Source organism: Podarcis liolepis (assembly GCF_965112155.1).
Source record: "Podarcis liolepis genome assembly, contig: HAP1_SCAFFOLD_8, whole genome shotgun sequence".
Taxonomy (NCBI): domain Eukaryota; kingdom Metazoa; phylum Chordata; class Lepidosauria; order Squamata; family Lacertidae; genus Podarcis; species Podarcis liolepis.
Window position 1 is genome coordinate 4114135 of NW_028148741.1, and position 70253 is coordinate 4184387.

The window sequence follows — 70253 nt, forward strand, 5'->3', positions numbered from 1 at the left end:
AGGAGAGCATTTTCCACCTTTTGGCACCATTTCTGAGTGAATTGCCAAAAGTCAGATTTTTGCTGAAATTGTGACCCCGGTGCTTAGGGATTTTTTAAAAAAAATATTTTCTGCCGGTTAAGTTTTTGAGGGCTCATTTCTTCTCCTGTGATAAAAAGCATTCTGTTTCGAGTGCCAAACCTTTCGGGAGATCATTTTCAACCTTTTGGCACCATTTCAGAGTGAATTGCCAAAAGTCAGATTTTTGCTGAAATTGTTACCCCGGGGCTTAGGGATTTTTTCAAAAAAATATTTTCTGCCCGTTAAGTTTTTGAGGGCTGATTTCTTGTCCTGTGATAAAAAGCATTCTCTTTCGAGTGCCAAACCTTTCAGGAAATCATTTTCAACCTTTTGGCACCATTTTTGAGTGAATTGCCCAAAGTCAGATTTTTGCTGAAGTTGTGACCCCGGGGCTTAGGGATTTTTTCAAAAAAATATTTTCTGCCGGTTAAGTTTTTGAGGGCTGATTTCTTGTCCTGTGATAAAAAGCCTTCTGTATCGAGTGCCAAACTTTCAGGAGAGCATTTTCCACCTTTTGGCACCATTTCTGAGTGAATTGCCAAAAGTCAGATTTTTGCTGAAATTGTGACCCCGGTGCTTAGGGATTTTTTTAAAAAAATATTTTCTGCCGGTTAAGTTTTTGAGGGCTCATTTCTTCTCCTGTGATAAAAAGCATTCTGTTTCGAGTGCCAAACCTTTCGGGAGATCATTTTCAACCTTTTGGCACCATTTCTGAGTGAATTGCCAAAAGTCAGATTTTTGCTGAAATTGTGACCCCAGGGCTTAGGGATTTTTTCAAAAAAATATTTTCTGCCCGTTAAGTTTTTGAGGGCTGATTTCTTCTCCTGTGATGAAAAGCATTCTCTTTCGAGTGCCAAACCTTTCAGGAAATCATTTTCAACCTTTTGGCACCATTTTTGAGTGAATTGCCCAAAGTCAGATTTTTGCTGAAGTTGTGACCCCGGGGCTTAGGAATTTTTTCAAAAAAATATTTTCTGCCGGTTAAGTTTTTGAGGGCTGATTTCTTGTCCTGTGATAAAAAGCCTTCTGTATCGAGTGCCAAACTTTCAGGAGAGCATTTTCCACCTTTTGGCACCATTTCTGAGTGAATTGCCAAAAGTCAGATTTTTGCTGAAATTGTGACCCCGGGGCTTAGGGATTTTTTCAAAAAAATATTTTCTGCCGGTTAAGTTTTTGAGGGCTGATTTCTTGTCCTGTGATAAAAAGCCTTCTGTTTCGAGTGCCAAACTTTCAGGAGAGCATTTTCAACCTTTTGGCACCATTTTTGAGTGAATTGCCCAAAGTCAGATTTTTGCTGAAATTGTGACCCCGGGGCTTAGGGATTTTTTCAAAAAAATATTTTCTGCCGGTTAAGTTTTTGAGGGCTGATTTCTTGTCCTGTGATAAAAAGCCTTCTGTTTCGAGTGCCAAACTTTCAGGAGAGCATTTTCAACCTTTTGGCACCATTTTTGAGTGAATTGCCAAAAGTCAGATTTTTGCTGAAATTGTGACCCCGGGGCTTAGGGATTTTTTCAGAAAAATATTTTCTGCCGGTTAAGTTTTTGAGGGCTGATTTCTTGTCCTGTGATAAAAAGCCTTCTGTTTCGAGTGCCAAACCTTTCAGGAGAGCATTTTCAACCTTTTGGCACCATTTCTGAGTGAATTGCCAAAAGTCAGATTTTTGCAGAAATTGTGACCCCGGGGCTTAGGGATTTTTTCAAAAAAATATTTTCTGCCGGTTAAGTTTTTGAGGGCTGATTTCTTGTCCTGTGATAAAAAGCCTTTTGGTTCGAGTGCCAAACTTTCAGGAGAGCATTTTCAACCTTTTGGCACCATTTCTGAGTGAATTGCCAAAAGTCAGATTTTTGCTGAAATTGTGACCCCGGGGCTTAGGGATTTTTTCAAAAAAGTATTTTCTGCCGGTTAAGTTGTTGAGGGCTGATTTCTTCTCCTGTGATAAAAAGCATTCTCTTTCGAGTGCCAAACCTTTCAGGAAATCATTTTCAACCTTTTGGCACCATTTTTGAGTGAATTGCCCAAAGTCAGATTTTTGCTGAAGTTGTGACCCCGGGGCTTAGGGATTTTTTCAAAAAAATATTTTCTGCCGGTTAAGTTTTTGAGGGCTGATTTCTTGTCCTGTGATAAAAAGCCTTCTGTATCGAGTGCCAAACTTTCAGGAGAGCATTTTCCACCTTTTGGCACCATTTCTGAGTGAATTGCCAAAAGTCAGATTTTTGCTGAAATTGTGACCCCGGGGCTTAGGGATTTTTTCAAAAAAATATTTTCTGCCCGTTAAGTTTTTGAGGGCTGATTTCTTGTCCTGTGATAAAAAGCCTTCTGTTTCGAGTGCCAAACCTTTCAGGAGATCATTTTCAACCTTTTGGCACCATTTTTGAGTGAATTGCCAAAAGTCAGATTTTTGCTGAAATTGTGACCCCGGGGCTTAGGGATTTTTTCAAAAAAATATTTTCTGCCGGTTAAGTTTTTGAGGGCTGATTTCTTGTCCTGTGATAAAAAGCCTTTTGGTTCGAGTGCCAAACCTTTCAGGAGAGCATTTTCAACCTTTTGGCGCCATTTTTGAGTGAATTGCCAAAAGTCAGATTTTTGCTGAAATTGTGACCCCGGGGCTTAGGGATTTTTTTAAAAAAATATTTTCTGCCGGTTAAGTTTTTGAGGGCTGATTTCTTGTCCTGTGATAAAAAGCCTTCTGTTTCGAGTGCCAAACTTTCAGGAGAGCATTTTCAACCCTTTGGCACCATTTTTGAGTGAATTGCCAAAAGTCAGATTTTTGCTGAAGTTGTGACCCCGGGGCTTAGGGATTCTTTCAAAAAAATATTTTCTGCCGGTTAAGTTTTTGAGGGCTGATTTCTTGTCCTGTGATAAAAAGCCTTCTGTATCGAGTGCCAAACTTTCAGGAGAGCATTTTCCACCTTTTGGCACCATTTCTGAGTGAATTGCCAAAAGTCAGATTTTTGCTGAAATTGTGACCCCGGGGCTTAGGGATTTTTTCAAAAAAATATTTTCTGCCGGTTAAGTTTTTGAGGGCTCATTTCTTGTCCTGTGATAAAAAGCCTTCTGTTTTCATCGCCAAACCTTTCAGGAGAGCATTTTCAACCTTTTGGCACCATTCTGAGTGAATTGCCAAAAGTCAGATTTTTGCTGAAATTGTGACCCCGGGGCTTGGGGATTTTTTCAAAAAAATATTTTCTGCCGGTTAAGTTTTTGAGGGCTGATTTCTTGTCCTGTGATAAAAAGGCTTCTGTTTCGAGTGCCAAACCTTTCAGGAGATCATTTTCAACCTTTTGGCACCATTTTTGAGTGAATTGCCAAAAGTCAGATTTTTGCTCAAATTGTGACCTCGGGGCTTAGGGATTTTTTCAAAAAAAATATTTTCTGCCGGTTAAGTTTTTGAGGACTCATTCCTTGTCCTGTGATAAAAAGCCTTCTGTTTCGAGTGCCAAACTTTCAGGAGAGCATTTTCAACCTTTTGGCACCATTTTTGAGTGAATTGCCAAAAGTCAGATTTTTGCTGAAATTGTGACCCCGGGGCTTACGGATTTTTTTAAAAAAATATTTTCTGCCGGTTAAGTTTTTGAGGGCTGATTTCTTGTCCTGTGATAAAAAGCCTTCTGTTTCGAGTGCCAAACTTTCAGGAGAGCATTTTCAACCCTTTGGCACCATTTTTGAGTGCATTGCCAAAAGTCAGATTTTTGCTGAAATTGTGACCCCGGGGCTTAGGGATTTTTTCAAAAAAATATTTTCTGCCGGTTAAGTTTTTGAGGGCTGATTTCTTGTCCTGTGATAAAAAGCCTTCTGTTTCGAGTGCCAAACTTTTCAGGAGAGCATTGTTTTCGAGTGCCAAACCTTTCAGGAGATCATTTTCAACCTTTTGGCACCATTTTTGAGTGAATTGCCAAAAGTCAGATTTTTGCTGAAATTGTGACCCCGGGGCTTAGGGATTTTTTCAGAAAAATATTTTCTGCCGGTTAAGTTTTTGAGGGCTGATTTCTTGTCCTGTGATAAAAAGCCTTCTGTTTCGAGTGCCAAACTTTTCAAGAGAGCATTCTGTTTCGAGTGCCAAACCTTTCAGGAGATCATTTTCAACCTTTTGGCACCATTTTTGAGTGAATTGCCAAAAGTCAGATTTTTGCTCAAATTGTGACCCCGGGGCTTAGGGATTTTTTTAAAAAAAATATTTTCTGCCGGTTAAGTTTTTGAGGACTCATTCCTTGTCCTGTGATAAAAAGCCTTCTGTTTCGAGTGCCAAACTTTCAGGAGAGCATTTTCAACCTTTTGGCACCATTTTTGAGTGAATTGCCAAAAGTCAGATTTTTGCTGAAATTGTGACCCTGGGGCTTAGGGATTTTTTCAAAAAAATATTTTCTGCCGGTTAAGTTTTTGAGGGCTGATTTCTTGTCCTGTGATAAAAAGCCTTCTGTTTCTAGTGCCAAACTTTCAGGAGAGCATTTTCAACCTTTTGGCACCATTTTTGAGTGAATTGCCAAAAGTCAGATTTTTGCTGAAATTGTGACCCAGGGGCTTAGGGATTTTTTTAAAAAATATTTTCTGCCGGTTAAGTTTTTGAGGGCTGATTTCTTGTCCTGTGATAAAAAGCCTTCTGTTTCGAGTGCCAAACTTTCAGGAGAGCATTTTCAACCTTTTGGCACCATTTTTGAGTGAATTGCCAAAAGTCAGATTTTTGCTGAAATTGTGACCCCGGGGCTTAGGGATTTTTTTAAAAAATATTTTCTGCCGGTTAAGTTTTTGAGGGCTGATTTCTTGTCCTGTGATAAAAAGCCTTCTGTTTCGAGTGCCAAACCTTTCAGGAGATCATTTTCAACCTTTTGGCACCATTTTTGAGTGAATTGCCAAAAGTCAGATTTTTGCAGAAATTGTGACCCCGGGGCTTAGGGATTTTTTCAAAAAAAATATTTTCTGCCGGTTAAGTTTTTGAGGACTCATTCCTTGTCCTGTGATAAAAAGCCTTCTGTTTCGAGTGCCAAAATTTCAGGAGAGCATTTTCAACCTTTTGGCACCATTTTTGAGTGAATTGCCAAAAGTCAGATTTTTGCTGAAATTGTGACCCCGGGGCTTAGGGATTTTTTCAAAAAAATATTTTCTGCCGGTTAAGTTTTTGAGGGCTGATTTCTTGTCCTGTGATAAAAAGCCTTCTGTTTCGAGTGCCAAACTTTCAGGAGAGCATTTTCAACCTTTTGGTACCATTTTTGAGTGAATTGCCAAAAGTCAGATTTTTGCTGAAATTGTGACCCCGGGGCTTAGGGATTTTTTAAAAAAATATTTTCTGCCGGTTTAGTTTTTGAGGGCTGATTTCTTGTCCTGTGATAAAAAGCCTTCTGTTTCTAGTGCCAAACTTTCAGGAGAGCATTTTCAACCTTTTGGCACCATTTTTGAGTGAATTGCCAAAAGTCAGATTTTTGCTGAAATTGTGACCCCGGGGCTTAGGGATTTTTAAAAAAAATTGTTTCTGCCGGTTAAGTTTTTGAGGGCTGATTTCTTGTCCTGTGATAAAAAGCCTTCTGTTTCGAGTGCCAAACCTTTCAGGAGATCATTTTCAACCTTTTGGCACCATTTTTGAGTGAATTGCCAAAAGTCAGATTTTTGCTGAAATTGTGACCCCGGGGCTTAGGGATTTTTTTAAAAAAATATTTTCTGCCGGTTAAGTTTTTGAGGGCTGATTTCTTGTCCTGTGATAAAAAGCCTTCTGTTTCGAGTGCCAAACTTTCAGGAGAGCATTTTCAACCCTTTGGAACCATTTTTGAGTGAATTGCCAAAAGTCAGATTTTTGCTGAAATTGTGACCCCGGGGCTTAGGGATTTTTTCAGAAAAATATTTTCTGGCGGTTAAGTTTTTGAGGGCTGATTTCTTGTCCTGTGATAAAAAGCCTTCTGTTTCGAGTGCCAAACCTTTCAGGAGAGCATTTTCAACCTTTTGGCACCATTTCTGAGTGAATTGCCAAAAGTCAGATTTTTGCAGAAATTGTGACCCCGGGGCTTAGGGATTTTTTCAAAAAAATATTTTCTGCCGGTTAAGTTTTTGAGGGCTGATTTCTTGTCCTGTGATAAAATCCTTTTGGTTCGAGTGCCAAACTTTCAGGAGAGCATTTTCAACCTTTTGGCACCATTTCTGAGTGAATTGCCAAGTCAGATTTTTGCTGAAATTGTGACCCCGGGGCTTAGGGATTTTTTCAAAAAAGTATTTTCTGCCGGTTAAGTTGTTGAGGGCTGATTTCTTGTCCTGTGATAAAAAGCCTTCTGTTTCGGGTGCCAAACTTTTCAGGAGAGCATTCTGTTTCGAGTGCGAAACCTTTCAGGAGATCATTTTCAAGCTTTTGGCACCATTTCTGAGTGAATTGCCAAAAGTCAGATTTTTGCTGAAATTGTGACCCCGGGGCTTAGGGATTTTTTCAAAAAAATATTTTCTGCTGGTTAAGTTTTTGAGGGCTCATTTCTTGTCCTGTGATAAAAAGCCTTCTGTTTTTAGTGCCAAACCTTTCAGGAGATCATTTTGAACCTTTTGGCACCATTTTTGAGTGAATTGCCAAAAGTCAGATTTTTGCTGAAGTTGTGACCCCGGGGCTTAGGGATTTTTTCAAAAAAATATTTTCTGCCGGTTAAGTTTTTGAGGGCTGATTTCTTGTCCTGTGATAAAAAGCCTTCTGTTTCCGGTGCCAAACTTTTCAGGAGAGCATTCTGTTTCGAGTGCCAAACCTTTCAGGAGATCATTTTCAACCTTTTGGCACCATTTCTGAGTGAATTGCCAAAAGTCAGATTTTTGCTTAAATTGTGACCCCGGGGCTTAGGGATTTTTTCAAAAAAAAAATTTCTGCCGGTTAAGTTTTTGAGGGCTGATTTCTTGTCCTGTGATAAAAAGCCTTCTGTATCGAGTGCCAAACTTTCAGGAGAGCATTTTCCACCTTTTGGCACCATTTTTGAGTGAATTGCCAAAAGTCAGATTTTTGCTGAAATTGTGACCCCGGGGCTTAGGGATTTTTTCAAAAAAATATTTTCTGCCGGTTAAGTTTTTGAGGGCTGATTTCTTGTCCTGTGATAAAAAGCATTCTGTTTCGAGTGCCAAACTTTTCAGGAGAGCATTCTGTTTCGAGTGCCAAACCTTTCAGGAGATCATTTTCAACCTTTTGGCACCATTTTTGAGTGAATTGCCAAAAGTCAGATTTTTGCTGAAATTGTGACCCCAGGGCTTAGGTAGTTTTTCAAAAAAATGTTTTCTTCCGGTTAAGTTTTTGAGGGCTCATTTCTTGTCCTGTGATCAAAAGCCTTCTGTTTCGAGTGCCAAACTTTCAGGAGAGCTTTTACAACCTTTTGGCACCATTTCTCAGTGAACTGCCAAAAGTCAGATTTTTGCTGAAATTGTGACCCCGGGGCTTAGGGATTTTTTCAAAAAAATATTTTCTACCGGTTAAGTTTTTGAGGGCTGATTTCTTCTCCTGTGATAAAAAGCCTTCTGTTTCAAGTGCCAAACCTTTCAGGAGAGCATTTTCAAGCTTTTGGCACCATTTCTGAGTGAATTGCCAAAAGTCAGATTTTTGCTGAAATTGTGACCCCGGGGCTTAGGGATTTTTTCAAAAAAATATTTTCTGTTGGTTAAGTTTTTGAGGGATCATTTCTTGTCCTGTGATAAAAAGCCTTCTGTTTTGAGTGCCAAACCTTTCAGGAGATAATTTTCAACCTTTTGGCACCATTTTTGAGTGAATTGCCAAAAGTCAGATTTTTGCTGAAGTTGTGACCCCGGGGCTTAGGGATTTTTTCAAAAAAATATTTTCTGCCGGTTAAGTTTTTGAGGGCTGATTTCTTGTCCTGTGATAAAAAGCCTTCTGTTTCGAGTGCCAAACTATTCAGGAGAGCATTCTGTTTCGAGTGCCAAACCTTTCAGGAGAGCTTTTACAACCTTTTGGCACCATTTCTGAGTGAACTGCCAAAAGTCAGATTTTTGCTGAAATTGTGACCCCGGGGCTTAGGGATTTTTTCAGAAAAATATTTTCTGCCGGTTAAGTTTTTGAGGGCTGATTTCTTGTCCTGTGATAAAAAGCCTTCTGTTTCGAGTGCCAAACCTTTCAGGAGAGCATTCTGTTTCGAGTGCCAAACCTTTCAGGAGATCATTTTCAACCTTTTGGCACCATTTTTGAGTGAATTGCCAAAAGTCAGATTTTTGCTCAAATTGTGACCCCGGGGCTTAGGGATTTTTTTTAAAAAAATATTTTCTGCCGGTTAAGTTTTTGAGGACTCATTCCTTGTCCTGTGATAAAAAGCCTTCTGTTTCGAGTGCCAAACTTTCAGGAGAGCATTTTCAACCTTTTGGCACCATTTTTGAGTGAATTGCCAAAAGTCAGATTTTTGCTGAAATTGTGACCCTGGGGCTTAGGGATTTTTTCAAAAAAATATTTTCTGCCGGGTAAGTTTTTGAGGGCTGATTTCTTGTCCTGTGATAAAAAGCCTTCTGTTTCTAGTGCCAAACTTTCAGGAGAGCATTTTCAACCTTTTGGCACCATTTTTGAGTGAATTGCCAAAAGTCAGATTTTTGCTGAAATTGTGACCCCGGGGCTTAGGGATTTTTTTAAAAAATATTTTCTGCCGGTTAAGTTTTTGAGGGCTGATTTCTTGTCCTGTGATAAAAAGCCTTCTGTTTCGAGTGCCAAACTTTCAGGAGAGCATTTTCAACCTTTTGGCACCATTTTTGAGTGAATTGCCAAAAGTCAGATTTTTGCTGAAATTGTGACCCCGGGGCTTAGGGATTTTTTTAAAAAATATTTTCTGCCGGTTAAGTTTTTGAGGGCTGATTTCTTGTCCTGTGATAAAAAGCCTTCTGTTTCGAGTGCCAAACCTTTCAGGAGATCATTTTCAACCTTTTGGCACCATTTTTGAGTGAATTGCCAAAAGTCAGATTTTTGCAGAAATTGTGACCCCGGGGCTTAGGGATTTTTTCAAAAAAAATATTTTCTGCCGGTTAAGTTTTTGAGGACTCATTCCTTGTCCTGTGATAAAAAGCCTTCTGTTTCGAGTGCCAAACTTTCAGGAGAGCATTTTCAACCTTTTGGCACCATTTTTGAGTGAATTGCCAAAAGTCAGATTTTTGCTGAAATTGTGACCCCGGGGCTTAGGGATTTTTTCAAAAAAATATTTTCTGCCGGTTAAGTTTTTGAGGGCTGATTTCTTGTCCTGTGATAAAAAGCCTTCTGTTTCGAGTGCCAAACTTTCAGGAGAGCATTTTCAACCTTTTGGCACCATTTTTGAGTGAATTGCCAAAAGTCAGATTTTTGCTGAAATTGTGACCCCGGGGCTTAGGGATTTTTTAAAAAAATATTTTCTGCCGGTTAAGTTTTTGAGGGCTGATTTCTTGTCCTGTGATAAAAAGCCTTCTGTTTCTAGTGCCAAACTTTCAGGAGAGCATTTTCAACCTTTTGGCACCATTTTTGAGTGAATTGCCAAAAGTCAGATTTTTGCTGAAATTGTGACCCCGGGGCTTAGGGATTTTTAAAAAAAATTGTTTCTGCCGGTTAAGTTTTTGAGGGCTGATTTCTTGTCCTGTGATAAAAAGCCTTCTGTTTCGAGTGCCAAACCTTTCAGGAGATCATTTTCAACCTTTTGGCACCATTTTTGAGTGAATTGCCAAAAGTCAGATTTTTGCTGAAATTGTGACCCCGGGGCTTAGGGATTTTTTTTAAAAAATATTTTCTGCCGGTTAAGTTTTTGAGGGCTGATTTCTTGTACTGTGATAAAAAGCCTTCTGTTTCGAGTGCCAAACTTTCAGGAGAGCATTTTCAACCCTTTGGCACCATTTTTGAGTGAATTGCCAAAAGTCAGATTTTTGCTGAAATTGTGACCCCGGGGCTTAGGGATTTTTTCAGAAAAATATTTTCTGGCGGTTAAGTTTTTGAGGGCTGATTTCTTGTCCTGTGATAAAAAGCCTTCTGTTTCGAGTGCCAAACTTTCAGGAGAGCATTTTCAACCTTTTGGCACCATTTCTGAGTGAATTGCCAAAAGTCAGATTTTTGCAGAAATTGTGACCCCGGGGCTTAGGGATTTTTTCAAAAAAATATTTTCTGCCGGTTAAGTTTTTGAGGGCTGATTTCTTGTCCTGTGATAAAATCCTTTTGGTTCGAGTGCCAAACTTTCAGGAGAGCATTTTCAACCTTTTGGCACCATTTCTGAGTGAATTGCCAAGTCAGATTTTTGCTGAAATTGTGACCCCGGGGCTTAGGGATTTTTTCAAAAAAGTATTTTCTGCCGGTTAAGTTGTTGAGGGCTGATTTCTTGTCCTGTGATAAAAAGCCTTCTGTTTCGGGTGCCAAACTTTTCAGGAGAGCATTCTGTTTCGAGTGCGAAACCTTTCAGGAGATCATTTTCAAGCTTTTGGCACCATTTCTGAGTGAATTGCCAAAAGTCAGATTTTTGCTGAAATTGTGACCCCGGGGCTTAGGGATTTTTTCAAAAAAATATTTTCTGCTGGTTAAGTTTTTGAGGGCTCATTTCTTGTCCTGTGATAAAAAGCCTTCTGTTTTTAGTGCCAAACCTTTCAGGAGATCATTTTGAACCTTTTGGCACCATTTTTGAGTGAATTGCCAAAAGTCAGATTTTTGCTGAAGTTGTGACCCCGGGGCTTAGGGATTTTTTCAAAAAAATATTTTCTGCCGGTTAAGTTTTTGAGGGCTGATTTCTTGTCCTGTGATAAAAAGCCTTCTGTTTCCGGTGCCAAACTTTTCAGGAGAGCATTCTGTTTCGAGTGCCAAACCTTTCAGGAGATCATTTTCAACCTTTTGGCACCATTTCTGAGTGAATTGCCAAAAGTCAGATTTTTGCTTAAATTGTGACCCCGGGGCTTAGGGATTTTTTCAAAAAAAAAATTTCTGCCGGTTAAGTTTTTGAGGGCTCATTTCTTGTCCTGTGATAAAAAGCCTTCTGTTTCGAGTGCCAAACTTTCAGGAGAGCATTTTCAACCTTTTGGCACCATTTTTGAGTGAATTGCCAAAAGTCAGATTTTTGCTGAAATTGTGACCCCGGGGCTTAGGGATTTTTTCAAAAAAATATTTTCTGCCGGTTAAGTTTTTGAGGGCTGATTTCTTGTCCTGTGATAAAAAGCATTCTGTTTCGAGTGCCAAACTTTTCAGGAGAGCATTCTGTTTCGAGTGCCAAACCTTTCAGGAGATCATTTTCAACCTTTTGGCACCATTTTTGAGTGAATTGCCAAAAGTCAGATTTTTGCTGAAATTGTGACCCCAGGGCTTAGGTAGTTTTTCAAAAAAATGTTTTCTTCCGGTTAAGTTTTTGAGGGCTCATTTCTTGTCCTGTGATCAAAAGCCTTCTGTTTCGAGTGCCAAACTTTCAGGAGAGCTTTTACAACCTTTTGGCACCATTTCTCAGTGAACTGCCAAAAGTCAGATTTTTGCTGAAATTGTGACCCCGGGGCTTAGGGATTTTTTCAAAAAAATATTTTCTACCGGTTAAGTTTTTGAGGGCTGATTTCTTCTCCTGTGATAAAAAGCCTTCTGTTTCAAGTGCCAAACCTTTCAGGAGAGCATTTTCAAGCTTTTGGCACCATTTCTGAGTGAATTGCCAAAAGTCAGATTTTTGCTGAAATTGTGACCCCGGGGCTTAGGGATTTTTTCAAAAAAATATTTTCTGCTGGTTAAGTTTTTGAGGGATCATTTCTTGTCCTGTGATAAAAAGCCTTCTGTTTTGAGTGCCAAACCTTTCAGGAGATAATTTTCAACCTTTTGGCACCATTTTTGAGTGAATTGCCAAAAGTCAGATTTTTGCTGAAGTTGTGACCCCGGGGCTTAGGGATTTTTTCAAAAAAATATTTTCTGCCGGTTAAGTTTTTGAGGGCTGATTTCTTGTCCTGTGATAAAAAGCATTCTGTTTCGAGTGCCAAACTATTCAGGAGAGCATTCTGTTTCGAGTGCCAAACCTTTCAGGAGAGCTTTTACAACCTTTTGGCACCATTTCTGAGTGAACTGCCAAAAGTCAGATTTTTGCTGAAATTGTGACCCCGGGGCTTAGGGATTTTTTCAAAAAAATATTTTCTGCCGGTTAAGTTTTTGAGGGCTGATTTCTTGTCCTGTGACAAAAAGCCTTCTGTTTCGAGTGCCAAACCTTTCAGGAGAGGATTTTCAAACTTTTGGCACCATTTTTGAGTGAATTGCCAAAAGTCAGAATTTTGCTGAAATTGTGACCCCGGGGCTTAGGGATTTTTTCAAAAAAATATTTTCTGCCGGTTAAGTTTTTGAGGGCTGATTTCTTGTCCTGTGATAAAAAGCCTTCTGTTTCGGGTGCCAAACTTTTCAGGAGAGCATTCTGTTTCGAGTGCGAAACCTTTCAGGAGATCATTTTCAAGCTTTTGGCACCATTTCTGAGTGAATTGCCAAAAGTCAGATTTTTGCTGAAATTGTGACCCCGGGGCTTAGGGATTTTTTTAAAAAATATTTTCTGCCGGTTAAGTTTTTGAGGGCTGATTTCTTGTCCTGTGATAAAAAGGCTTCTGTTTCGAGTGCCAAACCTTTCAGGAGATCATTTTCAACCTTTTGGCACCATTTTTGAGTGAATTGCCAAAAGTCAGATTTTTGCTCAAATTGTGACCTCGGGGCTTAGGGATTTTTTCAAAAAAAATATTTTCTGCCGGTTAAGTTTTTGAGGACTCATTCCTTGTCCTGTGATAAAAAGCCTTCTGTTTCGAGTGCCAAACTTTCAGGAGAGCATTTTCAACCTTTTGGCACCATTTTTGAGTGAATTGCCAAAAGTCAGATTTTTGCTGAAATTGTGACCCCGGGGCTTAGGGATTTTTTTAAAAAAATATTTTCTGCCGGTTAAGTTTTTGAGGGCTGATTTCTTGTCCTGTGATAAAAAGCCTTCTGTTTCGAGTGCCAAACTTTCAGGAGAGCATTTTCAACCCTTTGGCACCATTTTTGAGTGAATTGCCAAAAGTCAGATTTTTGCTGAAATTGTGACCCCGGGGCTTAGGGATTTTTTCAAAAAAATATTTTCTGCCGGTTAAGTTTTTGAGGGCTGATTTCTTGTCCTGTGATAAAAAGCCTTCTGTTTCGAGTGCCAAACTTTTCAGGAGAGCATTCTTTTCGAGTGCCAAACCTTTCAGGAGATCATTTTCAACCTTTTGGCACCATTTCTGAGTGAATTGCCAAAAGTCAGATTTTTGCTGAAATTGTGACCCCGGGGCTTAGGGATTTTTTCAGAAAAATATTTTCTGCCGGTTAAGTTTTTGAGGGCTGATTTCTTGTCCTGTGATAAAAAGCCTTCTGTTTCTAGTGCCAAACTTTCAGGAGAGCATTTTCAACCTTTTGGCACCATTTTTGAGTGAATTGCCAAAAGTCAGATTTTTGCTGAAATTGTGACCCCGGGGCTTAGGGATTTTTTTAAAAAATATTTTCTGCCGGTTAAGTTTTTGAGGGCTGATTTCTTGTCCTGTGATAAAAAGCCTTCTGTTTTGAGTGCCAAACTTTCAGGAGAGCATTTTCAACCTTTTGGCACCATTTTTGAGTGAATTGCCAAAAGTCAGATTTTTGCTGAAATTGTGACCCCGGGGCTTAGGGATTTTTTTAAAAAATATTTTCTGCCGGTTAAGTTTTTGAGGGCTGATTTCTTGTCCTGTGATAAAAAGCCTTCTGTTTCGAGTGCCAAACCTTTCAGGAGATCATTTTCAACCTTTTGGCACCATTTTTGAGTGAATTGCCAAAAGTCAGATTTTTGCTGAAATTGTGACCCCGGGGCTTAGGGATTTTTTTAAAAAAATATTTTCTGCCGGTTAAGTTTTTGAGGGCTGATTTCTTGTCCTGTGATAAAAAGCCTTCTGTTTCGGGTGCCAAACTTTTCAGGAGAGCATTCTGTTTCGAGTGCCAAACCTTTCAGGAGATCATTTTCAACCTTTTGGCACCATTTTTGGGTGAATTGCCAAAAGTCAGATTTTTGCTGAAAATGTGACCCCGGGGCTTAGGGATTTTTTCAAAAATATATTTTCTGCTGGTTAAGTTTTTGAGGGCTCATTTCTTGTCCTGTGATAAAAAGCCTTCTGTTTCGAGTGCCAAACCTTTCAGGAGAGCATTTTCAAACTTTTGGCACCATTTTTGAGTGAATTGCCAAAAGTCAGAATTTTGCTGAAATTGTGACCCCGGGGCTTAGGGATTTTTTCAAAAAAATATTTTCTGCCGGTTAAGTTTTTGAGGGCTGATTTCTTGTCCTGTGATAAAAAGCCTTCTGTTTCGGGTGCCAAACTTTTCAGGAGAGCATTCTGTTTCGAGTGCCAAACCTTTCAGGAGATCATTTTCAACCTTTTGGCACCATTTTTGAGTGAATTGCCAAAAGTCAGATTTTTGCTGAAATTGTGACCCCGGGGCTTAGGGATTTTTTAAAAAAAATATTTTCTGCCGGTTAAGTTTTTGAGGGCTGATTTCTTGTCCTGTGATAAAAAGCCTTCTGTTTCGAGTGCCAAACCTTTCAGGAGAGCATTTTCAAGCTTTTGGCACCATTTCTGAGTGAATTGCCAAAAGTCAGATTTTTGCTGAAATTGTGACCCCGGGGTGTATGGGCCTATGGCCGCACTAAATATTATCTTATCTATCTTGTGACCCCGGGGCTTAGGGATTTTTTCAAAAAAATATTTTCTGCCGGTTAAGTTTTTGAGGGCTGATTTCTTGTCCTGTGATAAAAAGCCTTCTGTTTCCATCGCCAAACCTTTCAGGAGAGCATTTTCAACCTTTTGGCACCATTCTGAGTGAATTGCCAAAAGTCAGATTTTTGCTGAAATTGTGACCCCGGGGCTTAGGGATTTTTTCAAAAAAATATTTTCTGCCGGTTAAGTTTTTGAGGGCTCATTTCTTGTACTGTGATAAAAAGCCTTCTGTTTCCATCGCCAAACCTTTCAGGAGAGCATTTTCAACCTTTTGGCACCATTTCTGAGTGAATTGCCAAAAGTCAGATTTTTGCTGAAATTGTGACCCCGGGGCTTAGGGATTTTTTCAAAAAAATATTTTCTGCTGGTTAAGTTTTTGAGGGCTGATTTCTTGTCCTGTGATAAAAAGCCTTCTGTATCGAGTGCCAAACTTTCAGGAGAGCATTTTCCACCTTTTCGCACCATTTCTGAGTGAATTGCCAAAAGTCAGATTTTTGCTGAAATTGTGACGCCGGGGCTTAGGGATTTTTTAAAAAAAATATGTACTGCCGGTTAAGTTTTTGAGGGCTGATTTCTTGTCCTGTGATAAAAAGCCTTCTGTTTCGAGTGCAAAACTTTCAGGAGAGCATTTTCAACCTTTTGGCACCATTTCTGAGTGAATTGCCAAAAGTCAGATTTTTGCTGAAATTGTGAACCCGGGGCTTAGGGATTTTTTCAAAAAAATATTTTCTGCCGGTTAAGTTTTTGAGGGCTGATTTCTTGTCCTGTGATAAAAAGCCTTCTGTTTCGGGTGCCAAACTTTTCAGGAGAGCATTCTGTTTCGAGTGCCAAACCTTTCAGGAGATCATTTTCCACCTTTTGGCACCATTTCTGAGTGAATTGCCAAAAGTCAGATTTTTGCTGAAATTGTGACCCCGGGGCTTAGGGATTTTTTCAAAAAAATATTTTCTGCCGGTTAAGTTTTTGAGGGCTCATTTCTTGTCCTGTGATAAAAAGCCTTCTGTTTCCATCGCCAAACCTTTCAGGAGAGCATTTTCAACCTTTTGGCACCATTTTTGAGTGATTTGCCAAAAGTCAGATTTTTGCTGAAATTGTGACCCCGGGGCTTAGGGATTTTTTCAAAAAAATATTTTCTGCCGGTTAAGTTTTTGAGGGCTCATTTCTTGTACTGTGATAAAAAGCCTTCTGTTTCCATCGCCAAACCTTTCAGGAGAGCATTTTCAACCTTTTGGCACCATTTCTGAGTGAATTGCCAAAAGTCAGATTTTTGCTGAAATTGTGACCCCGGGGCTTAGGGATTTTTTCAAAAAAATATTTTCTGCCGGTTAAGTTTTTGAGGGCTGATTTCTTGTCCTGTGATAAAAAGCCTTCTGTCTCGAGTGCCAAACCTTTTGGGAGATCATTTTCAACCTTTTGGCACCATTTCTGAGTGAATTGCCAAAAGTCAGATTTTTGCTGAAATTGTGACCCCGGGGCTTAGGGATTTTTTCAAAAAAATATTTTCTGCCGGTTAAGTTTTTGAGGGCTGATTTCTTGTCCTGTGATAAAAAGCCTTCTGTTTCGAGTGCCAAACCTTTCGGGAGATCATTTTCAACCTTTTGGCACCATTTCTGAGTGAATTGCCAAAAGTCAGATTTTTGCTGAAATTGTGACCCCGGGGCTTAGGGATTTTTTCAAAAAAATATTTTCTGCCGGTTAAGTTTTTGAGGGCTGATTTCTTGTCCTGTGATAAAAAGCCTTGTGCATCGAGTGCAAAACTTTCAGGAGAGCATTTTCAACCTTTTGGCACCATTTCTGAGTGAATTGCCAAAAGTCAGATTTTTGCTGAAATTGTGACCCCGGGGCTTAGGGATTTTTTCAAAAAAATATTTTCTGCCGGTTAAGTTTTTGAGGGCTGATTTCTTGTCCTGTGATAAAAAACCTTGTCATTCGAGTGCCAAACTTTCAGGAGAGCATTTTCAACCTTTTGGCACCATTTCTGAGTGAATTGCCAAAAGTCAGATTTTTGCTGAAATTGTGACGCCGGGGCTTAGGGATTTTTTTAAAAAAATATGTACTGCCGTTTAAGTTTTTGAGGGCTGATTTCTTGTCCTGTGATAAAAAGCCTTCTGTTTCGAGTGCAAAACTTTCAGGAGAGCATTTTCAACCTTTTGGCACCATTTCTGAGTGAATTGCCAAAAGTCAGATTTTTGCTGAAATTGTGAACCCGGGGCTTAGGGATTTTTTCAAAAAAAAATTTTCTGCCGGTTAAGTTTTTGAGGGCTGATTTCTTGTCCTGTGATAAAAAGCCTTCTGTTTCGGGTGCCAAACTTTTCAGGAGAGCATTCTGTTTCGAGTGCCAAACCTTTCAGGAGATCATTTTCCACCTTTTGGCACCATTTCTGAGTGAATTGCCAAAAGTCAGATTTTTCCTGAAATTGTGACCCCGGGGCTTAGGGATTTTTTCAAAAAAATATTTTCTGCCGGTTAAGTTTTTGAGGGCTCATTTCTTGTCCTGTGATAAAAAGCCTTCTGTTTCCATCGCCAAACTTTCAGGAGAGCATTTTCAACCTTTTGGCACCATTCTGAGTGAATTGCCAAAAGTCAGATTTTTGCTGAAATTGTGACCCCGGGGCTTAGGGATTTTTTCAAAAAAATATTTTCTGCCAGTTAAGTTTTTGAGGGCTCATTTCTTGTCCTGTGATAAAAAGCCTTCTGTTTCCATCGCCAAACCTTTCAGGAGAGCATTTTCAACCTTTTGGCACCATTTTTGAGTGATTTGCCAAAAGTCAGATTTTTGCTGAAATTGTGACCCCGGGGCTTAGGGATTTTTTCAAAAAAATATTTTCTGCCGGTTAAGTTTTTGAGGGCTCATTTCTTGTACTGTGATAAAAAGCCTTCTGTTTCCATCGCCAAACCTTTCAGGAGAGCATTTTCAACCTTTTGGCACCATTTCTGAGTGAATTGCCAAAAGTCAGATTTTTGCTGAAATTGTGACCCCGGGGCTTAGGGATTTTTTCAAAAAAATATTTTCTGCCGGTTAAGTTTTTGAGGGCTGATTTCTTGTCCTGTGATAAAAAGCCTTCTGTATCGAGTGCCAAACTTTCAGGAGAGCATTTTCCACCTTTTCGCACCATTTCTGAGTGAATTGCCAAAAGTCAGATTTTTGCTGAAATTGTGACGCCGGGGCTTAGGGATTTTTTTTAAAAAATATGTACTGCCGGTTAAGTTTTTGAGGGCTGATTTCTTGTCCTGTGATAAAAAGCCTTCTGTTTCGAGTGCAAAACTTTCAGGAGAGCATTTTCAACCTTTTGGCACCATTTCTGAGTGAATTGCCAAAAGTCAGATTTTTGCTGAAATTGTGAACCCGGGGCTTAGGGATTTTTTCAAAAAAATATTTTCTGCCGGTTAAGTTTTTGAGGGCTGATTTCTTGTCCTGTGATAAAAAGCCTTCTGTTTCGGGTGCCAAACTTTTCAGGAGAGCATTCTGTTTCGAGTGCCAAACCTTTCAGGAGATCATTTTCCACCTTTTGGCACCATTTCTGAGTGAATTGCCAAAAGTCAGATTTTTGCTGAAATTGTGACCCCGGGGCTTAGGGATTTTTTCAAAAAAATATTTTCTGCCGGTTAAGTTTTTGAGGGCTCATTTGTTGTCCTGTGATAAAAAGCCTTCTGTTTGCATCGCCAAACCTTTCAGGAGAGCATTTTCAACCTTTTGGCACCATTTTTGAGTGATTTGCCAAAAGTCAGATTTTTGCTGAAATTGTGACCCCGGGGCTTAGGGATTTTTTCAAAAAAATATTTTCTGCCGGTTAAGTTTTTGAGGGCTCATTTCTTGTACTGTGATAAAAAGCCTTCTGTTTCCATCGCCAAACCTTTCAGGAGAGCATTTTCAACCTTTTGGCACCATTTCTGAGTGAATTGCCCAAAGTCAGATTTTTGCTGAAATTGTGACCCCGGGGCTTAGGGATTTTTTCAAAAAAATATTTTCTGCCGGTTAAGTTTTTGAGGGCTGATTTCTTCTCCTGTGATAAAAAGCCTTCTGTTTCGAGTGCCAAACCTTTCGGGAGATCATTTTCAACCTTTTGGCACCATTTCTGAGTGAATTGCCAAAAGTCAGATTTTTGCTGAAATTGTGACCCCGAGGCTTAGGGATTTTTTCAAAAAAATATTTTCTGCCGGTTAAGTTTTTGAGGGCTGATTTCTTGTCCTGTGATAAAAAGCCTTCTGTTTCGAGTGCCAAACCTTTCGGGAGATCATTTTCAACCTTTTGGCACCATTTTTGAGTGAATTGCCAAAAGTCAGATTTTTGCTGAAATTGTGACCCCGGGGCTTAGGGATTTTTTCAAAAAAATATTTTCTGCCGGTTAAGTTTTTGAGGGCTCATTTCTTGTACTGTGATAAAAAGCCTTCTGTTTCCATCGCCAAACCTTTCAGGAGAGCATTTTCAACCTTTTGGCACCATTTCTGAGTGAATTGCCAAAAGTCAGATTTTTGCTGAAATTGTGACCCCGGGGCTTAGGGATTTTTTCAAAAAAATATTTTCTGCCGGTTAAGTTTTTGAGGGCTGATTTCTTGTCCTGTGATAAAAAGCTTTCTGTATCGAGTGCCAAACTTTCAGGAGAGCATTTTCCACCTTTTCGCACCATTTCTGAGTGAATTGCCAAAAGTCAGATTTTTGCTGAAATTGTGACGCCGGGGCTTAGGGATTTTTTTAAAAAAATATGTACTGCCGGTTAAGTTTTTGAGGGCTGATTTCTTGTCCTGTGATAAAAAGCCTTCTGTTTCGAGTGCAAAACTTTCAGGAGAGCATTTTCAACCTTTTGGCACCATTTCTGAGTGAATTGCCAAAAGTCAGATTTTTGCTGAAATTGTGACCCCGGGGCTTAGGGATTTTTTCAAAAAAATATTTTCTGCCGGTTAAGTTTTTGAGGGCTGATTTCTTGTCCTGTGATAAAAAGCCTTCTGTTTCGGGTGCCAAACTTTTCAGCAGAGCATTCTGTTTCGAGTGCCAAACCTTTCAGGAGATCATTTTCCACCTTTTGGCACCATTTCTGAGTGAATTGCCAAAAGTCAGATTTTTGCTGAAATTGTGACCCCGGGGCTTAGGGATTTTTTCAAAAAAATATTTTCTGCCGGTTAAGTTTTTGAGGGCTCATTTCTTGTACTGTGATAAAAAGCCTTCTGTTTCCATCGCCAAACCTTTCAGGAGAGCATTTTCAACCTTTTGGCACCATTTCTGAGTGAATTGCCCAAAGTCAGATTTTTGCTGAAATTGTGACCCCGGGGCTTAGGGATTTTTTCAAAAAAATATTTTCTGCCGCTTAAGTTTTTGAGGGCTGATTTCTTCTCCTGTGATAAAAAGCCTTCTGTTTCGAGTGCCAAACCTTTCGGGAGATCATTTTCAACCTTTTGGCACCATTTCTGAGTGAATTGCCAAAAGTCAGATTTTTGCTGAAATTGTGACCCCGGGGCTTAGGGATTTTTTCAAAAAAATATTTTCTGCCGGTTAAGTTTTTGAGGGCTGATTTCTTGTCCTGTGATAAAAAGCCTTCTGTTTCGAGTGCCAAACTTTCAGGAGAGCCTTTTCCACCTTTTGGCACCATTTCTGAGTGAATTGCCAAAAGTCAGATTTTTGCTGAAATTGTGACCCCGGGGCTTAGGGATTTTTTCAAAAAAATATTTTCTGCCGGTTAAGTTTTTGAGGGCTGATTTCTTGTCCTGTGATAAAAAGCCTTCTGTTTCCATCGCCAAACCTTTCAGGAGAGCATTTTCAACCTTTTGGCACCATTTTTGAGTGATTTGCCAAAAGTCAGATTTTTGCTGAAATTGTGACCCCGGGGCTTAGGGATTTTTTCAAAAAAATATTTTCTGCCGGTTAAGTTTTTGAGGGCTCATTTCTTCTACTGTGATAAAAAGCATTCTGTTTCCATCGCCAATCTTTCAGGAGAGCATTTTCAACCTTTTGGCACCATTTCTGAGTGAATTGCCAAAAGTCAGATTTTTGCTGAAATTGTGACGCCGGGGCTTAGGGATTTTTTTAAAAAAATATGTACTGCCGGTTAAGTTTTTGAGGGCTGATTTCTTGTCCTGTGATAAAAAGCCTTCTGTTTCGAGTGCAAAACTTTCAGGAGAGCATTTTCAACCTTTTGGCACCATTTCTGAGTGAATTGCCAAAAGTCAGATTTTTGCTGAAATTGTGACCCCGGGGCTTAGGGATTTTTTCAAAAAAATATTTTCTGCCGGTTAAGTTTTTGAGGGCTGATTTCTTGTCCTGTGATAAAAAGCCTTGTGCATCGAGTGCAAAACTTTCAGGAGAGCATTTTCAACCTTTTGGCACCATTTCTGAGTGAATTGCCAAAAGTCAGATTTTTGCTGAAATTGTGACCCCGGGGCTTAGGGATTTTTTCAAAAAAATATTTTCTGCCGGTTAAGTTTTTGAGGGCTCATTTCTTGTCCTGTGATAAAAAGCCTTCTGTTTCCATCGCCAAACCTTTCAGGAGAGCATTTTCAACCTTTTGGCACCATTTTTGAGTGATTTGCCAAAAGTCAGATTTTTGCTGAAATTGTGACCCCGGGGCTTAGGGATTTTTTCAAAAAAATATTTTCTGCCGGTTAAGTTTTTGAGGGCTCATTTCTTGTACTGTGATAAAAAGCCTTCTGTTTCCATCGCCAAACCTTTCAGGAGAGCATTTTCAACCTTTTGGCACCATTTCTGAGTGAATTGCCAAAAGTCAGATTTTTGCTGAAATTGTGACCCCGGGGCTTAGGGATTTTTTCAAAAAAATATTTTCTGCCGGTTAAGTTTTTGAGGGCTGATTTCTTGTCCTGTGATAAAAAGCCTTCTGTATCGAGTGCCAAACTTTCAGGAGAGCATTTTCCACCTTTTCGCACCATTTCTGAGTGAATTGCCAAAAGTCAGATTTTTGCTGAAATTGTGACGCCGGGGCTTAGGGATTTTTTTAAAAAAATATGTACTGCCGGTTAAGTTTTTGAGGGCTGATTTCTTGTCCTGTGATAAAAAGCCTTCTGTTTCGAGTGCAAAACTTTCAGGAGAGCATTTTCAACCTTTTGGCACCATTTCTGAGTGAATTGCCAAAAGTCAGATTTTTGCTGAAATTGTGACCCCGGGGCTTAGGGATTTTTTCAAAAAAATATATTCTGCCGGTTAAGTTTTTGAGGGCTGATTTCTTGTCCTGTGATAAAAAGCCTTCTGTTTCGAGTGCCAAACCTTTCGGGAGATCATTTTCAACCTTTTGGCACCATTTCTGAGTGAATTGCCAAAAGTCAGATTTTTGCTGAAATTGTGACCCCGGGGCTTAGGGATTTTTTCAAAAAAATATTTTCTGCCGGTTAAGTTTTTGAGGGCTGATTTCTTGTCCTGTGATAAAAAACCTTGTCATTCGAGTGCCAAACTTTCAGGAGAGCATTTTCAACCTTTTGGCACCATTTCTGAGTGAATTGCCAAAAGTCAGATTTTTGCTGAAATTGTGACGCCGGGGCTTAGGGATTTTTTAAAAAAAATATGTACTGCCGGTTAAGTTTTTGAGGGCTGATTTCTTGTCCTGTGATAAAAAGCCTTCTGTTTCGAGTGCAAAACTTTCAGGAGAGCATTTTCAACCTTTTGGCACCATTTCTGAGTGAATTGCCAAAAGTCAGATTTTTGCTGAAATTGTGAACCCGGGGCTTAGGGATTTTTTCAAAAAAAAATTTTCTGCCGGTTAAGTTTTTGAGGGCTGATTTCTTGTCCTGTGATAAAAAGCCTTCTGTTTCGGGTGCCAAACTTTTCAGGAGAGCATTCTGTTTCGAGTGCCAAACCTTTCAGGAGATCATTTTCCACCTTTTGGCACCATTTCTGAGTGAATTGCCAAAAGTCAGATTTTTCCTGAAATTGTGACCCCGGGGCTTAGGGATTTTTTCAAAAAAATATTTTCTGCCGGTTAAGTTTTTGAGGGCTCATTTCTTGTCCTGTGATAAAAAGCCTTCTGTTTCCATCGCCAAACCTTTCAGGAGAGCATTTTCAACCTTTTGGCACCATTCTGAGTGAATTGCCAAAAGTCAGATTTTTGCTGAAATTGTGACCCCGGGGCTTAGGGATTTTTTCAAAAAAATATTTTCTGCCGGTTAAGTTTTTGAGGGCTCATTTCTTGTCCTGTGATAAAAAGCCTTCTGTTTCCATCGCCAAACCTTTCAGGAGAGCATTTTCAACCTTTTGGCACCATTTTTGAGTGATTTGCCAAAAGTCAGATTTTTGCTGAAATTGTGACCCCGGGGCTTAGGGATTTTTTCAAAAAAATATTTTCTGCCGGTTAAGTTTTTGAGGGCTCATTTCTTGTACTGTGATAAAAAGCCTTCTGTTTCCATCGCCAAACCTTTCAGGAGAGCATTTTCAACCTTTTGGCACCATTTCTGAGTGAATTGCCAAAAGTCAGATTTTTGCTGAAATTGTGACCCCGGGGCTTAGGGATTTTTTCAAAAAAATATTTTCTGCCGGTTAAGTTTTTGAGGGCTGATTTCTTGTCCTGTGATAAAAAGCCTTCTGTATCGAGTGCCAAACTTTCAGGAGAGCATTTTCCACCTTTTCGCACCATTTCTGAGTGAATTGCCAAAAGTCAGATTTTTGCTGAAATTGTGACGCCGGGGCTTAGGGATTTTTTTAAAAAAATATGTACTGCCGGTTAAGTTTTTGAGGGCTGATTTCTTGTCCTGTGATAAAAAGCCTTCTGTTTCGAGTGCAAAACTTTCAGGAGAGCATTTTCAACCTTTTGGCACCATTTCTGAGTGAATTGCCAAAAGTCAGATTTTTGCTGAAATTGTGAACCCGGGGCTTAGGGATTTTTTCAAAAAAATATTTTCTGCCGGTTAAGTTTTTGAGGGCTGATTTCTTGTCCTGTGATAAAAAGCCTTCTGTTTCGGGTGCCAAACTTTTCAGGAGAGCATTCTGTTTCGAGTGCCAAACCTTTCAGGAGATCATTTTCCACCTTTTGGCACCATTTCTGAGTGAATTGCCAAAAGTCAGATTTTTCCTGAAATTGTGACCCCGGGGCTTAGGGATTTTTTCAAAAAAATATTTTCTGCCGGTTAAGTTTTTGAGGGCTCATTTCTTGTCCTGTGATAAAAAGCCTTCTGTTTCCATCGCCAAACCTTTCAGGAGAGCATTTTCAACCTTTTGGCACCATTTTTGAGTGATTTGCCAAAAGTCAGATTTTTGCTGAAATTGTGACCCCGGGGCTTAGGGATTTTTTCAGAAAAATATTTTCTGCCGGTTAAGTTTTTGAGGGCTGATTTCTTCTCCTGTGATAAAAAGCGTTCTCTTTCGAGTGCCAAACTTTCAGGAGAGCATTTTCAACCTTTTGGCACCATTTCTGAGTGAATTGCCAAAAGTCAGATTTTTGCTGAAATTGTGACCCCGGGGCTTAGGGATTTTTTCAAAAAAATATTTTCTGCCGGTTAAGTTTTTGAGGGCTGATTTCTTGTCCTGTGATAAAAAGCCTTCTGTCTCGAGTGCCAAACCTTTTGGGAGATCATTTTCAACCTTTTGGCACCATTTCTGAGTGAATTGCCAAAAGTCAGATTTTTGCTGAAATTGTGACCCCGGGGCTTAGGGATTTTTTCAAAAAAATATTTTCTGCCGGTTAAGTTTTTGAGGGCTGATTTCTTGTCCTGTGATAAAAAGCCTTCTGTTTCGAGTGCCAAACCTTTCGGGAGATCATTTTCAACCTTTTGGCACCATTACTGAGTGAATTGCCAAAAGTCAGATTTTTGCTGAAATTGTGACCCCGGGGCTTAGGGATTTTTTCAAAAAAATATTTTCTGCCGGTTAAGTTTTTGAGGGCTGATTTCTTGTCCTGTGATAAAAAGCCTTGTGCATCGAGTGCCAAACTTTCAGGAGAGCATTTTCAACCTTTTCGCACCATTTCTGAGTGAATTGCCAAAAGTCAGATTTTTGCTGAAATTGTGACGCCGGGGCTTAGGGATTTTTTTTAAAAAATATGTACTGCCGGTTAAGTTTTTGAGGGCTGATTTCTTGTCCTGTGATAAAAAGCCTTCTGTTTCGAGTGCAAAACTTTCAGGAGAGCATTTTCAACCTTTTGGCACCATTTCTGAGTGAATTGCCAAAAGTCAGATTTTTGCTGAAATTGTGACCCCGGGGCTTAGGGATTTTTTCAAAAAAATATTTTCTGCCGGTTAAGTTTTTGAGGGCTGATTTCTTGTCCTGTGATAAAAAGCCTTCTGTTTCCATCGCCAAACCTTTCAGGAGAGCATTTTCAACCTTTTGGAACCATTTTTGAGTGATTTGCCAAAAGTCAGATTTTTGCTGAAATTGTGACCCCGGGGCTTAGGGATTTTTTCAAAAAAATATTTTCTGCCGGTTAAGTTTTTGAGGGCTCATTTCTTCTACTGTGATAAAAAGCCTTCTGTTTCCATCGCCAATCTTTCAGGAGAGCATTTTCAACCTTTTGGCACCATTTCTGAGTGAATTGCCAAAAGTCAGATTTTTGCAGAAATTGTGACCCCGGGGCTTAGGGATTTTTTCAAAAAAATATTTTCTGCCGGTTAAGTTTTTGAGGGCTCATTTTTTGTCCTGTGATAAAAAGCCTTCTGTTTCCATCGCCAAACCTTTCAGGAGATCATTTTCAACCTTTTGGCACCATTTTTGAGTGAATTGCCAAAAGTCAGATTTTTGCTGAAATTGTGACCCCGGGGCTTAGGGATTTTTTCAAAAAAATATATTCTGCCGGTTAAGTTTTTGAGGGCTGATTTCTTGTCCTGTGATAAAAAGCCTTCTGTTTCGAGTGCCAAACCTTTCGGGAGATCATTTTCAACCTTTTGGCACCATTTCTGAGTGAATTGCCAAAAGTCAGATTTTTGCTGAAATTGTGACCCCGGGGCTTAGGGATTTTTTCAAAAAAATATTTTCTGCCGGTTAAGTTTTTGAGGGCTGATTTCTTGTCCTGTGATAAAAAACCTTGTCATTCGAGTGCCAAACTTTCAGGAGAGCATTTTCAACCTTTTGGCACCATTTCTGAGTGAATTGCCAAAAGTCAGATTTTTGCTGAAATTGTGACGCCGGGGCTTAGGGATTTTTTTAAAAAAATATGTACTGCCGGTTAAGTTTTTGAGGGCTGATTTCTTGTCCTGTGATAAAAAGCCTTCTGTTTCGAGTGCAAAACTTTCAGGAGAGCATTTTCAACCTTTTGGCACCATTTCTGAGTGAATTGCCAAAAGTCAGATTTTTGCTGAAATTGTGAACCCGGGGCTTAGGGATTTTTTCAAAAAAAAATTTTCTGCCGGTTAAGTTTTTGAGGGCTGATTTCTTGTCCTGTGATAAAAAGCCTTCTGTTTCGGGTGCCAAACTTTTCAGGAGAGCATTCTGTTTCGAGTGCCAAACCTTTCAGGAGATCATTTTCCACCTTTTGGCACCATTTCTGAGTGAATTGCCAAAAGTCAGATTTTTCCTGAAATTGTGACCCCGGGGCTTAGGGATTTTTTCAAAAAAATATTTTCTGCCGGTTAAGTTTTTGAGGGCTCATTTCTTGTCCTGTGATAAAAAGCCTTCTGTTTCCATCGCCAAACTTTCAGGAGAGCATTTTCAACCTTTTGGCACCATTCTGAGTGAATTGCCAAAAGTCAGATTTTTGCTGAAATTGTGACCCCGGGGCTTAGGGATTTTTTCAAAAAAATATTTTCTGCCGGTTAAGTTTTTGAGGGCTCATTTCTTGTCCTGTGATAAAAAGCCTTCTGTTTCCATCGCCAAACCTTTCAGGAGAGCATTTTCAACCTTTTGGCACCATTTTTGAGTGATTTGCCAAAAGTCAGATTTTTGCTGAAATTGTGACCCCGGGGCTTAGGGATTTTTTCAAAAAAATATTTTCTGCCGGTTAAGTTTTTGAGGGCTCATTTCTTGTACTGTGATAAAAAGCCTTCTGTTTCCATCGCCAAACCTTTCAGGAGAGCATTTTCAACCTTTTGGCACCATTTCTGAGTGAATTGCCAAAAGTCAGATTTTTGCTGAAATTGTGACCCCGGGGCTTAGGGATTTTTTCAAAAAAATATTTTCTGCCGGTTAAGTTTTTGAGGGCTGATTTCTTGTCCTGTGATAAAAAGCCTTCTGTATCGAGTGCCAAACTTTCAGGAGAGCATTTTCCACCTTTTCGCACCATTTCTGAGTGAATTGCCAAAAGTCAGATTTTTGCTGAAATTGTGACGCCGGGGCTTAGGGATTTTTTTAAAAAAATATGTACTGCCGGTTAAGTTTTTGAGGGCTGATTTCTTGTCCTGTGATAAAAAGCCTTCTGTTTCGAGTGCAAAACTTTCAGGAGAGCATTTTCAACCTTTTGGCACCATTTCTGAGTGAATTGCCAAAAGTCAGATTTTTGCTGAAATTGTGAACCCGGGGCTTAGGGATTTTTTCAAAAAAATATTTTCTGCCGGTTAAGTTTTTGAGGGCTGATTTCTTGTCCTGTGATAAAAAGCCTTCTGTTTCGGGTGCCAAACTTTTCAGGAGAGCATTCTGTTTCGAGTGCCAAACCTTTCAGGAGATCATTTTCCACCTTTTGGCACCATTTCTGAGTGAATTGCCAAAAGTCAGATTTTTGCTGAAATTGTGACCCCGGGGCTTAGGGATTTTTTCAAAAAAATATTTTCTGCCGGTTAAGTTTTTGAGGGCTCATTTGTTGTCCTGTGATAAAAAGCCTTCTGTTTGCATCGCCAAACCTTTCAGGAGAGCATTTTCAACCTTTTGGCACCATTTTTGAGTGATTTGCCAAAAGTCAGATTTTTGCTGAAATTGTGACCCCGGGGCTTAGGGATTTTTTCAAAAAAATATATTCTGCCGGTTAAGTTTTTGAGGACTCATTCCTTGTCCTGTGATAAAAAGCCTTCTGTTTCGAGTGCCAAACTTTCAGGAGATCATTTTCAACCTTTTGGCACCATTTCTGAGTGAATTGCCAAAAGTCAGATTTTTGCTCAAATTGTGACCCCGGGGCTTAGGGATTTTTTCAAAAAAATATTTTCTGCCGGTTAAGTTTTTGAGGGCTGATTTCTTGTCCTGTGATAAAAAGCCTTCTGTTTCGGGTGCCAAACTTTTCAGGAGAGCATTCTGTTTCGAGTGCCAAACCTTTCAGGAGAGCATTTTCAACCTTTTGGCACCATTTCTGAGTGAATTGCCAAAAGTCAGATTTTTGCTGAAATTGTGACCCCGGGGCTTAGGGATTTTTTCAGAAAAATATTTTCTGCCGGTTAAGTTTTTGAGGGCTGATTTCTTGTCCTGTGATAAAAAGCCTTCTATTTCGACTGCCAAACCTTTCAGGAGAGCATTTTCAACCTTTTGGCACCATTTCTGAGTGAATTGCCAAAAGTCAGATTTTTGCTGAAATTGTGACCCCGGGGCTTAGGGATTTTTTCAAAAAAATATTTTCTGCTGGTTAAGTTTTTGAGGGCTGATTTCTTGTCCTGTGATAAAAAGCCTTCTGTTTCCATCGCCAAACCTTTCAGGAGATCATTTTCAACCTTTTGGCACCATTTCTGAGTGAATTGCCAAAAGTCAGATTTTTGCTGAAATTGTGACCCCGGGGCTTAGGGATTTTTTCAAAAAAATATTTTCTGCCGGTTAAGTTTTTGAGGGCTCATTTCTTGTCCTGTGATAAAAAGCCTTCTGTTTCGAGTGCCAAACCTTTCAGGAGATCATTTTCAACCTTTTGGCACCATTTCTGAGTGAATTGCCAAAAGTCAGATTTTTGCTGAAATTGTGACCCCGGGGCTTAGGGATTTTTTCAAAAAAATATTTTCTGCCGGTTAAGTTTTTGAGGGCTGATTTCTTGTCCTGTGATAAAAAGCCTTCTGTTTCCATCGCCAAACCTTTCAGGAGAGCATTTTCAACCGTTTGGCACCATTTTTGAGTGATTTGCCAAAAGTCAGATTTTTGCTGAAATTGTGACCCCGGGGCTTAGGGATTTTTTCAAAAAAATATTTTCTGCCGGTTAAGTTTTTGAGGGCTCATTTCTTCTACTGTGATAAAAAGCCTTCTGTTTCCATCGCCAATCTTTCAGGAGAGCATTTTCAACCTTTTGGCACCATTTCTGAGTGAATTGCCAAAAGTCAGATTTTTGCAGAAATTGTGACCCCGGGCCTTAGGGATTTTTTCAAAAAAATATTTTCTGCCGGTTAAGTTTTTGAGGGCTGATTTCTTGTCCTGTGATAAAAAGCCTTCTGTTTCGAGTGCCAAACCTTTCGGGAGATCATTTTCAACCTTTTGGCACCATTTCTGAGTGAATTGCCAAAAGTCAGATTTTTGCTCAAATTGTGACCCCGGGGCTTAGGGATTTTTTCAAAAAAATATTTTCTGCCGGTTAAGTTTTTGAGGGCTGATTTCTTGTCCTGTGATAAAAAGCCTTGTGCATCGAGTGCCAAACTTTCAGGAGAGCATTTTCAACCTTTTGGCACCATTTCTGAGTGAATTGCCAAAAGTCAGATTTTTGCTGAAATTGTGACCCCGGGGCTTAGGGATTTTTTCAAAAAAATATTTTCTGCCGGTTAAGTTTTTGAGGGCTGATTTCTTGTCCTGTGATAAAAAGCCTTCTGTATCGAGTGCCAAACTTTCAGGAGAGCATTTTCCACCTTTTCGCACCATTTCTGAGTGAATTGCCAAAAGTCAGATTTTTGCTGAAATTGTGACGCCGGGGCTTAGGGATTTTTTTTAAAAAATATGTACTGCCGGTTAAGTTTTTGAGGGCTGATTTCTTGTCCTGTGATAAAAAGCCTTCTGTTTCGAGTGCAAAACTTTCAGGAGAGCATTTTCAACCTTTTGGCACCATTTCTGAGTGAATTGCCAAAAGTCAGATTTTTGCTGAAATTGTGAACCCGGGGCTTAGGGATTTTTTCAAAAAAATATTTTCTGCCGGTTAAGTTTTTGAGGGCTGATTTCTTGTCCTGTGATAAAAAGCCTTCTGTTTCGGGTGCCAAACTTTTCAGGAGAGCATTCTGTTTCGAGTGCCAAACCTTTCAGGAGATCATTTTCCACCTTTTGGCACCATTTCTGAGTGAATTGCCAAAAGTCAGATTTTTGCTGAAATTGTGACCCCGGGGCTTAGGGATTTTTTCAAAAAAATATTTTCTGCCGGTTAAGTTTTTGAGGGCTCATTTCTTGTACTGTGATAAAAAGCCTTCTGTTTCCATCGCCAAACCTTTCAGGAGAGCATTTTCAACCTTTTGGCACCATTTCTGAGTGAATTGCCCAAAGTCAGATTTTTGCTGAAATTGTGACCCCGGGGCTTAGGGATTTTTTCAAAAAAATATTTTCTGCCGGTTAAGTTTTTGAGGGCTGATTTCTTCTCCTGTGATAAAAAGCCTTCTGTTTCGAGTGCCAAACCTTTCGGGAGATCATTTTCAACCTTTTGGCACCATTTCTGAGTGAATTGCCAAAAGTCAGATTTTTGCTGAAATTGTGACCCCGGGGCTTAGGGAGTTTTTCAAAAAAATATTTTCTGCCGGTTAAGTTTTTGAGGGCTGATTTCTTGTCCTGTGATAAAAAGCCTTCTGTTTCGAGTGCCAAACCTTTCGGGAGATCATTTTCAACCTTTTGGCACCATTTTTGAGTGAATTGCCAAAAGTCAGATTTTTGCTGAAATTGTGACCCCGGGGCTTAGGGACTTTTTCAAAAAAATATTTTCTGCCGGTTAAGTTTTTGAGGGCTGATTTCTTGTCCTGTGATAAAAAGCCTTCTGTTTCGAGTGCCAAACTTTCAGGAGAGCATTTTCCACCTTTTGGCACCATTTCTGAGTGAATTGCCAAAAGTCAGATTTTTGCTGAAATTGTGACCCCGGGGCTTAGGGATTTTTTCAAAAAAATATTTTCTGCCGGTTAAGTTTTTGAGGGCTGATTTCTTGTCCTGTGATAAAAAGCCTTCTGTTTCCATCGCCAAACCTTTCAGGAGAGCATTTTCAACCTTTTGGCACCATTTTTGAGTGATTTGCCAAAAGTCAGATTTTTGCTGAAATTGTGACCCCGGGGCTTAGGGACTTTTTCAAAAAAATATTTTCTGCCGGTTAAGTTTTTGAGGGCTGATTTCTTGTCCTGTGATAAAAAGCCTTCTGTTTCGAGTGCCAAACTTTCAGGAGAGCATTTTCCACCTTTTGGCACCATTTCTGAGTGAATTGCCAAAAGTCAGATTTTTGCTGAAATTGTGACCCCGGGGCTTAGGGATTTTTTCAAAAAAATATTTTCTGCCGGTTAAGTTTTTGAGGGCTGATTTCTTGTCCTGTGATAAAAAGCCTTCTGTTTCCATCGCCAAACCTTTCAGGAGAGCATTTTCAACCTTTTGGCACCATTTTTGAGTGATTTGCCAAAAGTCAGATTTTTGCTGAAATTGTGACCCCGGGGCTTAGGGATTTTTTCAAAAAAATATTTTCTGCCGGTTAAGTTTTTGAGGGCTCATTTCTTCTACTGTGATAAAAAGCCTTCTGTTTCCATCGCCAATCTTTCAGGAGAGCATTTTCAACCTTTTGGCACCATTTCTGAGTGAATTGCCAAAAGTCAGATTTTTGCAGAAATTGTGACCCCGGGGCTTAGGGATTTTTTCAAAAAAATATTTTCTGCCGGTTAAGTTTTTGAGGGCTCATTTTTTGTCCTGTGATAAAAAGCCTTCTGTTTCCATCGCCAAACCTTTCAGGAGATCATTTTCAACCTTTTGGCACCATTTTTGAGTGAATTGCCAAAAGTCAGATTTTTGCTGAAATTGTGACCCCGGGGCTTAGGGATTTTTTCAAAAAAATATATTCTGCCGGTTAAGTTTTTGAGGGCTGATTTCTTGTCCTGTGATAAAAAGCCTTCTGTTTCGAGTGCCAAACCTTTCGGGAGATCATTTTCAACCTTTTGGCACCATTTCTGAGTGAATTGCCAAAAGTCAGATTTTTGCTGAAATTGTGACCCCGGGGCTTAGGGATTTTTTCAAAAAAATATTTTCTGCCGGTTAAGTTTTTGAGGGCTGATTTCTTGTCCTGTGATAAAAAACCTTGTCATTCGAGTGCCAAACTTTCAGGAGAGCATTTTCAACCTTTTGGCACCATTTCTGAGTGAATTGCCAAAAGTCAGATTTTTGCTGAAATTGTGACGCCGGGGCTTAGGGATTTTTTTAAAAAAATATGTACTGCCGGTTAAGTTTTTGAGGGCTGATTTCTTGTCCTGTGATAAAAAGCCTTCTGTTTCGAGTGCAAAACTTTCAGGAGAGCATTTTCAACCTTTTGGCACCATTTCTGAGTGAATTGCCAAAAGTCAGATTTTTGCTGAAATTGTGAACCCGGGGCTTAGGGATTTTTTCAAAAAAAAAATTTCTGCTGGTTAAGTTTTTGAGGGCTGATTTCTTGTCCTGTGATAAAAAGCCTTCTGTTTCGGGTGCCAAACTTTTCAGGAGAGCATTCTGTTTCGAGTGCCAAACCTTTCAGGAGATCATTTTCCACCTTTTGGCACCATTTCTGAGTGAATTGCCAAAAGTCAGATTTTTCCTGAAATTGTGACCCCGGGGCTTAGGGATTTTTTCAAAAAAATATTTTCTGCCGGTTAAGTTTTTGAGGGCTCATTTCTTGTCCTGTGATAAAAAGCCTTCTGTTTCCATCGCCAAACCTTTCAGGAGAGCATTTTCAACCTTTTGGCACCATTCTGAGTGAATTGCCAAAAGTCAGATTTTTGCTGAAATTGTGACCCCGGGGCTTAGGGATTTTTTCAAAAAAATATTTTCTGCCGGTTAAGTTTTTGAGGGCTCATTTCTTGTCCTGTGATAAAAAGCCTTCTGTTTCCATCGCCAAACCTTTCAGGAGAGCATTTTCAACCTTTTGGCACCATTTTTGAGTGATTTGCCAAAAGTCAGATTTTTGCTGAAATTGTGACCCCGGGGCTTAGGGATTTTTTCAAAAAAATATTTTCTGCCGGTTAAGTTTTTGAGGGCTCATTTCTTGTCCTGTGATAAAAAGGCTTCTGTTTCCATCGCCAAACCTTTCAGGAGAGCATTTTCAACCTTTTGGCACCATTTCTGAGTGAATTGCCAAAAGTCAGATTTTTGCTGAAATTGTGACCCCGGGGCTTAGGGATTTTTTCAAAAAAATATTTTCTGCCGGTTAAGTTTTTGAGGGCTGATTTCTTGTCCTGTGATAAAAAGCCTTCTGTATCGAGTGCCAAACTTTCAGGAGAGCATTTTCCACCTTTTCGCACCATTTCTGAGTGAATTGCCAAAAGTCAGATTTTTGCTGAAATTGTGACGCCGGGGCTTAGGGATTTTTTTTAAAAAATATGTACTGCCGGTTAAGTTTTTGAGGGCTGATTTCTTGTCCTGTGATAAAAAGCCTTCTGTTTCGAGTGCAAAACTTTGAGGAGAGCATTTTCAACCTTTTGGCACCATTTCTGAGTGAATTGCCAAAAGTCAGATTTTTGCTGAAATTGTGAACCCGGGGCTTAGGGATTTTTTCAAAAAAATATTTTCTGCCGGTTAAGTTTTTGAGGGCTGATTTCTTGTCCTGTGATAAAAAGCCTTCTGTTTCGGGTGCCAAACTTTTCAGGAGAGCATTCTGTTTCGAGTGCCAAACCTTTCAGGAGATCATTTTCCACCTTTTGGCACCATTTCTGAGTGAATTGCCAAAAGTCAGATTTTTGCTGAAATTGTGACCCCGGGGCTTAGGGATTTTTTCAAAAAAATATTTTCTGCCGGTTAAGTTTTTGAGGGCTCATTTCTTGTCCTGTGATAAAAAGCCTTCTGTTTCCATCGCCAAACCTTTCAGGAGAGCATTTTCAACCTTTTGGCACCATTTTTGAGTGATTTGCCAAAAGTCAGATTTTTGCTGAAATTGTGACCCCGGGGCTTAGGGATTTTTTCAAAAAAATATTTTCTGCCGGTTAAGTTTTTGAGGGCTCATTTCTTCTACTGTGATAAAAAGCCTTCTGTTTCCATCGCCAAACCTTTCAGGAGAGCATTTTCAACCTTTTGGTACCATTTCTGAGTGAATTGCCAAAAGTCAGATTTTTGCTGAAATTGTGACCCCGGGGCTTAGGGATTTTTTCAAAAAAATATTTTCTGCCGGTTAAGTTTTTGAGGGCTGATTTCTTGTCCTGTGATAAAAAGCCTTCTGTCTCGAGTGCCAAACCTTTTGGGAGATCATTTTCAACCTTTTGGCACCATTTCTGAGTGAATTGCCAAAAGTCAGATTTTTGCTGAAATTGTGACCCCGGGGCTTAGGGATTTTTTCAAAAAAATATTTTCTGCCGGTTAAGTTTTTGAGGGCTGATTTCTTGTCCTGTGATAAAAAGCCTTCTGTTTCGAGTTCCAAACCTTTCGGGAGATCATTTTCAACCTTTTGGCACCATTTCTGAGTGAATTGCCAAAAGTCATATTTTTGCTGAAATTGTGACCCCGGGGCTTAGGGATTTTTTCAAAAAAATATTTTCTGCCGGTTAAGTTTTTGAGGGCTGATTTCTTGTCCTGTGATAAAAAGCCTTGTGCATCGAGTGCCAAACTTTCAGGAGAGCATTTTCAACCTTTTGGCACCATTTCTGAGTGAATTGCCAAAAGTCAGATTTTTGCTGAAATTGTGACGCCGGGGCTTAGGGATTTTTTTAAAAAAATATGTACTGCCGGTTAAGTTTTTGAGGGCTGATTTCTTGTCCTGTGATAAAAAGCCTTCTGTTTCGAGTGCAAAACTTTCAGGAGAGCATTTTCAACCTTTTGGCACCATTTTTGAGTGATTTGCCAAAAGTCAGATTTTTGCTGAAATTGTGACCCCGGGGCTTAGGGACTTTTTCAAAAAAATATTTTCTGCCGGTTAAGTTTTTGAGGGCTGATTTCTTGTCCTGTGATAAAAAGCCTTCTGTTTTGAGTGCCAAACTTTCAGGAGAGCATTTTCCACCTTTTGGCACCATTTCTGAGTGAATTGCCAAAAGTCAGATTTTTGCTGAAATTGTGACCCCGGGGCTTAGGGATTTTTTCAAAAAAATATTTTCTGCCGGTTAAGTTTTTGAGGGCTGATTTCTTGTCCTGTGATAAAAAGCCTTCTGTTTCCATCGCCAAACCTTTCAGGAGAGCATTTTCAACCTTTTGGCACCATTTTTGAGTGATTTGCCAAAAGTCAGATTTTTGCTGAAATTGTGACCCCGGGGCTTAGGGATTTTTTCAAAAAAATATTTTCTGCCGGTTAAGTTTTTGAGGGCTCATTTCTTCTACTGTGATAAAAAGCCTTCTGTTTCCATCGCCAATCTTTCAGGAGAGCATTTTCAACCTTTTGGCACCATTTCTGAGTGAATTGCCAAAAGTCAGATTTTTGCAGAAATTGTGACCCCGGGGCTTAGGGATTTTTTCAAAAAAATATTTTCTGCCGGTTAAGTTTTTGAGGGCTCATTTTTTGTCCTGTGATAAAAAGCCTTCTGTTTCCATCGCCAAACCTTTCAGGAGATCATTTTCAACCTTTTGGCACCATTTTTGAGTGAATTGCCAAAAGTCAGATTTTTGCTGAAATTGTGACCCCGGGGCTTAGGGATTTTTTCAAAAAAATATATTCTGCCGGTTAAGTTTTTGAGGGCTGATTTCTTGTCCTGTGATAAAAAGCCTTCTGTTTCGAGTGCCAAACCTTTCGGGAGATCATTTTCAACCTTTTGGCACCATTTCTGAGTGAATTGCCAAAAGTCAGATTTTTGCTGAAATTGTGACCCCGGGGCTTAGGGATTTTTTCAAAAAAATATTTTCTGCCGGTTAAGTTTTTGAGGGCTGATTTCTTGTCCTGTGATAAAAAACCTTGTCATTCGAGTGCCAAACTTTCAGGAGAGCATTTTCAACCTTTTGGCACCATTTCTGAGTGAATTGCCAAAAGTCAGATTTTTGCTGAAATTGTGACGCCGGGGCTTAGGGATTTTTTTAAAAAAATATGTACTGCCGGTTAAGTTTTTGAGGGCTGATTTCTTGTCCTGTGATAAAAAGCCTTCTGTTTCGAGTGCAAAACTTTCAGGAGAGCATTTTCAACCTTTTGGCACCATTTCTGAGTGAATTGCCAAAAGTCAGATTTTTGCTGAAATTGTGAACCCGGGGCTTAGGGATTTTTTCAAAAAAAAAATTTCTGCTGGTTAAGTTTTTGAGGGCTGATTTCTTGTCCTGTGATAAAAAGCCTTCTGTTTCGGGTGCCAAACTTTTCAGGAGAGCATTCTGTTTCGAGTGCCAAACCTTTCAGGAGATCATTTTCCACCTTTTGGCACCATTTCTGAGTGAATTGCCAAAAGTCAGATTTTTCCTGAAATTGTGACCCCGGGGCTTAGGGATTTTTTCAAAAAAATATTTTCTGCCGGTTAAGTTTTTGAGGGCTCATTTCTTGTCCTGTGATAAAAAGCCTTCTGTTTCCATCGCCAAACCTTTCAGGAGAGCATTTTCAACCTTTTGGCACCATTCTGAGTGAATTGCCAAAAGTCAGATTTTTGCTGAAATTGTGACCCCGGGGCTTAGGGATTTTTTCAAAAAAATATTTTCTGCCGGTTAAGTTTTTGAGGGCTCATTTCTTGTCCTGTGATAAAAAGCCTTCTGTTTCCATCGCCAAACCTTTCAGGAGAGCATTTTCAACCTTTTGGCACCATTTTTGAGTGATTTGCCAAAAGTCAGATTTTTGCTGAAATTGTGACCCCGGGGCTTAGGGATTTTTTCAAAAAAATATTTTCTGCCGGTTAAGTTTTTGAGGGCTCATTTCTTGTCCTGTGATAAAAAGGCTTCTGTTTCCATCGCCAAACCTTTCAGGAGAGCATTTTCAACCTTTTGGCACCATTTCTGAGTGAATTGCCAAAAGTCAGATTTTTGCTGAAATTGTGACCCCGGGGCTTAGGGATTTTTTCAAAAAAATATTTTCTGCCGGTTAAGTTTTTGAGGGCTGATTTCTTGTCCTGTGATAAAAAGCCTTCTGTATCGAGTGCCAAACTTTCAGGAGAGCATTTTCCACCTTTTCGCACCATTTCTGAGTGAATTGCCAAAAGTCAGATTTTTGCTGAAATTGTGACGCCGGGGCTTAGGGATTTTTTTAAAAAAATATGTACTGCCGGTTAAGTTTTTGAGGGCTGATTTCTTGTCCTGTGATAAAAAGCCTTCTGTTTCGAGTGCAAAACTTTGAGGAGAGCATTTTCAACCTTTTGGCACCATTTCTGAGTGAATTGCCAAAAGTCAGATTTTTGCTGAAATTGTGAACCCGGGGCTTAGGGATTTTTTCAAAAAAATATTTTCTGCCGGTTAAGTTTTTGAGGGCTGATTTCTTGTCCTGTGATAAAAAGCCTTCTGTTTCGGGTGCCAAACTTTTCAGGAGAGCATTCTGTTTCGAGTGCCAAACCTTTCAGGAGATCATTTTCCACCTTTTGGCACCATTTCTGAGTGAATTGCCAAAAGTCAGATTTTTGCTGAAATTGTGACCCCGGGGCTTAGGGATTTTTTCAAAAAAATATTTTCTGCCGGTTAAGTTTTTGAGGGCTCATTTCTTGTCCTGTGATAAAAAGCCTTCTGTTTCCATCGCCAAACCTTTCAGGAGAGCATTTTCAACCTTTTGGCACCATTTTTGAGTGATTTGCCAAAAGTCAGATTTTTGCTGAAATTGTGACCCCGGGGCTTAGGGATTTTTTCAAAAAAATATTTTCTGCCGGTTAAGTTTTTGAGGGCTCATTTCTTCTACTGTGATAAAAAGCCTTCTGTTTCCATCGCCAAACCTTTCAGGAGAGCATTTTCAACCTTTTGGTACCATTTCTGAGTGAATTGCCAAAAGTCAGATTTTTGCTGAAATTGTGACCCCGGGGCTTAGGGATTTTTTCAAAAAAATATTTTCTGCCGGTTAAGTTTTTGAGGGCTGATTTCTTGTCCTGTGATAAAAAGCCTTCTGTCTCGAGTGCCAAACCTTTTGGGAGATCATTTTCAACCTTTTGGCACCATTTCTGAGTGAATTGCCAAAAGTCAGATTTTTGCTGAAATTGTGACCCCGGGGCTTAGGGATTTTTTCAAAAAAATATTTTCTGCCGGTTAAGTTTTTGAGGGCTGATTTCTTGTCCTGTGATAAAAAGCCTTCTGTTTCGAGTTCCAAACCTTTCGGGAGATCATTTTCAACCTTTTGGCACCATTTCTGAGTGAATTGCCAAAAGTCAGATTTTTGCTGAAATTGTGACCCCGGGGCTTAGGGATTTTTTCAAAAAAATATTTTCTGCCGGTTAAGTTTTTGAGGGCTGATTTCTTGTCCTGTGATAAAAAGCCTTGTGCATCGAGTGCCAAACTTTCAGGAGAGCATTTTCAACCTTTTGGCACCATTTCTGAGTGAATTGCCAAAAGTCAGATTTTTGCTGAAATTGTGACGCCGGGGCTTAGGGATTTTTTTAAAAAAATATGTACTGCCGGTTAAGTTTTTGAGGGCTGATTTCTTGTCCTGTGATAAAAAGCCTTCTGTTTCGAGTGCAAAACTTTCAGGAGAGCATTTTCAACCTTTTGGCACCATTTCTGAGTGAATTGCCAAAAGTCAGATTTTTGCTGAAATTGTGACCCCGGGGCTTAGGGATTTTTTCAAAAAAATATTTTCTGCCGGTTAAGTTTTTGAGGGCTGATTTCTTGTCCTGTGATAAAAAGCCTTCTGTTTCCATCGCCAAACCTTTCAGGAGAGCATTTTCAACCTTTTGGCACCATTTTTGAGTGATTTGCCAAAAGTCAGATTTTTGCTGAAATTGTGACCCCGGGGCTTAGGGATATTTTCAAAAAAATATTTTCTGCCGGTTAAGTTTTTGAGGGCTCATTTCTTCTACTGTGATAAAAAGCCTTCTGTTTCCATCGCCAATCTTTCAGGAGAGCATTTTCAACCTTTTGGCACCATTTCTGAGTGAATTGCCAAAAGTCAGATTTTTGCAGAAATTGTGACCCCGGGGCTTAGGGATTTTTTCAAAAAAATATTTTCTGCCGGTTAAGTTTTTGAGGGCTCATTTTTTGTCCTGTGATAAAAAGCCTTCTGTTTCCATCGCCAAACCTTTCAGGAGATCATTTTCAACCTTTTGGCACCATTTTTGAGTGAATTGCCAAAAGTCAGATTTTTGCTGAAATTGTGACCCCGGGGCTTAGGGATTTTTTCAAAAAAATATATTCTGCCGGTTAAGTTTTTGAGGGCTGATTTCTTGTCCTGTGATAAAAAGCCTTCTGTTTCGAGTGCCAAACCTTTCGGGAGATCATTTTCAACCTTTTGGCACCATTTCTGAGTGAATTGCCAAAAGTCAGATTTTTGCTGAAATTGTGACCCCGGGGCTTAGGGATTTTTTCAAAAAAATATTTTCTGCCGGTTAAGTTTTTGAGGGCTGATTTCTTGTCCTGTGATAAAAAACCTTGTCATTCGAGTGCCAAACTTTCAGGAGAGCATTTTCAACCTTTTGGCACCATTTCTGAGTGAATTGCCAAAAGTCAGAATTTTGCTGAAATTGTGACGCCGGGGCTTAGGGATTTTTTTAAAAAAATATGTACTGCCGGTTAAGTTTTTGAGCGCTGATTTCTTGTCCTGTGATAAAAAGCCTTCTGTTTCGAGTGCAAAACTTTCAGGAGAGCATTTTCAACCTTTTGGCACCATTTCTGAGTGAATTGCCAAAAGTCAGATTTTTGTTGAAATTGTGAACCCGGGGCTTAGGGATTTTTTCAAAAAAAAAATTTCTGCCGGTTAAGTTTTTGAGGGCTGATTTCTTGTCCTGTGATAAAAAGCCTTCTGTTTCGGGTGCCAAACTTTTCAGGAGAGCATTCTGTTTCGAGTGCCAAACCTTTCAGGAGATCATTTTCCACCTTTTGGCACCATTTCTGAGTGAATTGCCAAAAGTCAGATTTTTGCTGAAATTGTGACCCCGGGGCTTAGGGATTTTTCAAAAAAATATTTTCTGCCGGTTAAGTTTTTGAGGGCTCATTTCTTGTCCTGTGATAAAAAGCCTTCTGTTTCGAGTGCAAAACTTTCAGGAGAGCATTTTCAACCTTTTGGCACCATTTCTGAGTGAATTGCCAAAAGTCAGATTTTTGCTGAAATTGTGACCCCGGGGCTTAGGGATTTTTTCAAAAAAATATTTTCTGCCGGTTAAGTTTTTGAGGGCTGATTTCTTGTCCTGTGATAAAAAGCCTTCTGTTTCCATCGCCAAACCTTTCAGGAGAGCATTTTCAACCTTTTGGCACCATTTTTGAGTGATTTGCCAAAAGTCAGATTTTTGCTGAAATTGTGACCCCGGGGCTTAGGGATATTTTCAAAAAAATATTTTCTGCCGGTTAAGTTTTTGAGGGCTCATTTCTTCTACTGTGATAAAAAGCCTTCTGTTTCCATCGCCAATCTTTCAGGAGAGCATTTTCAACCTTTTGGCACCATTTCTGAGTGAATTGCCAAAAGTCAGATTTTTGCAGAAATTGTGACCCCGGGGCTTAGGGATTTTTTCAAAAAAATATTTTCTGCCGGTTAAGTTTTTGAGGGCTCATTTTTTGTCCTGTGATAAAAAGCCTTCTGTTTCCATCGCCAAACCTTTCAGGAGATCATTTTCAACCTTTTGGCACCATTTTTGAGTGAATTGCCAAAAGTCAGATTTTTGCTGAAATTGTGACCCCGGGGCTTAGGGATTTTTTCAAAAAAATATATTCTGCCGGTTAAGTTTTTGAGGGCTGATTTCTTGTCCTGTGATAAAAAGCCTTCTGTTTCGAGTGCCAAACCTTTCGGGAGATCATTTTCAACCTTTTGGCACCATTTCTGAGTGAATTGCCAAAAGTCAGATTTTTGCTGAAATTGTGACCCCGGGGCTTAGGGATTTTTTCAAAAAAATATTTTCTGCCGGTTAAGTTTTTGAGGGCTGATTTCTTGTCCTGTGATAAAAAACCTTGTCATTCGAGTGCCAAACTTTCAGGAGAGCATTTTCAACCTTTTGGCACCATTTCTGAGTGAATTGCCAAAAGTCAGAATTTTGCTGAAATTGTGACGCCGGGGCTTAGGGATTTTTTTAAAAAAATATGTACTGCCGGTTAAGTTTTTGAGCGCTGATTTCTTGTCCTGTGATAAAAAGCCTTCTGTTTCGAGTGCAAAACTTTCAGGAGAGCATTTTCAACCTTTTGGCACCATTTCTGAGTGAATTGCCAAAAGTCAGATTTTTGTTGAAATTGTGAACCCGGGGCTTAGGGATTTTTTCAAAAAAAAAATTTCTGCCGGTTAAGTTTTTGAGGGCTGATTTCTTGTCCTGTGATAAAAAGCCTTCTGTTTCGGGTGCCAAACTTTTCAGGAGAGCATTCTGTTTCGAGTGCCAAACCTTTCAGGAGATCATTTTCCACCTTTTGGCACCATTTCTGAGTGAATTGCCAAAAGTCAGATTTTTGCTGAAATTGTGACCCCGGGGCTTAGGGATTTTTTCAAAAAAATATTTTCTGCCGGTTAAGTTTTTGAGGGCTGATTTCTTGTCCTGTGATAAAAAGCCTTCTGTATCGAGTGCCAAACTTTCAGGAGAGCATTTTCCACCTTTTCGCACCATTTCTGAGTGAATTGCCAAAAGTCAGATTTTTGCTGAAATTGTGACGCCGGGGCTTAGGGATTTTTTTTAAAAAATATGTACTGCCGGTTAAGTTTTTGAGGGCTGATTTCTTGTCCTGTGATAAAAAGCCTTCTGTTTCGAGTGCAAAACTTTGAGGAGAGCATTTTCAACCTTTTGGCACCATTTCTGAGTGAATTGCCAAAAGTCAGATTTTTGCTGAAATTGTGAACCCGGGGCTTAGGGATTTTTTCAAAAAAATATTTTCTGCCGGTTAAGTTTTTGAGGGCTGATTTCTTGTCCTGTGATAAAAAGCCTTCTGTTTCGGGTGCCAAACTTTTCAGGAGAGCATTCTGTTTCGAGTGCCAAACCTTTCAGGAGATCATTTTCCACCTTTTGGCACCATTTCTGAGTGAATTGCCAAAAGTCAGATTTTTGCTGAAATTGTGACCCCGGGGCTTAGGGATTTTTTCAAAAAAATATTTTCTGCCGGTTAAGTTTTTGAGGGCTCATTTCTTGTCCTGTGATAAAAAGCCTTCTGTTTCCATCGCCAAACCTTTCAGGAGAGCATTTTCAACCTTTTGGCACCATTTTTGAGTGATTTGCCAAAAGTCAGATTTTTGCTGAAATTGTGACCCCGGGGCTTAGGGATTTTTTCAAAAAAATATTTTCTGCCGGTTAAGTTTTTGAGGGCTCATTTCTTCTACTGTGATAAAAAGCCTTCTGTTTCCATCGCCAAACCTTTCAGGAGAGCATTTTCAACCTTTTGGTACCATTTCTGAGTGAATTGCCAAAAGTCAGATTTTTGCTGAAATTGTGACCCCGGGGCTTAGGGATTTTTTCAAAAAAATATTTTCTGCCGGTTAAGTTTTTGAGGGCTGATTTCTTGTCCTGTGATAAAAAGCCTTCTGTCTCGAGTGCCAAACCTTTTGGGAGATCATTTTCAACCTTTTGGCACCATTTCTGAGTGAATTGCCAAAAGTCAGATTTTTGCTGAAATTGTGACCCCGGGGCTTAGGGATTTTTTCAAAAAAATATTTTCTGCCGGTTAAGTTTTTGAGGGCTGATTTCTTGTCCTGTGATAAAAAGCCTTCTGTTTCGAGTTCCAAACCTTTCGGGAGATCATTTTCAACCTTTTGGCACCATTTCTGAGTGAATTGCCAAAAGTCAGATTTTTGCTGAAATTGTGACCCCGGGGCTTAGGGATTTTTTCAAAAAAATATTTTCTGCCGGTTAAGTTTTTGAGGGCTGATTTCTTGTCCTGTGATAAAAAGCCTTGTGCATCGAGTGCCAAACTTTCAGGAGAGCATTTTCAACCTTTTGGCACCATTTCTGAGTGAATTGCCAAAAGTCAGATTTTTGCTGAAATTGTGACGCCGGGGCTTAGGGATTTTTTTAAAAAAATATGTACTGCCGGTTAAGTTTTTGAGGGCTGATTTCTTGTCCTGTGATAAAAAGCCTTCTGTTTCGAGTGCAAAACTTTCAGGAGAGCATTTTCAACCTTTTGGCACCATTTCTGAGTGAATTGCCAAAAGTCAGATTTTTGCTGAAATTGTGACCCCGGGGCTTAGGGATTTTTTCAAAAAAATATTTTCTGCCGGTTAAGTTTTTGAGGGCTGATTTCTTGTCCTGTGATAAAAAGCCTTCTGTTTCCATCGCCAAACCTTTCAGGAGAGCATTTTCAACCTTTTGGCACCATTTTTGAGTGATTTGCCAAAAGTCAGATTTTTGCTGAAATTGTGACCCCGGGGCTTAGGGATATTTTCAAAAAAATATTTTCTGCCGGTTAAGTTTTTGAGGGCTCATTTCTTCTACTGTGATAAAAAGCCTTCTGTTTCCATCGCCAATCTTTCAGGAGAGCATTTTCAACCTTTTGGCACCATTTCTGAGTGAATTGCCAAAAGTCAGATTTTTGCAGAAATTGTGACCCCGGGGCTTAGGGATTTTTTCAAAAAAATATTTTCTGCCGGTTAAGTTTTTGAGGGCTCATTTTTTGTCCTGTGATAAAAAGCCTTCTGTTTCCATCGCCAAACCTTTCAGGAGATCATTTTCAACCTTTTGGCACCATTTTTGAGTGAATTGCCAAAAGTCAGATTTTTGCTGAAATTGTGACCCCGGGGCTTAGGGATTTTTTCAAAAAAATATATTCTGCCGGTTAAGTTTTTGAGGGCTGATTTCTTGTCCTGTGATAAAAAGCCTTCTGTTTCGAGTGCCAAACCTTTCGGGAGATCATTTTCAACCTTTTGGCACCATTTCTGAGTGAATTGCCAAAAGTCAGATTTTTGCTGAAATTGTGACCCCGGGGCTTAGGGATTTTTTCAAAAAAATATTTTCTGCCGGTTAAGTTTTTGAGGGCTGATTTCTTGTCCTGTGATAAAAAACCTTGTCATTCGAGTGCCAAACTTTCAGGAGAGCATTTTCAACCTTTTGGCACCATTTCTGAGTGAATTGCCAAAAGTCAGAATTTTGCTGAAATTGTGACGCCGGGGCTTAGGGATTTTTTTTAAAAAATATGTACTGCCGGTTAAGTTTTTGAGCGCTGATTTCTTGTCCTGTGATAAAAAGCCTTCTGTTTCGAGTGCAAAACTTTCAGGAGAGCATTTTCAACCTTTTGGCACCATTTCTGAGTGAATTGCCAAAAGTCAGATTTTTGCTGAAATTGTGACCCCGGGGCTTAGGGATTTTTCAAAAAAATATTTTCTGCCGGTTAAGTTTTTGAGGGCTCATTTCTTGTCCTGTGATAAAAAGCCTTCTGTTTCGAGTGCAAAACTTTCAGGAGAGCATTTTCAACCTTTTGGCACCATTTCTGAGTGAATTGCCAAAAGTCAGATTTTTGCTGAAATTGTGACCCCGGGGCTTAGGGATTTTTTCAAAAAAATATTTTCTGCCGGTTAAGTTTTTGAGGGCTGATTTCTTGTCCTGTGATAAAAAGCCTTCTGTTTCCATCGCCAAACCTTTCAGGAGAGCATTTTCAACCTTTTGGCACCATTTTTGAGTGATTTGCCAAAAGTCAGATTTTTGCTGAAATTGTGACCCCGGGGCTTAGGGATATTTTCAAAAAAATATTTTCTGCCGGTTAAGTTTTTGAGGGCTCATTTCTTCTACTGTGATAAAAAGCCTTCTGTTTCCATCGCCAATCTTTCAGGAGAGCATTTTCAACCTTTTGGCACCATTTCTGAGTGAATTGCCAAAAGTCAGATTTTTGCAGAAATTGTGACCCCGGGGCTTAGGGATTTTTTCAAAAAAATATTTTCTGCCGGTTAAGTTTTTGAGGGCTCATTTTTTGTCCTGTGATAAAAAGCCTTCTGTTTCCATCGCCAAACCTTTCAGGAGATCATTTTCAACCTTTTGGCACCATTTTTGAGTGAATTGCCAAAAGTCAGATTTTTGCTGAAATTGTGACCCCGGGGCTTAGGGATTTTTTCAAAAAAATATATTCTGCCGGTTAAGTTTTTGAGGGCTGATTTCTTGTCCTGTGATAAAAAGCCTTCTGTTTCGAGTGCCAAACCTTTCGGGAGATCATTTTCAACCTTTTGGCACCATTTCTGAGTGAATTGCCAAAAGTCAGATTTTTGCTGAAATTGTGACCCCGGGGCTTAGGGATTTTTTCAAAAAAATATTTTCTGCCGGTTAAGTTTTTGAGGGCTGATTTCTTGTCCTGTGATAAAAAACCTTGTCATTCGAGTGCCAAACTTTCAGGAGAGCATTTTCAACCTTTTGGCACCATTTCTGAGTGAATTGCCAAAAGTCAGAATTTTGCTGAAATTGTGACGCCGGGGCTTAGGGATTTTTTTAAAAAAATATGTACTGCCGGTTAAGTTTTTGAGCGCTGATTTCTTGTCCTGTGATAAAAAGCCTTCTGTTTCGAGTGCAAAACTTTCAGGAGAGCATTTTCAACCTTTTGGCACCATTTCTGAGTGAATTGCCAAAAGTCAGATTTTTGTTGAAATTGTGAACCCGGGGCTTAGGGATTTTTTCAAAAAAAAAATTTCTGCCGGTTAAGTTTTTGAGGGCTGATTTCTTGTCCTGTGATAAAAAGCCTTCTGTTTCGGGTGCCAAACTTTTCAGGAGAGCATTCTGTTTCGAGTGCCAAACCTTTCAGGAGATCATTTTCCACCTTTTGGCACCATTTCTGAGTGAATTGCCAAAAGTCAGATTTTTGCTGAAATTGTGACCCCGGGGCTTAGGGATTTTTCAAAAAAATATTTTCTGCCGGTTAAGTTTTTGAGGGCTCATTTCTTGTCCTGTGATAAAAAGCCTTCTGTTTCCATCGCCAAACCTTTCAGGAGAGCATTTTCAACCTTTTGGCACCATTCTGAGTGAATTGCCAAAAGTCAGATTTTTGCTGAAATTGTGACCCCGGGGCTTAGGGATTTTTTCAAAAAAATATTTTCTGCCGGTTAAGTTTTTGAGGGCTCATTTCTTGTCCTGTGATAAAAAGCCTTCTGTTTCCATCGCCAAACCTTTCAGGAGAGCATTTTCAACCTTTTGGCACCATTTTTGAGTGATTTGCCAAAAGTCAGATTTTTGCTGAAATTGTGACCCCGGGGCTTAGGGATTTTTTCAAAAAAATATTTTCTGCCGGTTAAGTTTTTGAGGGCTGATTTCTTGTCCTGTGATAAAAAGCCTTCTGTTTCGAGTGCCAAACCTTTCGGGAGATCATTTTCAACCTTTTGGCACCATTTCTGAGTGAATTGCCAAAAGTCAGATTTTTGCTGAAATTGTGACCCCGGGGCTTAGGGATTTTTTCAAAAAAATATTTTCTGCCGGTTAAGTTTTTGAGGGCTGATTTCTTGTCCTGTGATAAAAAGCCTTCTGTTTCGAGTGCCAAACCTTTCGGGAGATCATTTTCAACCTTTTGGCACCATTTCTGAGTGAATTGCCAAAAGTCAGATTTTTGCTGAAATTGTGACCCCGGGGCTTAGGGATTTTTTCAAAAAAATATTTTCTGCCGGTTAAGTTTTTGAGGGCTGATTTCTTGTCCTGTGATAAAAAGCCTTGTGCATCGAGTGCCAAACTTTCAGGAGAGCATTTTCAACCTTTTGGCACCATTTCTGAGTGAATTGCCAAAAGTCAGATTTTTGCTGAAATTGTGACGCCGGGGCTTAGGGATTTTTTTTAAAAAATATGTACTGCCGGTTAAGTTTTTGAGGGCTGATTTCTTGTCCTGTGATAAAAAGCCTTCTGTTTCGAGTGCAAAACTTTCAGGAGAGCATTTTCAACCTTTTGGCACCATTTCTGAGTGAATTGCCAAAAGTCAGATTTTTGCTGAAATTGTGACCCCGGGGCTTAGGGATTTTTTCAAAAAAATATTTTCTGCCGGTTAAGTTTTTGAGGGCTGATTTCTTGTCCTGTGATAAAAAGCCTTCTGTTTCGAGTGACAAACTTTTCAGGAGAGCATTCTGTTTCGAGTGCCAAACCTTTCAGGAGATCATTTTCAACCTTCTGGCACCATTTTTGAGTGAATTGCCAAAAGTCAGATTTTTGCTGAAATTGTGACCCCGGGGCTTAGGGATTTTTTCAAAAAAATATTTTCTGCCGGTTAAGTTTTTGAGGGCTCATTTCTTGTACTGTGATAAAAAGCCTTCTGTTTCCATCGCCAAACCTTTCAGGAGAGCATTTTCAACCTTTTGGCACCATTTCTGAGTGAATTGCCAAAAGTCAGATTTTTGCTGAAATTGTGACCCCGGGGCTTAGGGATTTCTTCAAAAAAATATTTTCTGCCGGTTAAGTTTTTGAGGGCTGATTTCTTGTCCTGTGATAAAAAGCCTTCTGTTTCGAGTGCCAAACCTTTCGGGAGATCATTTTCAACCTTTTGGCACCATTTCTGAGTGAATTGCCAAAAGTCAGATTTTTGCTGAAATTGTGACCCCGGGGCTTAGGGATTTTTTCAAAAAAATATTTTCTGCCGGTTAAGTTTTTGAGGGCTGATTTCTTGTCCTGTGATAAAAAGCCTTCTGTATCGAGTGCCAAACTTTCAGGAGAGCATTTTCCACCTTTTGGCACCATTTCTGAGTGAATTGCCAAAAGTCAGATTTTTGCTGAAATTGTTACCCCGGGGCTTAGGGATTTTTTCAAAAAAATATTTTCTGCCGGTTAAGTTTTTGAGGGCTGATTTCTTGTCCTGTGATAAAAAGCCTTCTGTTTCCATCGCCAAACCTTTCAGGAGAGCATTTTCAACCTTTTGGCACCATTTTTGAGTGATCTGCCAAAAGTCAGATTTTTGCTGAAATTGTGACCCCGGGGCTTAGGGATTTTTTCAAAAAAATATTTTCTGCCGGTTAAGTTTTTGAGGGCTGATTTCTTGTCCTGTGATAAAAAGCCTTCTGTTTCGAGTGCCAAACTTTCAGGAGAGCATTTTCCACCTTTTGGCACCATTTCTGAGTGAATTGCCAAAAGTCAGATTTTTGCTGAAATTGTGACCCCGGGGCTTAGGGATTTTTTCAAAAAAATATTTTCTGCCGGTTAAGTTTTTGAGGGCTGATTTCTTGTCCTGTGATAAAAAGCCTTCTGTTTCCATCGCCAAACCTTTCAGGAGAGCATTTTCAACCTTTTGGCACCATTTTTGAGTGATTTGCCAAAAGTCAGATTTTTGCTGAAATTGTGACCCCGGGGCTTAGGGATTTTTTCAAAAAAATATTTTCTGCCGGTTAAGTTTTTGAGGGCTCATTTTTTGTCCTGTGATAAAAAGCCTTCTGTTTCCATCGCCAAACCTTTCAGGAGATCATTTTCAACCTTTTGGCACCATTTTTGAGTGAATTGCCAAAAGTCAGATTTTTGCTGAAATTGTGACCCCGGGGCTTAGGGATTTTTTCAAAAAAATATATTCTGCCGGTTAAGTTTTTGAGGGCTGATTTCTTGTCCTGTGATAAAAAGCCTTCTGTTTCGAGTGCCAAACCTTTCGGGAGATCATTTTCAACCTTTTGGCACCATTTCTGAGTGAATTGCCAAAAGTCAGATTTCTGCTGAAATTGTGACCCCGGGGCTTAGGGATTTTTTCAAAAAAATATTTTCTGCCGGTTAAGTTTTTGAGGGCTGATTTCTTGTCCTGTGATAAAAAACCTTGTCATTCGAGTGCCAAACTTTCAGGAGAGCATTTTCAACCTTTTGGCACCATTTCTGAGTGAATTGCCAAAAGTCAGATTTTTGCTGAAATTGTGACGCCGGGGCTTAGGGATTTTTTTAAAAAAATATGTACTGCCGGTTAAGTTTTTGAGGGCTGATTTCTTGTCCTGTGATAAAAAGCCTTCTGTTTCGAGTGCAAAACTTTCAGGAGAGCATTTTCAACCTTTTGGCACCATTTCTGAGTGAATTGCCAAAAGTCAGATTTTTGCTGAAATTGTGAACCCGGGGCTTAGGGATTTTTTCAAAAAAATATTTTCTGCCGGTTAAGTTTTTGAGGGCTGATTTCTTGTCCTGTGATAAAAAGCCTTCTGTTTCGGGTGCCAAACTTTTCAGGAGAGCATTCTGTTTCGAGTGCCAAACCTTTCAGGAGATCATTTTCCACCTTTTGGCACCATTTCTGAGTGAATTGCCAAAAGTCAGATTTTTCCTGAAATTGTGACCCCGGGGCTTAGGGATTTTTTCAAAAAAATATTTTCTGCCGGTTAAGTTTTTGAGGGCTCATTTCTTGTCCTGTGATAAAAAGCCTTCTGTTTCCATCGCCAAACCTTTCAGGAGAGCATTTTCAACCTTTTGGCACCATTCTGAGTGAATTGCCAAAAGTCAGATTTTTGCTGAAATTGTGACCCCGGGGCTTAGGGATTTTTTCAAAAAAATATTTTCTGCCGGTTAAGTTTTTGAGGGCTCATTTCTTGTCCTGTGATAAAAAGCCTTCCGTTTCCATCGCCAAACCTTTCAGGAGAGCATTTTCAACCTTTTGGCACCATTTTTGAGTGATTTGCCAAAAGTCAGATTTTTGCTGAAATTGTGACCCCGGGGCTTAGGGATTTTTTCAAAAAAATATTTTCTGCCGGTTAAGTTTTTGAGGGCTCATTTCTTGTACTGTGATAAAAAGCCTTCTGTTTCCATCGCCAAACCTTTCAGGAGAGCATTTTCAACCTTTTGGCACCATTTCTGAGTGAATTGCCAAAAGTCAGATTTTTGCTGAAATTGTGACCCCGGGGCTTAGGGATTTTTTCAAAAAAATATTTTCTGCCGGTTAAGTTTTTGAGGGCTGATTTCTTGTCCTGTGATAAAAAGCCTTCTGTATCGAGTGCCAAACTTTCAGGAGAGCATTTTCAACCTTTTCGCACCATTTCTGAGTGAATTGCCAAAAGTCAGATTTTTGCTGAAATTGTGACGCCGGGGCTTAGGGATTTTTTTAAAAAAAATATGTACTGCCGGTTAAGTTTTTGAGCGCTGATTTCTTGTCCTGTGATAAAAAGCCTTCTGTTTCGAGTGCAAAACTTTCAGGAGAGCATTTTCTACCTTTTGGCACCATTTCTGAGTTAATTGCCAAAAGTCAGATTTTTGCTGAAATTGTGAACCCGGGGCTTAGGGATTTTTTCAAAAAAATATTTTCTGCCGGTTAAGTTTTTGAGGGCTCATTTCTTGTCCTGTGATAAAAAGCCTTCTGTTTCCATCGCCAAACCTTTCAGGAGAGCATTTTCAACCTTTTGGCACCATTTCTGAGTGAATTGCCAAAAGTCAGATTTTTGCTGAAATTGTGACCCCGGGGCTTAGGGATTTTTTTAAAAAAATATGTACTGCCGGTAAAGTTTTTGAGGGCTGATTTCTTGTCCTGTGATAAAAAGCCTTCTGTTTCGAGTGCAAAACTTTCAGGAGAGCATTTTCAACCTTTTGGCACCATTTCTGAGTGAATTGCCAAAAGTCAGATTTTTGCTGAAATTGTGAACCCGGGGCTTAGGGATTTTTTCAAAAAAATATTTTCTGCCGGTTAAGTTTTTGAGGGCTGATTTCTTGTCCTGTGATAAAAAGCCTTCTGTTTCGGGTGCCAAACTTTTCAGGAGAGCATTCTGTTTCGAGTGCCAAACCTTTCAGGAGATCATTTTCCACCTTTTGGCACCATTTCTGAGTGAATTGCCAAAAGTCAGATTTTTGCTGAAATTGTGACCCCGGGGCTTAGGGATTTTTTCAAAAAAATATTTTCTGCCGGTTAAGTTTTTGAGGGCTCATTTCTTGTCCTGTGATAAAAAGCCTTCTGTTTCCATCGCCAAACCTTTCAGGAGAGCATTTTCAACCTTTTGGCACCATTCTGAGTGAATTGCCAAAAGTCAGATTTTTGCTGAAATTGTGACCCCGGGGCTTAGGGATTTTTTCAAAAAAATATTTTCTGCCGGTTAAGTTTTTGAGGGCTCATTTCTTGTCCTGTGATAAAAAGCCTTCTGTTTCCATCGCCAAACCTTTCAGGAGAGCATTTTCAACCTTTTGGCACCATTTCTGAGTGAATTGCCCAAAGTCAGATTTTTGCTGAAATTGTGACCCCGGGGCTTAGGGATTTTTTCAAAAAAATATTTTCTGCCGGTTAAGTTTTTGAGGGCTGATTTCTTCTCCTGTGATAAAAAGCCTTCTGTTTCGAGTGCCAAACCTTTCGGGAGATCATTTTCAACCTTTTGGCACCATTTCTGAGTGAATTGCCAAAAGTCAGATTTTTGCTGAAATTGTGACCCCGGGGCTTAGGGATTTTTTCAAAAAAATATTTTCTGCCGGTTAAGTTTTTGAGGGCTGATTTCTTGTCCTGTGATAAAAAGCCTTCTGTTTCGAGTGCCAAACTTTCAGGAGAGCATTTTCCACCTTTTGGCACCATTTCTGAGTGAATTGCCAAAAGTCAGATTTTTGCTGAAATTGTGACCCCGGGGCTTAGGGATTTTTTCAAAAAAATATTTTCTGCCGGTTAAGTTTTTGAGGGCTGATTTCTTGTCCTGTGATAAAAAGCCTTCTGTTTCCATCGCCAAACCTTTCAGGAGAGCATTTTCAACCTTTTGGCACCATTTTTGAGTGATTTGTCAAAAGTCAGATTTTTGCTGAAATTGTGACCCCGGGGCTTAGGGATTTTTTCAAAAAAATATTTTCTGCCGGTTAAGTTTTTGAGGGCTCATTTCTTCTACTGTGATAAAAAGCCTTCTGTTTCCATCGCCAATCTTTCAGGAGAGCATTTTCAACCTTTTGGCACCATTTCTGAGTGAATTGCCAAAAGTCAGATTTTTGCTGAAATTGTGACGCCGTGGCTTAGGGATTTTTTTAAAAAAATATGTACTGCCGGTTAAGTTTTTGAGGGCTGATTTCTTGTCCTGTGATAAAAAGCCTTCTGTTTCGAGTGCAAAACTTTCAGGAGAGCATTTTCAACCTTTTGGCACCATTTCTGAGTGAATTGCCAAAAGTCAGATTTTTGCTGAAATTGTGAACCCGGGGCTTAGGGATTTTTTCAAAAAAATATTTTCTGCCGGTTAAGTTTTTGAGGGCTCATTTCTTGTCCTGTGATAAAAAGCCTTCTGTTTCCATCGCCAAACCTTTCAGGAGAGCATTTTCAACCTTTTGGCACCATTCTGAGTGAATTGCCAAAAGTCAGATTTTTGCTGAAATTGTGACCCCGGGGCTTAGGGATTTTTTCAAAAAAATATTTTCTGCCGGTTAAGTTTTTGAGGGCTCATTTCTTGTCCTGTGATAAAAAGCCTTCTGTTTCCATCGCCAAACCTTTCAGGAGAGCATTTTCAACCTTTTGGCACCATTTTTGAGTGATTTGCCAAAAGTCAGATTTTTGCTGAAATTGTGACCCCGGGGCTTAGGGATTTTTTCAAAAAAAAAATTTCTGCCGGTTAAGTTTTTGAGGGCTCATTTCTTGTACTGTGATAAAAAGCCTTCTGTTTCCATCGCCAAACCTTTCAGGAGAGCATTTTCAACCTTTTGGCACCATTTCTGAGTGAATTGCCAAAAGTCAGATTTTTGCTGAAATTGTGACCCCGGGGCTTAGGGATTTTTTCAAAAAAATATTTTCTGCCGGTTAAGTTTTTGAGGGCTGATTTCTTGTCCTGTGATAAAAAGCCTTCTGTTTCCATCGCCAAACCTTTCAGGAGAGCATTTTCAACCTTTTGGCACCATTTTTGAGTGATTTGTCAAAAGTCAGATTTTTGCTGAAATTGTGACCCCGGGGCTTAGGGATTTTTTCAAAAAAATATTTTCTGCCGGTTAAGTTTTTGAGGGCTCATTTCTTCTACTGTGATAAAAAGCCTTCTGTTTCCATCGCCAATCTTTCAGGAGAGCATTTTCAACCTTTTGGCACCATTTCTGAGTGAATTGCCAAAAGTCAGATTTTTGCTGAAATTGTGACGCCGTGGCTTAGGGATTTTTTTAAAAAAATATGTACTGCCGGTTAAGTTTTTGAGGGCTGATTTCTTGTCCTGTGATAAAAAGCCTTCTGTTTCGAGTGCAAAACTTTCAGGAGAGCATTTTCAACCTTTTGGCACCATTTCTGAGTGAATTGCCAAAAGTCAGATTTTTGCTGAAATTGTGAACCCGGGGCTTAGGGATTTTTTCAAAAAAATATTTTCTGCCGGTTAAGTTTTTGAGGGCTCATTTCTTGTCCTGTGATAAAAAGCCTTCTGTTTCCATCGCCAAACCTTTCAGGAGAGCATTTTCAACCTTTTGGCACCATTCTGAGTGAATTGCCAAAAGTCAGATTTTTGCTGAAATTGTGACCCCGGGGCTTAGGGATTTTTTCAAAAAAATATTTTCTGCCGGTTAAGTTTTTGAGGGCTCATTTCTTGTCCTGTGATAAAAAGCCTTCTGTTTCCATCGCCAAACCTTTCAGGAGAGCATTTTCAACCTTTTGGCACCATTTTTGAGTGATTTGCCAAAAGTCAGATTTTTGCTGAAATTGTGACCCCGGGGCTTAGGGATTTTTTCAAAAAAAAAATTTCTGCCGGTTAAGTTTTTGAGGGCTCATTTCTTGTACTGTGATAAAAAGCCTTCTGTTTCCATCGCCAAACCTTTCAGGAGAGCATTTTCAACCTTTTGGCACCATTTCTGAGTGAATTGCCAAAAGTCAGATTTTTGCTGAAATTGTGACCCCGGGGCTTAGGGATTTTTTCAAAAAAATATTTTCTGCCGGTTAAGTTTTTGAGGGCTGATTTCTTGTCCTGTGATAAAAAGCCTTCTCTTTCGAGTGCCAAACCTTTCGGGAGATCATTTTCAACCTTTTGGCACCATTTCTGAGTGAATTGCCAAAAGTCAGATTTTTGCTGAAATTGTGACCCCGGGGCTTAGGGATTTTTTCAAAAAAATATTTTCTGCCGGTTAAGTTTTTGAGGGCTGATTTCTTGTCCTGTGATAAAAAGCCTTCTGTTTCGAGTGCCAAACCTTTCGGGAGATCATTTTCAACCTTTTGGCACCATTTCTGAGTGAATTGCCAAAAGTCAGATTTTTGCTGAAATTGTGACCCCGGGGCTTAGGGATTTTTTCAAAAAAATATTTTCTGCCGGTTAAGTTTTTGAGGGCTGATTTCTTGTCCTGTGATAAAAAGCCTTGTGCATCGAGTGCCAAACTTTCAGGAGAGCATTTTCAACCTTTTGGCACCATTTCTGAGTGAATTGCCAAAAGTCAGATTTTTGCTGAAATTGTGACGCCGGGGCTTAGGGATTTTTTTAAAAAAATATGTACTGCCGGTTAAGTTTTTGAGGGCTGATTTCTTGTCCTGTGATAAAAAGCCTTCTGTTTCGAGTGCAAAACTTTCAGGAGAGCATTTTCAACCTTTTGGCACCATTTCTGAGTGAATTGCCAAAAGTCAGATTTTTGCTGAAATTGTGACCCCGGGGCTTAGGGATTTTTTCAAAAAAATATTTTCTGCCGGTTAAGTTTTTGAGGGCTGATTTCTTGTCCTGTGATAAAAAGCCTTCTGTTTTGAGTGACAAACTTTTCAGGAGAGCATTCTGTTTCGAGTGCCAAACCTTTCAGGAAATCATTTTCAACCTTCTGGCACCATTTTTGAGTGAATTGCCAAAAGTCAGATTTTTGCTGAAATTGTGACCCCGGGGCTTAGGGATTTTTTCAAAAAAATATTTTCTGCCGGTTAAGTTTTTGAGGGCTGATTTCTTGTCCTGTGATAAAAAGCCTTCTGTTTCCATCTCCAAACATTTCAGGAGAGCATTTTCAAACTTTTGGCACCATTTCTGAGTGAATTGCCAAAAGTCAGATTTTTGCAGAAATTGTGACCCCGGGGCTTAGGGATTTTTTCAAAAAAATATTTTCTGCCGGTTAAGTTTTTGAGTGCTGATTTCTTCTCCTGTGATAAAAAGCATTCTGTTTCGAGTGCCAGACCTTTCAGGAGATCATTCTCAACCTTTTGGCACCATTTTTGAGTGAATTGCCAAAAGTCAGATTTTTGCTGAAGTTGTGACCGCGGGGCTTAGGGATTTTTTCAAAAAAATATTTTCTGCCGGTTAAGTTTTTGAGGGCTGATTTCTTGTCCTGTGATAAAAAGCCTTCTGTTTCGGGTGCCAAACTTTTCAGGAGAGCATTCTGTTTCGAGTGCCAAACCTTTCAGGAGATCATTTTCCACCTTTTGGCACCATTTCTGAGTGAATTGCCAAAAGTCAGATTTTTGCTGAAATTGTGACCCCGGGGCTTAGGGATTTTTTCAAAAAAATATTTTCTGCCGGTTAAGTTTTTGAGGGCTCATTTCTTGTCCTGTGATAAAAAGCCTTCTGTTTCCATCGCCAAACCTTTCAGGAGATCATTTTCAACCTTTTGGCACCATTCTGAGTGAATTGCCAAAAGTCAGATTTTTGCTGAAATTGTGACTCCGGGGCTTAGGGATTTTTTCAAAAAAATATTTTCTGCCGGTTAAGTTTTTGAGGGCTCATTTCTTGTCCTGTGATAAAAAGCCTTTTGTTTCGAGTGCCAAACCTTTCGGGAGATCATTTTCAACCTTTTGGCACCATTTCTGAGTGAATTGCCAAAAGTCAGATTTTTGCTGAAATTGTGACCCCGGGGCTTAGGGATTTTTTCAAAAAAATATTTTCTGCCGGTTAAGTTTTTGAGGGCTGATTTCTTGTCCTGTGATAAAAAGCCTTGTGCATCGAGTGCCAAACTTTCAGGAGAGCATTTTCAACCTTTTGGCACCATTTCTGAGTGAATTGCCAAAAGTCAGATTTTTGCTGAAATTGTGACGCCGGGGCTTAGGGATTTTTTTAAAAAAATATGTACTGCCGGTTAAGTTTTTGAGGGCTGATTTCTTGTCCTGTGATAAAAAGCCTTCTGTTTCGAGTGCAAAACTTTCAGGAGAGCATTTTCAACCTTTTGGCACCATTTCTGAGTGAATTGCCAAAAGTCAGATTTTTGCTGAAATTGTGACCCCGGGGCTTAGGGATTTTTTCAAAAAAATATTTTCTGCCGGTTAAGTTTTTGAGGGCTGATTTCTTGTCCTGTGATAAAAAGCCTTCTGTTTTGAGTGACAAACTTTTCAGGAGAGCATTCTGTTTCGAGTGCCAAACCTTTCAGGAAATCATTTTCAACCTTCTGGCACCATTTTTGAGTGAATTGCCAAAAGTCAGATTTTTGCTGAAATTGTGACCCCGGGGCTTAGGGATTTTTTCAAAAAAATATTTTCTGCCGGTTAAGTTTTTGAGGGCTGATTTCTTGTCCTGTGATAAAAAGCCTTCTGTTTCCATCGCCAAACATTTCAGGAGAGCATTTTCAAACTTTTGGCACCATTTCTGAGTGAATTGCCAAAAGTCAGATTTTTGCAGAAATTGTGACCCCGGGGCTTAGGGATTTTTTCAAAAAAATATTTTCTGCCGGTTAAGTTTTTGAGTGCTGATTTCTTCTCCTGTGATAAAAAGCATTCTGTTTCGAGTGCCAGACCTTTCAGGAGATCATTCTCAAGCTTTTGGCACCATTTTTGAGTGAATTGCCAAAAGTCAGATTTTTGCTGAAGTTGTGACCGCGGGGCTTAGGGATTTTTTCAAAAAAATATTTTCTGCCGGTTAAGTTTTTGAGGGCTGATTTCTTGTCCTGTGATAAAAAGCCTTCTGTTTCGGGTGCCAAACTTTTCAGGAGAGCATTCTGTTTCGAGTGCCAAACCTTTCAGGAGATCATTTTCCACCTTTTGGCACCATTTCTGAGTGAATTGCCAAAAGTCAGATTTTTGCTGAAATTGTGACCCCGGGGCTTAGGGATTTTTTCAAAAAAATATTTTCTGCCGGTTAAGTTTTTGAGGGCTCATTTCTTGTCCTGTGATAAAAAGCCTTCTGTTTCCATCGCCAAACCTTTCAGGAGATCATTTTCAACCTTTTGGCACCATTCTGAGTGAATTGCCAAAAGTCAGATTTTTGCTGAAATTGTGACTCCGGGGCTTAGGGATTTTTTCAAAAAAATATTTTCTGCCGGTTAAGTTTTTGAGGGCTCATTTCTTGTCCTGTGATAAAAAGCCTTTTGTTTCCATCGCCAAACCTTTCAGAAGAGCATTTTCAACCTTTTGGCACCATTTTTGAGTGATTTGCCAAAAGTCAGATTTTTGCTGAAATTGTGACCCCGGGGCTTAGGGATTTTTTCAAAAAAATATTTTCTGCCGGTTAAGTTTTTGAGGGCTCATTTCTTGTACTGTGATAAAAAGCCTTCTGTTTCCATCGCCAAACCTTTCAGGAGAGCATTTTCCACCTTTTGGCACCATTTCTGAGTGAATTGCCAAAAGTCAGATTTTTGCTGAAATTGTGACCCCGGGGCTTAGGGATTTTTTCAAAAAAATATTTTCTGCCGGTTAAGTTTTTGAGGGCTGATTTCTTGTCCTGTGATAAAAAGCCTTCTGTTTCGAGTGCCAAACCTTTCGGGAGATCATTTTCAACCTTTTGGCACCATTTCTGAGTGAATTGCCAAAAGTCAGATTTTTGCTTAAATTGTGACCCCGGGGCTTAGGGGCTTAGGGATTTTTTTCAAAAAAATATTTTCTGCCGGTTAAGTTTTTGAGGGCTCATTTCTTGTCCTGTGATAAAAAGCCTTCTGTTTCCATCGCCAAACCTTTCAGGAGAGCATTTTCAACCTTTTGGCACCATTCTGAGTGAATTACCAAAAGTCAGATTTTTGCTAAAATTGTGACCCCGGGGCTTAGGGATTTTTTCAAAAAAATATTTTCTGCCGGTTAAGTTTTTGAGGGCTCATTTCTTGTCCTGTGATAAAAAGCCTTCTGTTTCCATCGCCAAACCTTTCAGGAGAGCATTTTCAACCTTTTGGCACCATTTCTGAGTGAATTGCCAAAAGTCAGATTTTTGCTGAAATTGTGACCCCGGGGCTTAGGGATTTTTTCAAAAAAATATTTTCTGCCGGTTAAGTTTTTGAGGGCTGATTTCTTGTCCTGTGATAAAAAGCCTTCTGTTTCGAGTGCCAAACCTTTCGGGAGATCATTTTCAACCTTTTGGCACCATTTCTGAGTGAATTGCCAAAAGTCAGATTTTTGCTGAAATTGTGACCCCGGGGCTTAGGGATTTTTTCAAAAAAATATTTTCTGCCGGTTAAGTTTTTGAGGGCTCATTTCTTGTCCTGTGATAAAAAGCCTTCTGTATCGAGTGCCAAACTTTCAGGAGATCATTTTCCACCTTTTGGCACCATTTCTGAGTGAATTGCCAAAAGTCAGACTTTTGCTGAAATTGTGACCCCGGGGCTTAGGGATTTTTTTTAAAAAATATGTACTGCCGGTTAAGTTTTTGAGGGCTGATTTCTTGTCCTGTGATAAAAAGCCTTCTGTTTCCATCGCCAAACCTTTCAGGAGAGCATTTTCCACCTTTTGGCACCATTTCTGAGTGAATTGCCAAAAGTCAGACTTTTGCTGAAATTGTGACCCCGGGGCTTAGGGATTTTTTTTAAAAAATATGTACTGCCGGTTAAGTTTTTGAGGGCTCATTTCTTGTACTGTGATAAAAAGCCTTCTGTTTCCATCGCCAAACCTTTCAGGAGAGCATTTTCCACCTTTTGGCACCATTTCTGAGTGAATTGCCAAAAGTCAGATTTTTGCTGAAATTGTGACCCCGGGGCTTAGGGATTTTTTCAAAAAAATATTTTCTGCCGGTTAAGTTTTTGAGGGCTGATTTCTTGTCCTGTGATAAAAAGCCTTCTGTTTCGAGTGCCAAACCTTTCGGGAGATCATTTTCAACCTTTTGGCACCATTTCTGAGTGAATTGCCAAAAGTCAGATTTTTGCTGAAATTGTGACCCCGGGGCTTAGGGATTTTTTCAAAAAAATATTTTCTGCCGGTTAAGTTTTTGAGGGCTGATTTCTTGTCCTGTGATAAAAAGCCTTCTGTTTCCATCGCCAAACATTTCAGGAGAGCATTTTCAAACTTTTGGCACCATTTCTGAGTGAATTGCCAAAAGTCAGATTTTTGCAGAAATTGTGACCCCGGGGCTTAGGGATTTTTTCAAAAAAATATTTTCTGCCGGTTAAGTTTTTGAGTGCTGATTTCTTCTCCTGTGATAAAAAGCATTCTGTTTCGAGTGCCAGACCTTTCAGGAGATCATTCTCAAGCTTTTGGCACCATTTTTGAGTGAATTGCCAAAAGTCAGATTTTTGCTGAAGTTGTGACCGCGGGGCTTAGGGATTTTTTCAAAAAAATATTTTCTGCCGGTTAAGTTTTTGAGGGCTGATTTCTTGTCCTGTGATAAAAAGCCTTCTGTTTCGGGTGCCAAACTTTTCAGGAGAGCATTCTGTTTCGAGTGCCAAACCTTTCAGGAGATCATTTTCCACCTTTTGGCACCATTTCTGAGTGAATTGCCAAAAGTCAGATTTTTGCTGAAATTGTGACCCCGGGGCTTAGGGATTTTTTCAAAAAAATATTTTCTGCCGGTTAAGTTTTTGAGGGCTCATTTCTTGTCCTGTGATAAAAAGCCTTCTGTTTCCATCGCCAAACCTTTCAGGAGATCATTTTCAACCTTTTGGCACCATTCTGAGTGAATTGCCAAAAGTCAGATTTTTGCTGAAATTGTGACTCCGGGGCTTAGGGATTTTTTCAAAAAAATATTTTCTGCCGGTTAAGTTTTTGAGGGCTGATTTCTTCTCCTGTGATAAAAAGCATTCTGTTTCGAGTGCCAGACCTTTCAGGAGATCATTCTCAACCTTTTGGCACCATTTTTGAGTGAATTGCCAAAAGTCAGATTTTTGCTGAAGTTGTGACCTTAGGGATTTTTTCAAAAAAATATTTTCTGCCGGTTAAGTTTTTGAGGGCTGATTTCTTGTCCTGTGATAAAAAGCCTTGTGCATCGAGTGCCAAACTTTCAGGAGAGCATTTTCAACCTTTTGGCACCATTTCTGAGTGAATTGCCAAAAGTCAGATTTTTGCTGAAATTGTGACGCCGGGGCTTAGGGATTTTTTTAAAAAAATATGTACTGCCGGTTAAGTTTTTGAGGGCTGATTTCTTGTCCTGTGATAAAAAGCCTTCTGTTTCGAGTGCAAAACTTTCAGGAGAGCATTTTCAACCTTTTGGCACCATTTCTGAGTGAATTGCCAAAAGTCAGATTTTTGCTGAAATTGTGACCCCGGGGCTTAGGGATTTTTTCAAAAAAATATTTTCTGCCGGTTAAGTTTTTGAGGGCTGATTTCTTGTCCTGTGATAAAAAGCCTTCTGTTTTGAGTGACAAACTTTTCAGGAGAGCATTCTGTTTCGAGTGCCAAACCTTTCAGGAAATCATTTTCAACCTTCTGGCACCATTTTTGAGTGAATTGCCAAAAGTCAGATTTTTGCTGAAATTGTGACCCCGGGGCTTAGGGATTTTTTCAAAAAAATATTTTCTGCCGGTTAAGTTTTTGAGGGCTGATTTCTTGTCCTGTGATAAAAAGCCTTCTGTTTCCATCTCCAAACATTTCAGGAGAGCATTTTCAAACTTTTGGCACCATTTCTGAGTGAATTGCCAAAAGTCAGATTTTTGCAGAAATTGTGACCCCGGGGCTTAGGGATTTTTTCAAAAAAATATTTTCTGCCGGTTAAGTTTTTGAGTGCTGATTTCTTCTCCTGTGATAAAAAGCATTCTGTTTCGAGTGCCAGACCTTTCAGGAGATCATTCTCAACCTTTTGGCACCATTTTTGAGTGAATTGCCAAAAGTCAGATTTTTGCTGAAGTTGTGACCGCGGGGCTTAGGGATTTTTTCAAAAAAATATTTTCTGCCGGTTAAGTTTTTGAGGGCTGATTTCTTGTCCTGTGATAAAAAGCCTTCTGTTTCGGGTGCCAAACTTTTCAGGAGAGCATTCTGTTTCGAGTGCCAAACCTTTCAGGAGATCATTTTCCACCTTTTGGCACCATTTCTGAGTGAATTGCCAAAAGTCAGATTTTTGCTGAAATTGTGACCCCGGGGCTTAGGGATTTTTTCAAAAAAATATTTTCTGCCGGTTAAGTTTTTGAGGGCTCATTTCTTGTCCTGTGATAAAAAGCCTTCTGTTTCCATCGCCAAACCTTTCAGGAGATCATTTTCAACCTTTTGGCACCATTCTGAGTGAATTGCCAAAAGTCAGATTTTTGCTGAAATTGTGACTCCGGGGCTTAGGGATTTTTTCAAAAAAATATTTTCTGCCGGTTAAGTTTTTGAGGGCTCATTTCTTGTCCTGTGATAAAAAGCCTTTTGTTTCGAGTGCCAAACCTTTCGGGAGATCATTTTCAACCTTTTGGCACCATTTCTGAGTGAATTGCCAAAAGTCAGATTTTTGCTGAAATTGTGACCCCGGGGCTTAGGGATTTTTTCAAAAAAATATTTTCTGCCGGTTAAGTTTTTGAGGGCTGATTTCTTGTCCTGTGATAAAAAGCCTTGTGCATCGAGTGCCAAACTTTCAGGAGAGCATTTTCAACCTTTTGGCACCATTTCTGAGTGAATTGCCAAAAGTCAGATTTTTGCTGAAATTGTGACGCCGGGGCTTAGGGATTTTTTTAAAAAAATATGTACTGCCGGTTAAGTTTTTGAGGGCTGATTTCTTGTCCTGTGATAAAAAGCCTTCTGTTTCGAGTGCAAAACTTTCAGGAGAGCATTTTCAACCTTTTGGCACCATTTCTGAGTGAATTGCCAAAAGTCAGATTTTTGCTGAAATTGTGACCCCGGGGCTTAGGGATTTTTTCAAAAAAATATTTTCTGCCGGTTAAGTTTTTGAGGGCTGATTTCTTGTCCTGTGATAAAAAGCCTTCTGTTTTGAGTGACAAACTTTTCAGGAGAGCATTCTGTTTCGAGTGCCAAACCTTTCAGGAAATCATTTTCAACCTTCTGGCACCATTTTTGAGTGAATTGCCAAAAGTCAGATTTTTGCTGAAATTGTGACCCCGGGGCTTAGGGATTTTTTCAAAAAAATATTTTCTGCCGGTTAAGTTTTTGAGGGCTGATTTCTTGTCCTGTGATAAAAAGCCTTCTGTTTCCATCGCCAAACATTTCAGGAGAGCATTTTCAAACTTTTGGCACCATTTCTGAGTGAATTGCCAAAAGTCAGATTTTTGCAGAAATTGTGACCCCGGGGCTTAGGGATTTTTTCAAAAAAATATTTTCTGCCGGTTAAGTTTTTGAGTGCTGATTTCTTCTCCTGTGATAAAAAGCATTCTGTTTCGAGTGCCAGACCTTTCAGGAGATCATTCTCAAGCTTTTGGCACCATTTTTGAGTGAATTGCCAAAAGTCAGATTTTTGCTGAAGTTGTGACCGCGGGGCTTAGGGATTTTTTCAAAAAAATATTTTCTGCCGGTTAAGTTTTTGAGGGCTGATTTCTTGTCCTGTGATAAAAAGCCTTCTGTTTCGGGTGCCAAACTTTTCAGGAGAGCATTCTGTTTCGAGTGCCAAACCTTTCAGGAGATCATTTTCCACCTTTTGGCACCATTTCTGAGTGAATTGCCAAAAGTCAGATTTTTGCTGAAATTGTGACCCCGGGGCTTAGGGATTTTTTCAAAAAAATATTTTCTGCCGGTTAAGTTTTTGAGGGCTCATTTCTTGTCCTGTGATAAAAAGCCTTCTGTTTCCATCGCCAAACCTTTCAGGAGATCATTTTCAACCTTTTGGCACCATTCTGAGTGAATTGCCAAAAGTCAGATTTTTGCTGAAATTGTGACTCCGGGGCTTAGGGATTTTTTCAAAAAAATATTTTCTGCCGGTTAAGTTTTTGAGGGCTCATTTCTTGTCCTGTGATAAAAAGCCTTTTGTTTCCATCGCCAAACCTTTCAGAAGAGCATTTTCAACCTTTTGGCACCATTTTTGAGTGATTTGCCAAAAGTCAGATTTTTGCTGAAATTGTGACCCCGGGGCTTAGGGATTTTTTCAAAAAAATATTTTCTGCCGGTTAAGTTTTTGAGGGCTCATTTCTTGTACTGTGATAAAAAGCCTTCTGTTTCCATCGCCAAACCTTTCAGGAGAGCATTTTCCACCTTTTGGCACCATTTCTGAGTGAATTGCCAAAAGTCAGATTTTTGCTGAAATTGTGACCCCGGGGCTTAGGGATTTTTTCAAAAAAATATTTTCTGCCGGTTAAGTTTTTGAGGGCTGATTTCTTGTCCTGTGATAAAAAGCCTTCTGTTTCGAGTGCCAAACCTTTCGGGAGATCATTTTCAACCTTTTGGCACCATTTCTGAGTGAATTGCCAAAAGTCAGATTTTTGCTTAAATTGTGACCCCGGGGCTTAGGGGCTTAGGGATTTTTTTCAAAAAAATATTTTCTGCCGGTTAAGTTTTTGAGGGCTCATTTCTTGTACTGTGATAAAAAGCCTTCTGTTTCCATCGCCAAACCTTTCAGGAGAGCATTTTCAACCTTTTGGCACCATTCTGAGTGAATTACCAAAAGTCAGATTTTTGCTAAAATTGTGACCCCGGGGCTTAGGGATTTTTTCAAAAAAATATTTTCTGCCGGTTAAGTTTTTGAGGGCTCATTTCTTGTCCTGTGATAAAAAGCCTTCTGTTTCCATCGCCAAACCTTTCAGGAGAGCATTTTCAACCTTTTGGCACCATTTCTGAGTGAATTGCCAAAAGTCAGATTTTTGCAGAAATTGTGATCCCGGGGCTTATGGATTTTTTCAAAAAAATATTTTCTGCCGGTTAAGTTTTTGAGGGCTCATTTCTTGTACTGTGATAAAAAGCCTTCTGTTTCCATCGCCAAACCTTTCAGGAGAGCATTTTCAACCTTTTGGCACCATTTCTGAGTGAATTGCCAAAAGTCAGATTTTTGCTGAAATTGTGACCCCGGGGCTTAGGGATTTTTTCAAAAAAATATTTTCTGCCGGTTAAGTTTTTGAGGGCTGATTTCTTGTCCTGTGATAAAAAGCCTTCTGTTTCGAGTGCCAAACCTTTCGGGAGATCATTTTCAACCTTTTGGCACCATTTCTGAGTGAATTGCCAAAAGTCAGATTTTTGCTGAAATTGTGACCCCGGGGCTTAGGGATTTTTTCAAAAAAATATTTTCTGCCGGTTAAGTTTTTGAGGGCTCATTTCTTGTCCTGTGATAAAAAGCCTTCTGTATCGAGTGCCAAACTTTCAGGAGATCATTTTCCACCTTTTGGCACCATTTCTGAGTGAATTGCCAAAAGTCAGACTTTTGCTGAAATTGTGACCCCGGGGCTTAGGGATTTTTTTAAAAAAATATGTACTGCCGGTTAAGTTTTTGAGGGCTGATTTCTTGTCCTGTGATAAAAAGCCTTCTGTTTCCATCGCCAAACCTTTCAGGAGAGCATTTTCCACCTTTTGGCACCATTTCTGAGTGAATTGCCAAAAGTCAGACTTTTGCTGAAATTGTGACCCCGGGGCTTAGGGATTTTTTTTAAAAAATATGTACTGCCGGTTAAGTTTTTGAGGGCTCATTTCTTGTACTGTGATAAAAAGCCTTCTGTTTCCATCGCCAAACCTTTCAGGAGAGCATTTTCCACCTTTTGGCACCATTTCTGAGTGAATTGCCAAAAGTCAGATTTTTGCTGAAATTGTGACCCCGGGGCTTAGGGATTTTTTCAAAAAAATATTTTCTGCCGGTTAAGTTTTTGAGGGCTGATTTCTTGTCCTGTGATAAAAAGCCTTCTGTTTCGAGTGCCAAACCTTTCGGGAGATCATTTTCAACCTTTTGGCACCATTTCTGAGTGAATTGCCAAAAGTCAGATTTTTGCTGAAATTGTGACCCCGGGGCTTAGGGATTTTTTCAAAAAAATATTTTCTGCCGGTTAAGTTTTTGAGGGCTGATTTCTTGTCCTGTGATAAAAAGCCTTCTGTTTCCATCGCCAAACATTTCAGGAGAGCATTTTCAAACTTTTGGCACCATTTCTGAGTGAATTGCCAAAAGTCAGATTTTTGCAGAAATTGTGACCCCGGGGCTTAGGGATTTTTTCAAAAAAATATTTTCTGCCGGTTAAGTTTTTGAGTGCTGATTTCTTCTCCTGTGATAAAAAGCATTCTGTTTCGAGTGCCAGACCTTTCAGGAGATCATTCTCAAGCTTTTGGCACCATTTTTGAGTGAATTGCCAAAAGTCAGATTTTTGCTGAAGTTGTGACCGCGGGGCTTAGGGATTTTTTCAAAAAAATATTTTCTGCCGGTTAAGTTTTTGAGGGCTGATTTCTTGTCCTGTGATAAAAAGCCTTCTGTTTCGGGTGCCAAACTTTTCAGGAGAGCATTCTGTTTCGAGTGCCAAACCTTTCAGGAGATCATTTTCCACCTTTTGGCACCATTTCTGAGTGAATTGCCAAAAGTCAGATTTTTGCTGAAATTGTGACCCCGGGGCTTAGGGATTTTTTCAAAAAAATATTTTCTGCCGGTTAAGTTTTTGAGGGCTCATTTCTTGTCCTGTGATAAAAAGCCTTCTGTTTCCATCGCCAAACCTTTCAGGAGATCATTTTCAACCTTTTGGCACCATTCTGAGTGAATTGCCAAAAGTCAGATTTTTGCTGAAATTGTGACTCCGGGGCTTAGGGATTTTTTCAAAAAAATATTTTCTGCCGGTTAAGTTTTTGAGGGCTCATTTCTTGTCCTGTGATAAAAAGCCTTTTGTTTCCATCGCCAAACCTTTCAGGAGAGCATTTTCAACCTTTTGGCACCATTTTTGAGTGATTTGCCAAAAGTCAGATTTTTGCTGAAATTGTGACCCCGGGGCTTAGGGATTTTTTCAAAAAAATATTTTCTGCCGGTTAAGTTTTTGAGGGCTCATTTCTTGTACTGTGATAAAAAGCCTTCTGTTTCCATCGCCAAACCTTTCAGGAGAGCATTTTCCACATTTTGGCACCATTTCTGAGTGAATTGCCAAAAGTCAGATTTTTGCTGAAATTGTGACCCCGGGGCTTAGGGATTTTTTCAAAAAAATATTTTCTGCCGGTTAAGTTTTTGAGGGCTGATTTCTTGTCCTGTGATAAAAAGCCTTCTGTTTCGAGTGCCAAACCTTTCGGGAGATCATTTTCAACCTTTTGGCACCATTTCTGAGTGAATTGCCAAAAGTCAGATTTTTGCTTAAATTGTGACCCCGGGGCTTAGGGGCTTAGGGATTTTTTTCAAAAAAATATTTTCTGCCGGTTAAGTTTTTGAGGGCTCATTTCTTGTACTGTGATAAAAAGCCTTCTGTTTCCATCGCCAAACCTTTCAGGAGAGCATTTTCAACCTTTTGGCACCATTCTGAGTGAATTACCAAAAGTCAGATTTTTGCTAAAATTGTGACCCCGGGGCTTAGGGATTTTTTCAAAAAAATATTTTCTGCCGGTTAAGTTTTTGAGGGCTCATTTCTTGTCCTGTGATAAAAAGCCTTCTGTTTCCATCGCCAAACCTTTCAGGAGAGCATTTTCAACCTTTTGGCACCATTTCTGAGTGAATTGCCAAAAGTGAGATTTTTGCAGAAATTGTGATCCCGGGGCTTAGGGATTTTTTCAAAAAAATATTTTCTGCCGGTTAAGTTTTTGAGGGCTGATTTCTTGTCCTGTGATAAAAAGCCTTCTGTTTCGAGTGCCAAACCTTTCGGGAGATCATTTTCAACCTTTTGGCACCATTTCTGAGTGAATTGCCAAAAGTCAGATTTTTGCTGAAATTGTGACCCCGGGGCTTAGGGATTTTTTCAAAAAAATATTTTCTGCCGGTTAAGTTTTTGAGGGCTCATTTCTTGTCCTGTGATAAAAAGCCTTCTGTATCGAGTGCCAAACTTTCAGGAGAGCATTTTCCACCTTTTGGCACCATTTCTGAGTGAATTGCCAAAAGTCAGACTTTTGCTGAAATTGTGACCCCGGGGCTTAGGGATTTTTTTAAAAAAATATGTACTGCCGGTTAAGTTTTTGAGGGCTGATTTCTTGTCCTGTGATAAAAAGCCTTCTGTTTCGAGTGCAAAACTTTCGGGAGAGCATTTTCAACCTTTTGGCACCATTTCTGAGTGAATTGCCAAAAGTCAGATTTTTGCTGAAATTGTGACCCCGGGGCTTAGGGATTTTTTCAAAAAAATATTTTCTGCCGGTTAAGTTTTTGAGGGCTGATTTCTTGTCCTGTGATAAAAAGCCGTCTGTTTCGAGTGACAAACTTTTCAGGAGAGCATTCTGTTTCGAGTGCCAAACCTTTCAGGAGATCATTTTCAACCTTCTGGCACCATTTTTGAGTGAATTGCCAAAAGTCAGATTTTTGCTGAAATTGTGACCCCGGGGCTTAGGGATTTTTTCAAAAAAATATTTTCTGCCGGTTAAGTTTTTGAGGGCTGATTTCTTGTCCTGTGATAAAAAGCCTTCTGTTTCCATCGCCAAACATTTCAGGAGAGCATTTTCAAACTTTTGGCACCATTTCTGAGTGAATTGCCAAAAGTCAGATTTTTGCAGAAATTGTGACCCCGGGGCTTAGGGATTTTTTCAAAAAAATATTTTCTGCCGGTTAATTTTTTGAGGGCTGATTTCTTCTCCTGTGATAAAAAGCATTCTGTTTCGAGTGCCAAACCTTTCAGGAGATCATTCTCAACCTTTTGGCACCATTTTTGAGTGAATTGCCAAAAGTCAGATTTTTGCTGAAGTTGTGACCGCGGGGCTTAGGGATTTTTTCAAAAAAATATTTTCTGCCGGTTAAGTTTTTGAGGGCTCATTTCTTGTCCTGTGATAAAAAGCCTTCTGTTTCCATCGCCAAACCTTTCAGGAGAGCATTTTCAACCTTTTGGCACCATTTTTGAGTGATTTGCCAAAAGTCAGATTTTTGCTCAAATTGTGACCCCGGGCTTAGGGATTTTTTCAAAAAAATATTTTCTGCCGGTTAAGTTTTTGAGGGCTGATTTCTTGTCCTGTGATAAAAAGCCTTCTGTTTCGGGTGCCAAACTTTTCAGGTGAGCATTCTGTTTCGAGTGCCAAACCTTTCAGGAGATCATTTTCAACCTTTTGGCACCATTTCTGAGTGAATTGCCAAAAGTCAGATTTTTGCTGAAATTGTGACCCCGGGGCTTAGGGATTTTTTCAAAAAAATATTTTCTGCCGGTTAAGTTTTTGAGGGCTGATTTCTTGTCCTGTGATAAAAAGCCTTCTGTTTCGAGTGCCAAACCTTTCGGGAGATCATTTTCAACCTTTTGGCACCATTTCTGAGTGAATTGCCAAAAGTCAGATTTTTGCTGAAATTGTGACCCCGGGGCTTAGGGATTTTTTCAAAAAAATATTTTCTGCCGGTTAAGTTTTTGAGGGCTGATTTCTTGTCCTGTGATAAAAAGCCTTCTGTTTCGAGTGCCAAACCTTTCGGGAGATCATTTTCAACCTTTTGGCACCATTTCTGAGTGAATTGCCAAAAGTCAGATTTTTGCTGAAATTGTGACCCCGGGGCTTAGGGATTTTTTCAAAAAAATATTTTCTGCCGGTTAAGTTTTTGAGGGCTGATTTCTTGTCCTGTGATAAAAAGCCTTGTGCATCGAGTGCCAAACTTTCAGGAGAGCATTTTCAACCTTTTGGCACCATTTCTGAGTGAATTGCCAAAAGTCAGATTTTTGCTGAAATTGTGACGCCGGGTCTTAGGGATTTTTTTAAAAAAATATGTACTGCCGGTTAAGTTTTTGAGGGCTGATTTCTTGTCCTGTGATAAAAAGCCTTCTGTTTCGAGTGCAAAACTTTCAGGAGAGCATTTTCAACCTTTTGGCACCATTTCTGAGTGAATTGCCAAAAGTCAGATTTTTGCTGAAATTGTGACCCCGGGGCTTAGGGATTTTTTCAAAAAAATATTTTCTGCCGGTTAAGTTTTTGAGGGCTGATTTCTTGTCCTGTGATAAAAAGCCTTCTGTTTTGAGTGACAAACTTTTCAGGAGAGCATTCTGTTTCGAGTGCCAAACCTTTCAGGAAATCATTTTCAACCTTCTGGCACCATTTTTGAGTGAATTGCCAAAAGTCAGATTTTTGCAGAAATTGTGACCCCGGGGCTTAGGGATTTTTTCAAAAAAATATTTTCTGCCGGTTAAGTTTTTGAGTGCTGATTTCTTCTCCTGTGATAAAAAGCATTCTGTTTCGAGTGCCAGACCTTTCAGGAGATCATTCTCAACCTTTTGGCACCATTTTTGAGTGAATTGCCAAAAGTCAGATTTTTGCTGAAGTTGTGACCGCGGGGCTTAGGGATTTTTTCAAAAAAATATTTTCTGCCGGTTAAGTTTTTGAGGGCTGATTTCTTGTCCTGTGATAAAAAGCCTTCTGTTTCGGGTGCCAAACTTTTCAGGAGAGCATTCTGTTTCGAGTGCCAAACCTTTCAGGAGATCATTTTCCACCTTTTGGCACCATTTCTGAGTGAATTGCCAAAAGTCAGATTTTTGCTGAAATTGTGACCCCGGGGCTTAGGGATTTTTTCAAAAAAATATTTTCTGCCGGTTAAGTTTTTGAGGGCTCATTTCTTGTCCTGTGATAAAAAGCCTTCTGTTTCCATCGCCAAACCTTTCAGGAGATCATTTTCAACCTTTTGGCACCATTCTGAGTGAATTGCCAAAAGTCAGATTTTTGCTGAAATTGTGACTCCGGGGCTTAGGGATTTTTTCAAAAAAATATTTTCTGCCGGTTAAGTTTTTGAGGGCTCATTTCTTGTCCTGTGATAAAAAGCCTTTTGTTTCGAGTGCCAAACCTTTCGGGAGATCATTTTCAACCTTTTGGCACCATTTCTGAGTGAATTGCCAAAAGTCAGATTTTTGCTGAAATTGTGACCCCGGGGCTTAGGGATTTTTTCAAAAAAATATTTTCTGCCGGTTAAGTTTTTGAGGGCTGATTTCTTGTCCTGTGATAAAAAGCCTTGTGCATCGAGTGCCAAACTTTCAGGAGAGCATTTTCAACCTTTTGGCACCATTTCTGAGTGAATTGCCAAAAGTCAGATTTTTGCTGAAATTGTGACGCCGGGGCTTAGGGATTTTTTTAAAAAAATATGTACTGCCGGTTAAGTTTTTGAGGGCTGATTTCTTGTCCTGTGATAAAAAGCCTTCTGTTTCGAGTGCAAAACTTTCAGGAGAGCATTTTCAACCTTTTGGCACCATTTCTGAGTGAATTGCCAAAAGTCAGATTTTTGCTGAAATTGTGACCCCGGGGCTTAGGGATTTTTTCAAAAAAATATTTTCTGCCGGTTAAGTTTTTGAGGGCTGATTTCTTGTCCTGTGATAAAAAGCCTTCTGTTTTGAGTGACAAACTTTTCAGGAGAGCATTCTGTTTCGAGTGCCAAACCTTTCAGGAAATCATTTTCAACCTTCTGGCACCATTTTTGAGTGAATTGCCAAAAGTCAGATTTTTGCTGAAATTGTGACCCCGGGGCTTAGGGATTTTTTCAAAAAAATATTTTCTGCCGGTTAAGTTTTTGAGGGCTGATTTCTTGTCCTGTGATAAAAAGCCTTCTGTTTCCATCGCCAAACATTTCAGGAGAGCATTTTCAAACTTTTGGCACCATTTCTGAGTGAATTGCCAAAAGTCAGATTTTTGCAGAAATTGTGACCCCGGGGCTTAGGGATTTTTTCAAAAAAATATTTTCTGCCGGTTAAGTTTTTGAGTGCTGATTTCTTCTCCTGTGATAAAAAGCATTCTGTTTCGAGTGCCAGACCTTTCAGGAGATCATTCTCAACCTTTTGGCACCATTTTTGAGTGAATTGCCAAAAGTCAGATTTTTGCTGAAGTTGTGACCTTAGGGATTTTTTCAAAAAAATATTTTCTGCCGGTTAAGTTTTTGAGGGCTGATTTCTTGTCCTGTGATAAAAAGCCTTCTGTTTCGGGT